Source organism: Cyrtonyx montezumae, unplaced genomic scaffold (assembly GCF_038088225.1).
Source record: "Cyrtonyx montezumae isolate F1298 unplaced genomic scaffold, pur_monq_1.0 scaffold_7, whole genome shotgun sequence".
Classification (NCBI taxonomy): Eukaryota; Metazoa; Chordata; class Aves; order Galliformes; family Odontophoridae; genus Cyrtonyx; species Cyrtonyx montezumae.
In genome coordinates, this window is record NW_027072078.1 from 20424296 (window position 1) to 20485243 (window position 60948).

Sequence of the window (60948 nt, forward strand, 5' to 3'; positions counted from 1 at the left end):
AACATGTCCTCAGCAGAGTGTGACATTTACACTGAGTATCTGGAATAATCTATAACCTGAAAACTTTTAGGCTGAGCAACCATGTATTTTGATGACCTGGGGAAAATGTCCTAGAATGCTGTGAGCGTCAAAAAAATCCAAGCATGCAAAACATATTAAAGTAGCTTGCCTATAATTGCAGGTAACAATGCAATCATTCGTTAGAAATGATCCAGAGCACTTTTAACATGTCATTGCAGAAGTACACAATGATTGAAGTTGGAAGATACTTCTTGTCCCACCAAGATTGGTGTCCTGTCCTGAGCAACCAAGCTGAAACTAACAAAAAAATACATTTGAGAGTTGGTCTTACATATGAATAATAATTGTCTACACTGCAGACAGACTGCAGTATGCAAAGCCAAATCTGAAACAAACAACTTACTTTAAAATTAAGAAATGGTAGCTTTTATGACAAGAATGAGAGTTCTTTAAGTTTTACATTCACCTTAGGCCATTTTAAAGGATCTGGTTTTCAGAAAATGCTCAGTAATTCTGCATTTTCTTTTCCCTTTTGAATAAGAATCTTACACTGGATACTTGAAAATATCACTTCCAACAATGAAACTTAGTCTTTGAGTCTATCATATAAATGACATACACTAAACACCAAAGATGAGGCATTGATATTTGCTCTGAATGAAGAAATAGACACAGAGTTGTTTACAAGTCTGTTTCCACTAAAAAATCCTGTTTAACTTTTACAAAATTTACAGTAGGAAAGCAAAAACTGCTTTGTTCTAGGAGTTAGACTGTACAAAAATAATAGCAAATCCACTGGTTCTACCCTGAACTGTTCTTACTCTGATCCCAATATTCACCGTCTACCCCCTTAATGCTGCTGCATGTATGAATCAATGAACAATACTATGCAGTATGTATCTTTGAACATATGTTTCTTCATACTTAAACCTGGAACTACATTCTTTCCTTCACAAGAGATTTCTACAACTGCAAAGTAGTCTGAAAATAAACCAGCATTAGTAGAAGACCAAGCATAACTTCAGCCTGACTCTAGAACATGGTTTGTGTTGTATCTCTTTTTACTTAGCTAACAAGTAAAAATCAGAATACATTCAATTTTTTCTAGTTTGCCAGATAGTTCTGATTACAAGGCACAGCTGTTTAATTTATTTTGTGGAGTCATATGAATGGTCTATATTTAATCTGAATAATTTGTAGTATTTGCAAAGAGAGAATTTGATATTACTTTCAATTATGAATATTGTCTTGTCAGATTGTAAAGTAACTAGTACATACTTGACTGGCTCTTCTGCTTGCGCAAACTGATGAAGCTCCATTGATTTCAAATGGAGCAATTCCAATTTATTGTCGGTAGATAGTATGAGATATTTGCATAGCTACAATAACTCTTTCTTTTGGACTTGGAGACCCTAAACTAATCTTTTTCAGAAAGCAACTTCTACTCTCCAAAGTGTAACCATAGAGCTGTGCATATATAAAGACGCTCATGTTTTGTGTATTTATGTAAATGTAAGCAACATTTATGCTTCAATTGTTTTACATATGTCAATTTTTACATGTGTATGTTGCATCTGCTTCCAGAAGTAGAATGCAGGTTTCTTTTGCCTCATTATCATGCAGCAAAGATGGGAAAATATAAAAGGCTACACGTTTCAGCCTCTGTAATCGCGACTGAGAAAATGAGGGAGAGAATGCTTTCTGTGCTATGTAAGAAAGAAATGGTGTCAGGCCTGTAGTCAGACCCCAAGATTCAGCCTTCCCTCCCCCATATTTTATGTATATGAAGGTATTAATAACACAGAAAATGCAGTATTGTTTTTGCTTTAAAAAGTCAGCTACTTTCTCATTCAGTAAAATGTTCTTATCTTGCTTTTTATTTATTTATTTATTTATTTGCAAAAGATCCTGGAAAAAGCATGATATTCAGAGTATGTGGTCCTATCTATGAAAAGACATGCCACCTGGATTTTTCAGTGCCAGATCTATAAGTCAATGTGCATCTGATAAGAAATCTTTTTCTTAATTTAATTCTGTAATTTCAACCTAGGTTTCTGGTCCAGTGAGTACAATATGCAGTCACTACAGCAGCCATTCCCTCATGCTGAGATGATGTTGTAGGACACTTCAATCATCTCCATATTTAGTGCATCCAAAAGTAAACATTTTTAATATTTCTAAATGACACTTTAAAAATGTTAAGATGTAACTTTCTTGAAAGCAGGTTCCCTTCAGGCTCTGTCTTTCAGTCTGACTCATCTGAAGTACTGTTGTAGATGTGAACTACGATACATAGGAGAGTGAGCGCCTTAGCCAAGAAGTGCCATTTAACTATGGTATTTTATGATAAAAAGGAAAAAACTTTGTTCAGGATGTGTACAAATGCACCTTTCACACATGCATAACAGTTTTCTATTTCTGTTTAGTGTAGTGAACTTATTTGCTGCACTCTTCTAATATATATTACTCTAGATTCAGTTATGGCAACTGATGGGTGTGTGGTTGTTGATGCAGTTCATTTCTTTTCTTTCCTGTACTTTTTACTGTATGTATATCACTTGAAAAATATAATCAGGCAGACAATTTTTAGATGCTAGGTGACCTGCTAGATGATATAGTCCGTGTAACAACGTGTTCAATGAGGTGCGCTCGGCTGCTGTCTCATGTTCTTTCCTGAAAGTATCCTACTGTAAAGAAGAAACTGTATCTGATACAAGAAAATAAGCTGACCTAAACGAAAAGAAAAGAGCCTGATTGCTGGAGGAGAAGGTATTGTCTTGTATTCTGTATTCTTTGTTTAGAAACCTATGCAGCTTTAACTCAACATACAATTTTATCTTCTGTAGCAATCCATTTCAGCAAGTGTATGATCCTGGTGCAAACAAAAAATGGTCAAAACGACCCTTTTATCACCATCTGCTGTTGTATCGGTGTACTGCAGAGCCAGGGAGTATGCCTGCCTGCAGTTGATGTAAAGTTGACCAACTTCATGGGCAGAGTGCCTTCTAATATTTAGTGCTGGAATTACAGCATGATTTCGACGTGTTAAATTGAAGTACAAAAAATGCTGAGATATGAAGTATTGCAGTGAAACTGGCATCTCAGGCAGACAGTTATATTTTGGAGCTAGTATAGTATTTTGAGATAGTTTCCAGGCTTGTTTTGGCTCCGTGGGCATTATATCTTCAATATTACTCTGTTGTTTGCCTAGGGAAGGTTGGAGGTGGTAGGTCTGGGGCTGTCCTTTTGTTTCAAACCAAACTAGGTCATTTCAAACTAAAAATCTGAAAATCCAAATATAATAATTATATATGCAAATTTGCATATGCTATGCTAGTCATTGACTACAGTTCCATGACTTTGAATGGGTGGGAGACAGGAAGAATATAGTAACAAGCAGGAAGAAAGAGGACATGGGGAAGGTAACGTGGCAAATAGAGAAAATGAAGTAGTATTTAAAAAAGAAGACTGACAAAAAGGGAAAGTAAGGCTGTCAGAACTGACTGAGAACTGATTGAAAGTAATGGTGAGAGTGCCAGAAACCATGGTCTTAACTTCTCAGCAGTGTCATTAGGAGTCACTTGCATCCTAGATAGAAATTTTAAAAAGGGACCATGAATGTTAGTATGTGGATCCAAGAGCAGAGAAAAAAAATATATAAACACCCCCCAAAAATCAACGTTCATTTTGTGGACTATGCAGTGGGACTTAGTGTTTTCTTATGTAATTACTATGCACCACAGCAGGACATTTAGGGTTGAACTCTAAGAAGGATGTTTTTAATTTTATTTGCTGCTCTGAGTTTATTAAGTTTATACACTGTCTCAATTGTGTAATATTGGATATACCAATATGACTGTGGTCAACTAGCAAAAAATTACCTTTGCTGGCTTCAAGTAGCAGTGGTAGGGGAAATAAAATAATGTCCTGTAGTATGTGTGCTTTGTGCCAGAATTACATGGTGGTCATTCTGCACTAGAATATAGGCTGTAATTTCTGTTCAGGGAGATGTCAGCTGTAAATCCAGTCCCTTTTACTCCTGAGAGGAACTGAAACCTAAAGTGGAGTCCTTCATATTTAATATCTCTGCTAGATGTATGGTATTCTCTGTATATATATAATAATTATTTTATTTTGGGTATTTTGTCAAAAGGTCTGTAAGTTAAAATCTGCAGGAGTTTCTTGAGAGAGGATATCTCACTTGTTGCTTCACAGACAGGATGAAATACCTGTATTCCTTACTGGCAGGCTTTTTTTCAGCTGCTGGGGACATTGACAAGATTTGTCAATTTCTCCTACTGTTGTCACCAGATGCTTAAACACAGTCCTTGTCAATGCTGCCCCATCACAGGTATGAATTTTCCCACCATCTATTAGTGAATGTTTCAAGACCCTGACAGTAGTTGTACAGAACATACACAGGTATGAAACTCACACCTATGTTTTTAATTATAATTATTTCCTTGTAAGGAACAGAGATGTGAGCAAAAAAACTTATATAAATCTGTAGAGCACAGTGTGAAGCCCAACTTACAATGGAAGTCTGGCATACAGATCTCCAGTGAGTATGAATTTTCATTCAATAGAGTTGGTATAATACATCTGAGGATAATCAAAACTTTTTTTTTTTTTTTCATAAAATTTGGCCTGGGCTTTGCATAGTAGGTAGCCATTGCTGTAGTGCTTTAAAGTAAGAGTGCTTCTTTATGTTCACTATATTGACATAAGACTACATGAAAAATTGACAAAGCACTTTGAGGGTATTGTGTTGGATATTGCTAACAGTGTATTAAATTTATAAATTTAGATTTAAAATTGATAGGTTATGTTGGTGCTCTAATGCCAACAGGACCAAGATTTTGCTTAATACTAATGTGACAAATCTGGAATTTGGAGAAACTGCTGCCTTAGTCCTAAGTACCTCTAGCCAACTGTTTATCATCCTAATGCCCTTCTGTTTGATATTTACTTCTTTGAACATTGCTACCTTACTCCTTTTGCAAATCCATGTTAGCACTGATGTCATAAAGTAAGCAGAATGAATGTGTGAAATTGCTTGTAAAATTATCTAATGAAATGAATAGCAAACATGATGACTTTTTTTTTTTAAGTTGGATAAGGAATCTGTCAGCAATGATGCACTCTGGTAATGCTTACTAGAGCAGAACAGTATATATATAAGACTGTGCAAAAGAGGCAGCTAGGCAGAGCTCAGGATCGTCAAGACTTTCCATAGTTCCAGAAGAGAGAGTAGCAGATCTTTCTCCAGCTGCTGCATATCACTTCAAAACATAAAAGGTAAGATTTATGTGAAGTACTAGTACAATTCATCTGAGAAAGCTGAATGTATTTTCTGAATTGCATTGTCCAAAGATTGCAACAGAGATGCAAGATCTTTCAACGAATTGATGTTTTCTTCTCTGCTTATACTCCTTAATATTTGGAATTAATGGCATCACCATTTAAATCTTTTAATCTATTGAATTATTTTAACAGAATGATCCCAAAATGGAACATCAACTACTAGGGCTGCAGAAGCAATTGAAAGAAGGAAGGTTAACATGTAAAGACAAAAAACTGGCATTGTAGAAGGAATTTAAATGTGAAATACAAATTTATTGATATTTATATTTTATCTACTTTGGGGATGTTTAAAGAAAATTATTTTTAAAGTATTCATTTCTTAGAGTTCCTTCCTAAATATGAGACAACATAGACACCTGACAAAATGCAAACAAAATAAATGGGTCTATATGGACATTGACTGAAAACTGTCCAAGACAGTTTGTCTCTCCATCACCCAACAGATTACCACTTTGTTGCCCTACATCTCAAAAAAACTGTTATTTTCATATCACTGTAAGATCTCAAAGGGGAATTTTACAGCATTACATTGAAACCTTTCAGTCATTACTGTGCTTACTGTATAAAATTTAACTTAGACTTCTGGTCTGGACTTCCTTAGGCTAGACTGATTGATTGTCTTTTACAGAACTCTCCATATTGCTGCAGGTAGATAGATGTAAAACACATATATCCCAAACAGTGATTTATTAATAATTAGAAATAATTGTTATCTGCAATTTTTATTATAGAAAACTACTCTATTCACTCACACATTTTCATATGTAATGTTCCTTTGTTTCACTGATGTCATTCCGTACTTTTTTTTTTTATCTGGAAATTGATACAAATCTGACTTTTGAAAGATTTTTTTTTTTTTTGAAAACTCAGTAACATTGTTAGTTTAAAATTCACACACTGTGCAAAAGATAGCTACAGTAAAATATATTGGAAAACTAGAAAAATCAGATGGATCAAGGAAATAATATTCATTTTCTTCCAAATTCAAAATAGATGTCACAAGTCAATGTTTTCAGTACTGAAAATTTCTGTTAAAAATTTGAGAGGTGGATTTGCTACATACTCTCCGACAGCTCAAAGCAAAATTTTTTGAGTATACATATTTTTCATAAGCACTATCTGTGTAAAATTAACTTCAGTTTTCTTGCACTCAAAGAGTAGAATCACTGTTTTTTCTTTTTATAATAGAAATTTATTCTTTAAATGCTACATTTTAACTTGTAGCAAACTACTGTTGCTGGTTTGGGTTAGAAATAACAAGTGCTAAACTCTGAACAAACTAAACAGATCCAAAATATATTTGACAGCGATTTAACAGCTAGTCAGTTACATTTTAAAATGTTTATTTTGTTGATGGCTGGGTTTCTCTTACTTTAAAATTTTGTTAATTTCCAAAACTACACTTATACATCTTTCTTTGTATTAATCTCCCCAGAATTTGATTTTGAAAAATTTAGAGAGAAGATAACCATACATTTTAATTTAAACATATTTTTAAGGCATGAAGTAGCTAGTGGGACTGTTCATATCTGAAAGCTCTATAGGACTGAGACCTAGGAGTTAGCTCTGGGTATGATTAAATCACTGAAAATCTGTTTGTCAGTTGCAATGGGCTTTGAGTTTTTATTTATTTTCAAGTTTTATGCATCAGAATAGCTTTATTTCTCTGATATTTTTATAAACAGACTAGATTAAAAATGAGGCTATTTCTTTCATACCATTTCAGTGACTTAGGTTTTTGTCTAAACTGTATCATGATTTAACAGTGGTACAAGAAGTAGTAATGTATATATCTTGTTATAGTTTTTCAAGTTAAGTGGAAGTATACTGGTTAGTTTGTATACCATCACACATGGGAAATTTACTAATGTATGGTGCAATGCCCAGACTTTATTTGCTGTCTGGGATAATTCATTTATAGCTGTGTCAGCTAGCATGAGGGTCACTACACAGAAATCAAGCTATTTTTGTGATCATAGCAGAGTAACCTCCTGAAGAATAAGGTAGAGCTTTTGTTGTGTCATTGGAAGCCTATGAAATGTAAAATCATGCATTCTTTGGGACTGACATTGGATGTCAGTGTTGCACCACCAAATTACAGCTCCAAGTGAAATAGCAAAAAGAGTTTGATACTATAGTTAAGATTATAACAAGACTGACTGGTTACACGGCCACTGTGTTATTCATTGTTACTATAAGTATGATATGTGTAGATATAGAAATCAATTCTCGTATATGAGGGCATTACAAAAGGCAGAAAACACTTATACAAACTGTCAAAAAAACAAAAACTGTCAGTTGCTCCCAGTACAGACAAGGAAATTGACTCCATTGTTTAGTATAACAAAATTCACCAGGAAACCTTATATTTATCAATTTATTTTCCCATTTTTTATTGAGATTGAAGATTTTGAATGACTAAAAGTTTTGATACTGTCATTGAGGAATTAAAGAAAAATAGCTCTTGTATAGTTTCTCCAGGACGCTGTATATTTAAATCCGGCCTATTATGACAAGGTGTAGAGAATATGTGTGTTTTCTTTCAAATTGCCTTATTTTATAAATAATTTGATTGACATATCAAATTATTGGTTTTGGAGTAGTTTAGAGCACATTACATTTAGTGGGGATTGTCTTTTTAGTTGGGTCCTACTTTACCACCTATGATTTTACTTCAGTGTATTCATCTTTTTTATTTCACTTTGTTTTTCAGACTGTAACATAAAATTTTATAAGAAAATTTCATGGATGGCAGAAGGGCTTCTTCAAATAGTCAAGCATCAGTCCAAGTTCATGATAATGATTAAATTATTTCCAGTGACATTTCGAACATGTAAACTCATGAACATTTAGTATTCATTATTCAATTATTTAGCATTTACTCATTGAATGAATTGTGTTTGATTTCTTTGTCAAGCTCAATCGCACCTAGCAACATTTTTAATTAATTTCCTTGTGTATACAGCCATTCCACAAATTTAAGTGATCAAAACATAAATGAACAATAAACAATGAATACTGATTGACTTTGTAAGATTTCCTCTCATTTTCTGCTTATACAAATGACCTCAATGCTTTTCAGACTATTAGCTATCATAGTCCATTCTGCACAGGGTTTTGTGAAACCCAAGTGAAAAACATTTATCTTATGAATAGAGCTTGCTCTACACAGGATTATGTGCCAACAGAACAATTAATGCATTAAATAATGAAAATAGTGGCACTTAATTAGGGAATTGGAGTATGCCTTTTTCACACTGTTGACAATTCTATAAAAGTTGCAGCTGAACAACTTACATGAGTAAACCAGTGAGTAACTCAGATAAAGACACTCACAGCTTGGCTGTAAATCACCAGAACATTTGTACATAAATACTATAAATTACATTGAATGAACTCGCAGTAAAGTCAGTGAGTCTTGAAATTATGAGAGCGTTTGTGGTAATAATGTACCCGTTTCTGTTGTGTGATTTGAGTCAATAGAATGACCTATAACAGTAAGAAATATAGCTAGAAGAATATTTTCTTCTTTGGTTTGTTAACATTACAACAAAATATGTATGCTATACCATGTATATCCCATGCAACCTCATAACGGAGGTGCTTAAGCTAAACAGAGTATTATATTAAATTGCAAAAAGATTTTTGAATATTCTGCCATAAATTGTTAAGCCATTGTGAGACTTAATGGTTTTTTCTGAGCAGTCACCTATTAGTATGCCATTTACTCAAGTGGCCTACTGCTACAATATGTGTTGTTTCCAAAAAGTTAAAAAAAAGTTAAAGGAGGTTACAGGTCAGAAAGAAAGAACAAGGAGCTGCTGATGTGACAGCATTCCTGACAGAAATTTGTTTACTTTTTTTTTTCCTCCAGTAAATGAAAAAGTAAATCTCATACCACTACCCTAGTTTTGCAGTAAAACAATGTTATGGAAACAGATACAATGCTTGCCATCAGCAGAACTTAGATCAGTGGGCATAAGAACCTTGTACAAAGGAAACTGAGGACACAGCTACTCTCAGCTCACCTTACAGTTTTGAATATAGAATAAAACCTAAAGACTAGAGCAGAAATGACATTTTTTGAATGTCTGCCCAAGATGCTGTCAGCTCCATCCATTACATGGGATCTCAATTTATTCAAGTTTAGATCAGCACTGACAATGTCTCTTTCTGGTTTTAATTGATTCAGTGATACATAAGATGATTACAATTTTCTTTGTTGCCTTATCTCTGTTTTGACAGGGAATGAAGATGAAAAGTATTTATTTTGTTGCTGGACTCCTTTTAATGATAGTTCAAGGCAGCTGGCAAAATCCTCTTCAGGATACAGAGGAGAATTCAAGGTAAATTCTTTAGATTAACCTTCTAGAAACACTTAGCCTGAGCTTTGCTTTCTTACTGTTCTAAGCAAAACACACCATGATTTATAGAAAGTACTTAATCTACCATGGGAACCGATCAAAGCTTTTAATACTGCAAAGTGTGACACAGTAGTTTTTGGTATTTTAAATAATACATGACTGTTACCCAAGAAATCTTGTAAATGTGCAGTATCCAAGCTACAATATTGTCTCATCTTACTAGCCAGCTAGCAAACAAAATTATACTACTTTTTTTACTTATGAATATCTTTAAAAGAAATATCAGTACAACTGTAGAATGTACTGTAGCCATTGCCAGTCAACAACTTCTATAAACTTTTCTCAGATCATTCAAAGCTTCTCAGACTGAACCATTAGATGAATCTAGGCAGCTGAATGAAGTAAAGCGTCATTCACAAGGCACATTTACCAGTGACTACAGCAAATACTTGGACAGCAGACGAGCTCAGGATTTTGTGCAATGGTTAATGAGCACTAAAAGAAATGGGTAAGCCTTTTTGGTCACATTGCTTTTCTCCATGCTGATAAAACCACCAAAAATCTAGAATCTGAATGAATTCTATTTCTTTATTTCAGCTTCCCATCACAGACCGTGTATAATCCTCAAATTACTGATGTATTTAGGGAAAATTCATGTATAACTTTAATAAGTTATTAGAAATGGGGAACATGTGCAAAATCAGTCAAAACTGATTTGATAAATTAGGTGTAGTGACATTGTATTATCTAATATGCTATCTGAAATGAGACTATCTCAGGTTCTTTGGGACGAATAGCTCATTCACTGAAAAAAAATTCAATTTGAATAATGTACATAAGTATAGGGTAAAGATGTAGCTGCTGGGATATAATAAAACTTCTATCTGTAGTTATCTAATTCTTAAGTTTCTTTTGTGAAAAGAGAGCTGAGATTTAAGCTTAATTGACCAATGGTTTACAAGTATTCTGCTAAGGTATGAGTTGGCATGGTTTTTTGAAGGTACAGCTTGCTTAAACAAAGGCTAACAAGCTAAGAGCATGAATAATGAAATAGCAAGTAATTCTATGCCCTACATCCTTGATAAGATCCTCCCATAGGGTCAAAAAATCTGTTATATTAATATTTTAAATTGCAGTGGAAATCTTTAAAGTAATCATTTCTAGATATAGTATCAATTTCAATACATATGCCTTAAAATATTTATAATGTTCCTCCTTCACCTGTGGTTGTTTATGATAATGTATAGATAAACAACAAGAGTTTTATCAGCTCATTCATGCTCTACAATGTACTGGTAATAATGCTGTAATGTTTGTGGAATTCCACTACAGCCAACAAGGACAGGAGGACAAAGAGAATGAGAAATTCCCGGACCAGCCCTCAAGGTATTTTATTTGCCACAAACTTATTACTCAAAAACAATTTTCTGTTAAACGAGAAATAAATCAACCATTATTCTTTAAAGTGTTAACATAATCAGAGAAATACTTATCAAACGAAATTATTCTGCACCTGTTTGGTTTTTTGTTTGTTTGTTTGTTGTTTTTGTTTTTTAATGAGGAAAGAGAAAACATCTGTTTTTCATGTCTGTACATGTGTGATTTAGCTATGTGCAGTGTCTTCAAGAAATGCAATAGCATGAGAAGAATACATTTCTGAGAATGAGATTTAAAAAAAATGTGTACAGAAAAAGATAGAGAAAAATCATTGTGTTAAGGGAAAGAAAACCAATTAGAACACTAATTAAAGGAAAATGCTCGGGCACCAAGTTGTGGAGGGCTGATAATACACAATAAAATATTCAGCCTTCAGAATTCAGTCCTGTTTTGTACTAATCGATCATTACAGAAAAATAAATAAATAAATAAATAAATAAAAGCATTTAGGCTGAAGGCTTAATTTTTCTTTCCTATGATTCTGGGAGAGAGGACGAGAAGTTGGAACTTTGAAAAAAACAACAGCCACAGCAACCAGTCTCTGTTTGCCAAACAGATCGGAATACTTAGATTTTTGTTCTTATTTTTGTGAGAAAATCCAGAGAGGGCATCTTGGATTACAAAAAACCTTCCGTTCTAAATGCTGTCAATATAATACTAAATCTTTCAGCTTCAATGATACAGCATATCTCAACAAAACTAACATTTTATCAGAAATGTATCAAACTCTAGTTAAGATGCAGGTGGGAGGAATGATGAAATCCCAGGAAGACCAAAAAATAATAGAAAACACTAACAGTTCTGAAAATTTGGCAGAAAACGCCAAACTGTGAAATAGGAATTCAAGCGAAATTTTCATAGGAAAATATTCAAATATTCCAAAGCGTGTCTACTTCTCAGTGCAGCTTGTCTTCCTAAGGGTCACTGTGACCTAATTTTGCTATAAAGAAGAGAAAGAAGCAGGGTTAGGGTTGGGAAGCTATTGTCTATTTAGCTATTAAGCTAGAGATCATCAAGTTTGAAATTGTTCCAAGATAATTACTTGGTTGAGTACAATTAATATTCGCAAAACGATTCAAAATGAGGCAGAGAAATATCAGAAAGAGTTAAGTCTGAGGAGTTTGCCTGAGAAATAATGAAGATGAGTACAGGAGTAGCTTAATGGAATTTTTAGTTAGTGCATTTAGAGGTAACAAAAAGTATGTTCGTAGAATAAGTAAAGTTTGTTGTGCAGAGCTAATTCACCTAGCAGAAGATCATTCCAATGCTTTCAGTACCTTATTTGTTTAGAACTAGTTCAGTTAATACAAAACTGTACTGCATAGCATATACATTGCTTTTAGAATTGAAAGATGAAATTATCAAGAGTAATTTGAGAAGCAAAGAAAAATTTCCTCAGATACAGAATATTTAGTGGGAAATGTAAATTATTAAATGCTAAAAACATGTGATAAATGATACATTCTGATCCTAGAGTATTGCTCCTCTTTCAGCAATGGAATTTCCAAGCGTCATTCTGAATTTGAGAGACATGCTGAAGGCACCTACACCAGTGATATCACCTCTTATTTGGAAGGTCAAGCTGCCAAAGAATTCATTGCTTGGTTAGTGAATGGACGAGGAAGAAGAGAGTAAGAATCCATCCATTCCTATTATTAAATTTTGCTTTGCTTTCAAGGTTAGAAATCAAGCCTGATGAAATCTTGATGTACTTTTGATCATTCCTGCTGTATTTCAAGTTTTCTTTTTGTAATAGAAGATATTGTATGGCTGTTATACAACCATTTTCAGTTACTAAGTTCAAACATAGATTTAAACAAATCTGTGCAGCATACTGTTACACTAAGGAAGGTCAAATTATATTTAAGGTCAATATATCTAAAACTAAACAAGAATTTCCTCTAATTATCACCTTTTCCTTATCACATAACATTGCTTACAGTCTTCTTAACTTTCACAGAGATGAGTCATGTTAGTGAAGTCTTACACTACTTTCTCTTTTTCTCCACATCTGTGGTCAATCATTCATTCCCTCTGCAGTATTTCCAAGACAAATTTTTTACCAACGTCACGGCCACCACAGCTGTATTCCGTGCTCTGGTGATCATTCCTAGCAGTTATTGATGTCTTCTTTTGTTCTTCCTATGATCCACCAGGTCTCCACAATTTGTAGCATCAAAAGTAACCATAATTTTCTACAACTATCACTTATTTTCCTTTTTAAGGCTTTCTTTAGATATAGTTCAGTTTCCAAGACTCAGCTCCATATTTTTGATTCATGTACATCTTGGACATTTCCATTATCTTGCTCTCCATATATTCACTGCAAATTTCTCAAACCTATTCACTTAATCTTCTTATTCATGAGTTTGTACCTTGTTCATGATAGATTTACTCTTGGAACAGCCTTAATTTCAGGCACTTTCTGTCTTATCACCATTCACGAGTCTGTGTGGTTAGGAGCTACACTGCGCACATGCCACTCACTACCTTTTAATTGCTCTGTACTTATTTGTGCCTTTAGACTGTAAGCTCTTCGGGGCAGAGATTTCAGTTCATCTTATTATTATATGTTTTGCTAGCTATAAAATGCTGTGTAAGTCTCTCATACTATATAAAAATAATAAATAACAATAATAATAAAATATAATCTGTAAGACAAGATTGTGTGTTGTAGTCAAGGAAGACTAACTAGGTAAAATTTGAAAATAATGATGAAAAAAACAGTACTAAGTAAATGCGATTGAGCCATACAGATAAGGGAAAGGCTGGTGCCAGTTCCAGGTGAAGTTCAGATCTGCAGCTTTTTTTCTGTCACCTTTTACTTTTGTGAGCAGAGATAGGTTATTTTAGTATTTATCAGAAAGAGAGATTACAACTGACCTCTGATAAACAGAGCTTAGAAGCCTAGAGAAATTATTACATACAGAGCAGTCTCCTACTTCCTAATATTTAGTACTATTTGCAGTCATACTTGTATGTAGCTTTCCCTAAAATTAGTGCATAAAAACAACAGTCTGCCTGTCACTGATCCCAGAATATAGTGTGCTTCAACCAGCAAACCTCATTGGAACCTAAAAAAATCTCCCCTTATTTGATGGTTTGAAACAAGCTTTCTAAATAAAGCCCTTGGTAAAATGTCATTTTTACCAGTGGTAGAAATGGATACATCAAGATTAAGGATAGGATTCCTAGTACAATATTCTATTGTGCAACAAAAAAGCACATAAATTTAATACAGATATTTCAATTCAGTTATTTTACCCCCCCAAAAAACCCTGCTGCTTTTACTGTTAAAATGCTTTTTACAATACAATGGTAAATATAAAACTAGGACTTTACAAGTCAAATGGAAAAAAAAGCGTATGAAAATTTGACTGTAATGTTTTAGTAGTGATATTCATTTAAAAAATGTTTTTTAGTAAATCTACTGTGAGTTTTATTTATGCCTAGCTTAGCTGGCATAGATGTTGTAGACTTATTTATGTTTTTGCATCTATGGCTTAAAAAAAAACAAACATCCATGACAGAGCAAGAGGAACCTAGACTAACCTAATGGAAGAGTCTCTTCTGGTGAAGGGAAACTTCAGTGCTTTCTTCTCTTGTCAAAATAATGCTTCATAAGATATTCTGATATGCTTCATGCTATACAGACCCGTAACAGCTGGCTCAACCTTTAACCCTTTAAAATCACAGGAAATTTACAGTAATTAAGAATCTATAATGAGAACCTTTTATCAGTTTGTTTGTCTTACAAATTGTTTTATAATTTCTTCCCTTTGAAGTTTCCCAGAAAAAGCTCTAATGGCTGAAGAAATGGGCCGAAGGCATGCAGATGGCACTTTCACAAGTGATATCAACAAAATCCTGGATGATATGGCTGCCAAAGAGTTCCTTAAATGGCTGATTAACACAAAAGTTACCCAAAGGTGCCTGAATTTTGGTCATATCTTAATATATTGGTTTTAAAATGTACTTGTCACACATAGGGAAAGTACAGCTCATTATTCTCTTAAATATGAAAATACATGTAACAGTGTTACAAACTTTATGTTGCAGACAGTGCTGAACAAGAATATGACACAACTACTTAAGAACCATGCTTTAATTTCTTTGTATATAGGCAAACGCTGTTAGGAAAAGAACATTTTCTATCCAAACAATACAAACAGGTTAATATTTGAGGATTATCCGTTAACATTAACAAGGTGTTTCAAAAGCAGTACAGTGTCCACTAAAGGGCACGTGTGAAGGCCAGATGTTCAAAAATGTTGGGTGTCCGTTGCAAAAGTTTACTAACTTCAGCTTTTGATTCATAAAGGACCTAGTTAATCATGGGAATACGAAACGGCAAAATTTTTGAATTTCTATTTTAAATATAGTTTTGAATAACAATTTCAAATTTTTGTGTTTGTTTGTGGTTAAGGACTGAAATAATTTAAGAAAGTCATCTATTTGAAACTATTAAAAACCTTTTCCATTAGGAATAGTTTTCAGTCTTTTATTAGAGAGAAGCATTAAGAAGTTTGTGGAACTAATATCTGCTAGTTCTTAACAAGAAAAAAATATATTCCACACATATGTGACAAAACTTGTGAGATTTATATTATGACCTAATTGACGCTCTTCTTTTTTATATATTTTTTTTTAATTTTCTCAGAGACCTTTCAGGAGAATACCAGTAAGAATGCAGGATAAAAATGGAATAAATGAAGATCTTCACTGTCTCAACTGACAGCTATGAAGAAATTCTGAAATCTATATTGTCATTTACATTGGGTGTAACAAAGCTATGTCACCTTGCATGCCAGGAAATAATTGTAGTGTCATTTAATGTTGCCAAAGGAGTATGTATGGAATATCTATCGTCTAATGGATGGTTATCAAAACAGCTTTAAGATTATGAAATTATGGAAAATTTATATTTTCCACTTATTTGGACTGAAGTAACTCCATTTGTATTATGAAATTATTTTTCTAAAAATTGACTTATGCACACAAATGATTCAATCACCAGTTACTGTCTAGGGGCTGGCAGCTGAAAATGTCTGAAAAGTGAATATTCCTGTTGAAACCTTTGTTATAAAAAGGCTAAGCTTTAAGGATATTAAATAATAGCCTTAAATAAAAAATTTCAAGCTTCTTTTCTGTTGACTTTTCATCTGTGTATCCCTTTTGTCTGTTTCCACTTCATTTTATTTTATTCTAATATTATTGTCACTAAGATCTTGGAAGTGGCTTTTTCAGAATGATAAAACAAAATTGGCATTTTGTCAGTTATTCTCTATTATGATTTTGAAAAGAGCAGTATGAACTTTGAATTATAATTAGTTGAAAAATGATAATCTAAGGTGAAGCTGGAGATGGAAGCAGTACTTAACAGTATTCACTAGCATAAACTGCTGTTTCTCAGAAAAGTGGGAGGACAGATTTGAAAAGTATTAGCTGAAATTTGCTTCATTAATAGTGGAAGCTACCACCTAATGTCTTCAAGGTTTACGAGGCTGCTGAGTAAAGCCAACTCAAATGGCCCTGAGATCATTCTAATAATCTATGTTATATTGTTCTCTTTCTTCTTCCTTGGAAAAGCAATGTGTCCATCATCTCTTGCAGTTAACTCCATTATACTGTAACTTGTAAGAACAACTGTGATTTTAGTAACTTACGCCTTCTTCGTTATGTTCACAGAACACTTTGCCTGCAGATCTCAGTGTTTCTAGCATTTCTTCTCAGTTGGCTAGGATATGTTTTTGTATGTATAGCTGTAACTACAACTCTCAAATAAGTCAAATCGCCTTAGCTTTATGCATCTCTTCTTATGAGTCTTCAACCCCCTTTTCTTCCTTTGCCATAATAGCAGTAAGCCAGGTATACATACTAAAATGTCCTAATGGGGGAAGTGGTTTAAGAGAAAACCAAGGGGCATAGCAAGTGTCTAGCAGAACTTGATGTGACACAGGACAGGTGTTGAATCAGAACTGGAACCTATGATTTTGCAAGGAATTTGTGTCTCCCTTCTTTTTTAAAGACATCTACAGCTTCCATGAGTGGTCTGAAATTCTTGGATAGATTGTCCTCCAAATATGTTATATGAGAAAATATTCTGTAATTTCAGATCAGAAATGATCATAGCCAAATCAGCTCTTAAACAGATTTTTGACAGCAACATTAATCCAACCTAAAATAGCTAAAACTAAGTAGAATCTTGCTGTATTAGAGATTCAGTTATACACAGTTGGATCCATATGGTCTAGACTGAAATGGTGCAAAAATTTAAATCTTCTATTTCTATAAACTGAGCATATGTCTTTAATATGTTTTACTCTGTTCTGCCCAAGACATTTAGTGCTCTGAAGGACAAGGTTCCAGAGTTACAAGCACACTTGTTTGTGGTGTCTGTCACCGGTGTGTATGAACACCTCCTTATGATAGCTTTGTCAGCTATGTAAATACTGCAGAAATATTTACACTCTAATTTTCTAAGTCCCAATCTAGAGCATGAATCAGAAGTCAGATGAAGTTGAGCACATTCCAGCAGTTCCAAACACAAGCTTAGCAACAGGACTAGGACTCACACTTCTCCTGAAGTCATAGAACAAGTCCATTTGGGAATGAGGTATGTGCTGAATATTTCTTGTACATGCTAGACGTAATCAAGTGAAATGTATAAGCCTATACAAGTAGCAGTCACTTCCTCAAAGAGTCTGTACTAAACAACAGCTATCTGAGTCTTCAGACTCAGAGGGGGCAGAATAGCTGCAGCAGTCAAGCCTGCAGAGAGCTGCTATTTATATTTTTGTATTAATTTTGTCCTCTTTAGTAAGGGAGAGTTTATTCTGGGCATTACATGCTATCCATGTTTCATTTGTATAGAAATACAGCAATTTCAGAGTGACCCTGACATTCCTTTTAAATACTAGATGTTCTCTGAAGAAATAATAGATGTTCTTTGAAGTCTTCAGGCAATGAAATCACAACTGTCACTATTTTGGTTGCATTCTCTGTGTTGCTACTGCTTGTATGAGTGGGCTTCAGTTTGCTGTCTGCAAATAAAGGAAGGGAAGTATAGCTGCCAAAGGGGATCTTGCCCAGGAGATGTTTCAGAATTACCTACAGGGCTACACCCTCATGTGCTCTCAATAACATTAGTCTTCCTTTTCATCATCTTCATTCAAGGACCAAAACTGCATACATGAACTGATGCATGCGAGAGGTCTTCATTGGTAAGCTATAAAAGATGAAGCCATTGTGGTGCCTCCCTCTTCCTTATATAAGTTTTAAATCTACTAAAAGTGTTAGGCTACAAGTTCTACTTTATGTGAAATATATTATAAATGTATCATGAATGTAGCTTACAATACAAAAAAAAAAAAATTTGCTTTTCTGTTTTTACTCACTTCATACTAACTTCTACACTCTACTAGAAAATGGAACCTTCTACCTTCTTGAAGTTGTATGAAAACAGTACCAATGATGTTTTGGTACTCTATTCTTTTCACTCAGCTGTGTACGTGTGAATTCTAAAGTTGCAGATTTTAATCATTTGTGTGTGTATTTGGGGTCCTTGGTCTGCACATGTGCTGCCTAGAACTTCCGAGGGGCCTTATATTAAAAAGTGTTTCCAAATCTCCTTCTTCATTAACTGCATTTTAGATATGAAATGTACAGCATCCTTCCTATTTCATTCTATTTGCTGAGTATCTGGAAATAAAAGCACGTTTGAGAAAAATAAGAGAACAAATTGGAATTCAATATCATATATTGATTTTATTTTTTAAATCTTTTTTCCTCTGAATATAATAGAAATAAAAATAAAATTGAGATACACTAGCCATTTAGCTATGCTCTGTGGACATGTGGCAAGAATCTTCATTTGCCAGGAAATTCATTTTTTATTTTATATCTATATATATATGTTTGAAATAACTGAATGACAGGTGCTAATAGCCACATTGAAATGGCTGCCCGAGTGATGTTATCACAGAAAAGTAGTTTCTTGGATTTTCTTCTCATTTGCTTTTCTGATTTGCAGTTACCTCTCTGTTCAAAATCCTCTCAAACAGAGCCATTATAACAAGGAATTACCAAACTCTCTTCATGACATTTCAGATTCAAAATGTAAAGAAATAGAAATAGATGTCTGGAAAAGAAAATATATACATTTGCTATCAAAAGGCACACTTTACTCAAGTAAAGTTCTTTTGCATTAGCAGCACTTATACTTTCTCTTCATCACAGTACATCTGAAGTGAGCCATGAAATCAGTACAAAACTTTTTCCAGCACTTCGTGTCCTGTAGCTGCACAGTGAGACACCTGGAATACATTATTGTATTTGTGAATGAGACTTTATGCGTTTTAGTCTGAAACAGTATTTTTTTGTTCTGCAAAACAGGATAGATTTTTTCCAATTTTCCCACTGATGTTCTGCAGATTTCTAGAGAGAAGACTTGAATTATAATAAGAGTTAGAACAAAGTCTTAGGGTTTACAGAGGCTGGAAATCTGAAGGAGACATCCCATCTGGCGTATCAGCCAAGTGTTTAGAAAAGCTATCCTTTACAATGAAAGCTGTATTTTGCTTCCTTCTAGTAAGCAGCTCTTCTTAATCATACATCTTGCTTAACTGCATTCTTTACGAAGACATTTGAGTTCAGCACACAGCAAGCTGAACAGCTATGGTTTCTCAGATTTTTTTGTGTAGCAGCCACTCCTGGATATTCATTTCATTGATCTCTTGGCATCATATTAACACGTCCCTGATTTCAGAAGAACCTCAATACTTGGCTGGAGCCACTTTTTGGGTCTCAGGCTTCCACAAAAGACCATCTGGAACCAACATTACATACCAGGGACGGCTGGTACTTTGATCAGACAAGAGGAATTTGAGATTCTTATAAGGTGTCAAGAATCACTGTTTATTATTGCAATTAAATGTAAAGCATATTCTTCTATTTTCAATCATAATGGATAATTCATGTGGTTCATAGTACAGAATTTGGTCCTATAAACTTCTCTGGCATGACTGACACTGTCGATTATTAGACATTGGTCTAGATGCATTAATCCAGATTTCCAATTCTTTAAACTTGTGTGCCAACTGAAAAGAGCAGAAGCTAGGCGTATGTTTTTTTCAGTGTAGGCCTTTCTTAAAATAACTACTGAAAAACACTAAAAGCTTGCAGATAACCTCTCAATACATTGTTAAACTGCAGCTTTGCCAACAAAAAGCTTGGTAGCATTCAGATGCATTCTGTCACAAGTTTGAGATTATTCTTTGACTGCACTACACTACAGTATGTATATGTTTTTAATATAAAGAAACAAAGAACACTTTGGCTGTATTATATATATTTTGACTCCCCTTCACTATGAAAATGAAAATTCACCTCTGGGGTTTTGTTTGTTTTTGTGGGTTTTTTTCTTCATTTTGAATAAGATGAGTCAGACACTTAGTAGCACAGTACACCAGGCAGTTATTGAGTATTCAGATGGGCCTGTAAGACTTCTGAAACTCTGGACATACAGCTCACAACATACATGTGGTACTAGTTTGAAATTTAAAATGAAAAGCTGTAACCGTGCTTCGTAACAGTCCACTGTGGACTTCTTCATACACAGAAAATAGTGTTAAGCAAACTGAATTTGCAGCATGTTAGATACAACATTTTAAACTTGAGCTGAAGTGCATGGAACCATTGACATATCACGCTAATAATGTTCCTAAAGCATTATATTCCTAAAGCAATATTCCTAAACCTGATATAGCTAGCACCAGCTAATTTCATAGCTAGTGGTAACCACTGCCATCAAGGAAAGCAGTATATAGAAGTTAGCATAGTGCAAACTTGCAGCCAGATAATGCCTATTAGTTTCCATGCATAGTAGCTGTTAATGTCTGTAAATCTCTAACACAATAAGTTGTTAGTTCAGTTCCAGATACAGATTATTTAAGAAAAAGCAAAATTCTAAATGCTGTGCTCAATGTACAGCCTTACTCCACCAACTATTTTGCAGGAAAAAACTAAGAATATTTGTTATTTTCTTTGGATTCATGTCTCTTCCTCTTGCTTCAATGGATCACATTCTTTTCTGTTATACTTTTGAAGCAGTAAAATACTTGCATCTCTCTCTGATACAAGCTAGTGCTTGCAAATAGAAGGGGTAAAGCTAAGGTGAACTGAAATAAAACCACAAACCTCACTACTCATTAAGTATTTTTGTGGGCTAAAATTCTCACAACGTTTTCAGAAAATCCCCCATCTGACTACTTGGTGATGCTCATTTTTGAACAAACAAATGCTTTATACTTTTAATCCACAGACTTTTCCAGTCCTTTCCTGCAGTGAGTTGTACTATTCCAACACAGACTCAAAATTCCCCTTAGAAAAACATGGTCTGCTCCGAAAGTAATGCTTCCTGTTTTTATTAGTTTGGACCACGAAAACAGAGGTGAATGCTGATGGCATGGCAGTAGAGAGTGAACCTTCCTAATGATATTCATGTTGTTGCCATGTGTCAGATGGCAGTAGAAGGACAGTTTGACAAAATGGCATCTGACATGGAAACGCATATGGAGCAACAGTGTTGAACTGTATTCCTCCATGTGGAAAAATGGCACCCATTGAGCTTTGTAGCTTTGTAGAGAATTTGCTCTATCGAATGCTGTTTTTATTCTTGTTATGTTATATCTGCAGTGGTTTCCACTGAATTAAATAGGAGCATTACTTTCAGAGCAACCTCTGCAGAATTGTTTGATGTGATAAACCAGGGTTTTATTCAGAGTCAAACTTCAAGCTTTCATCCTACCCCATACTTCTGTTTTCTGTCCTTGATTTCAGCTTGCAGTTTGCATCCTTACACTACAACCCTTCTTTTACGCCGACAGTCCCAAAGAAGTTAATAAACTCTTCCTTGCTGCAATTTTATCGGTATTTTCAGAACTTGATTGTCAGAGAAAGAAGTTTAAAGAGCAGAAACTCGAAACGTTGCTGTTACTAAACCATGCCATTAGCGTCTGAAGGCATTTCACTTTAGGAGCCTCTGTGTGGGCGTTATCTGATTTCCTACAAAAATACTTTCTGTGTCAAGGGTCCTTTCTCTCTAACGTACAGCTTTGTCCCCACGCTCGCAATTGAAAGAGAAATTGCAGCTCGGAAATTGCAGCGCCGGCTGGAACAACGAGACCTTGCACAGCTGCCGCGCGGAGCAGCGCCGGCGCTCTCTTGCTGCGGGCGGTAGCCTTCCCCGGGCCCCGCTGCAAAGCGCGCCGCGCCGCCCCATCCGCGTGCCCGTGGGCAGCAGCGCCTCGAGACCGGCCGTTAGCGAGCCTCGCTCCCAGAGCTCGAGCAACCCCCGGCCCCGCCCGCTGCGGCATGAAGGTGGGTGAGGGAGAGGCAAGGGTCTGGGCTGCTCGGCTGGGGTGATGGGCGTCGCTATCATCCTGACGGGACTTCTCTTTACAGACCCTCCTCAAGTGGCTGCTGGGACTCGTGGCGGTCGCCGTTGTGGTCACGGTGATCGCCGTGCCGCTGGCTCTGCTCACCGGCGGTAAGTCCCCCGCGGGGCCGGGAAGGGCGGCGGGGACGGTACTGCCGCAGCCGCCGGGGCTCGGCCGGGGTTGAGGGGTCCGCAGCAGCGAAGCGCACCCCTCTGTGGGGAAAAGTTTTCTGCAAAGTTTGTGCTTGAGCGTACTTTAGCTGCTCCTCCGGGGTCCCCTGAATCTGGGAAGTGCCTCGTCGAGGGAGGACTCTGCGGGGGGAAGTTTGAGTCACGTAATTTCTGTGTAAATTTAGCAAGTATAGGTAGTAAATTTAGCAAGTGTCGTCGACTTCAGCTCTTTTATTTATTTATTTTCCTGAAAATCTGAAAAATTAGCAGTAAAACACCAATTCCGGGACTTCTAGGTTGTATATTGAAGAGATAAGATTATGTTGTATTTTGATTTTTTTTTTTTGCACAACTTCTGGTTTATTAACGTTTGTTGAGTGTGAGTGTACACACCGTGCTGTTACAGAGGTCAGAAAGGTAGGATAAGATTTGAAATGTGGTTTTGGACTCTGATCAGTTTTGGACTCTGATCAACTTCCAGGTTGATATTGTAGCTCTAAATCGTTAATCTAAAACAGTATTAAATCCTCATTCTGCACTGCGTTGCTTCCAGCTGGGACGGCAGAGTTGCAGGTTAATCCCCCTCATTATGTTTTTATGATTAACAGCTGTGCAGCCAGGAACTGTGCAGTTCAGAGCTGTAAACTCTAAGAAAAAAACGTATTTTCAGACCTTTGGTGGCCTTAAGTTTATGAAATAGTTGCCCAAAAGAGAAGATTCGGTTGCTGAGTTTATTTATTTTTTCATCTGCATTCAGAAACTAACTTAGTAGTTGTTTACCTGCATAGGAAGTACTAGCGTTTAAGTCAATCAAAGAGGCAATATTTGCGTCACTGTACTGTTCACATGATATAATTTATATAAAAGTGTTTTACAGTTCATCTCTGTAGTTAACAATATCACAACATAAAAATAGATTTCCATAATCCAAGTATCTGAAGTCTAGCTATCTGAATTTCCTGTATGCTAAAGCTTGCATCAGTAGATAGCGACTCTTCATTCTGTTCTTGTTGCCAATTGTCTAAAAGAAGTGTATTTCTGAGATGACTTCAAATTTAAGAAGTTGGGAATCGCAGGAGAAAGTCTTAATATCTTATCAGTTACATACATGCATCCTAACACCACGCCTAGTCAAAGAATTCAGTACACAGGACTCAATCCTGCTATTCTACCTTCGTGCTTCTCTATCGGCGATGATATATCTTACTGAAAATCAGATGGGTCATCTTCTTAGTCTGTAGCATAAGAGTCTTTTTGCAAGAAAAGTGCCAGCAATTAAGAATTGGTCATTGATTTTTATAGTAAAAGAAATCAAAAACAAAATCGAAAAATCACCTCTGTTGTGTGAAATACAAAGTGTCACCAGTCCTGGCTTGTGTTGCTTTGCTATTACAAAAAAAAACCAACGATGTGAATGCATGTCTTCTTACACGTGGCTCAGATTAATGGATGATCAGTTATCTAGAACAGTTGGTTAATAAGGATAAAACGGGTACAGAGAGGGACAGATCCTGCTTTGCAAACTTGAAGTTCTGACTTCCCTAATTGAGGGAATCTGAATACACCTCAATAATAACCATAAGTAAAGCAAGTTCGAGAACTTTGAATTTCTGAAGGGTGTTAAGCCAATGCTTTCTGTTACCTGAGAGTATACAGGTGGTGTACTTATAATTAGCTCTTTACAGGTGAGAGCACTTAGTTACTGGCAGTTTGATTGCATTGCCCTTATGCACAAACTAAGGTCATGCATCTCAGCTGAGGATGTCTGCTGGGTCAGTACAGGGAATGGACTGAGCTCAGAATGAAAGGAGGCAAAACTGGGAGGGCATCCAGCAACTCATGTAACTGACTAAGTGAAACCAAAGCCAGCTCTGATAAAAGCAGCTGTAATTGCTGCCAAGTGTTTATTTCACCCCAATGATTCAAGCGTTGTGCAGAGAGTGAAAATTATTATTGACATACATCAATATATTGAGTTTGAGTTTCTTACCGTTGACCTTCTCCCTGCCGTGCTCTTCAATGTACTTCAATTTCATAAGTCATGCAACTCAAAATTAGTTAGGTAAGTGTGAAAGGACGTGGAATTTTGTCACTACGGAGAAATTCAGGCTTGTTGGCTAGATGATAGGCCTTAGGAAGGAAACATTTCTGTATCTTCTCTTGCCTCCCTTCAGTAAATACTTTATACTTAAATTTGCAACAACGTTTCCTAGTTCTTGCTGCAATCCCTCCATGTGTCTTCATTCAGCGATAGTGCAGAGTTCCATGCTCTGTGTTTATGTACTACTGGCCATTTTACATAGATAATTCAAAAACGAATGCCTCCTATTTATTTCCATGGAAACTACAACAGATAAAAAGAGAACAGCAGTGCTCATTGATAGAGCAAATTCTCAGCAACAAAAAACTGTTTTTCATCACACTTATCACTCTTAGTTATGCATTTTTGCCAACAATGAACAAAAGCTCTTCATTTCATAGTGAGGCAGATGTGCATGGCCTTCCAGAACAGGGCTTGTATTTCACATCGATTGCTACTACTGAAACACACCACCGACCTCTCCTCACTGTGCTTGCATCCTCTGTTTGGTCTTCATAAACACCTTTGCTTCATATGCATTCCCATGTCAGATGCCGTTTTGTCAAACAGCCCTTCTGCTGCCATCTGTCACACAGCAACAAAATGTAATCGAATATTGGTGGGAAGGTTCAACCTCTACAGCCATACCATCAGAATCTCTCTCTGACATCGTGGACCGACACAATTAAATAGTGGTTTAAATAAATTGTTGAGTAGAAACTTAACAGCAAAGTTTTGTTACCATTAAGCAAGGTATTCTTTATTGGCAGCTAGCATCGAGGTAACTCTCCAAGAATGCTCCATCTTTCGTTCGTGAACGGGTTATATTTTCACATGTATTCCATATTCATTATATTCCCAAATTCCCCAATACACCCCCAATTTGGCCATCTTCAGTATCGCCTAGCCTTCTAGCACCTTGATGGTTCACTCTCCATTGTTAGTCCTTTAGGACCATTGTTAGTCATTGAGGGGTCGTTTACTTCTTCCAGCACGTCTTTTATCCCAAAGATTGTTGTGGAATGCAGAGACAATCAGGAAGTCTCTGCACACATAGATAAGGAAGACGAAGGGGAACATCTTGATGCTGTCTGTCACATTCTAGGCATTCTGTTGCTGTTTCTTTTTGTCTTGTTAAAACAGACCACTTACAACACGTCTCCTCATCCACAATACTACATCCCAGTTATCATCTGCAATATTTAAAGTCTACTGTGGTGTTGCAAGCAGGTATTAACGGAGTATTTTGTGTAATTACTTCTTAAAATCAATGGGAAGAATTTTTGAAGCAGACGTTGTGTTTTAACAACTTTGCCTCAAAGTTGAATCCTAAAAGAGACCCAGAAGTCAAATTTGAAATCACATGATGAAGGCATTGTTACGACTTCAGGTGATCTTTAAGAGGTAATTGTAATAGCGACTGGTTACTTTTTCAGGCATGAGTATGTATTTAGAAGCATGTTTTGTCTGCTCACAAATCATTTCTCCATTTACTTTTGCTTCTTCCGTATTTTTCCTTATATATCTTTCAGTACAAAAGGTAGCTCAAAACATCCAGCGGCTGTACAGCATTTCCTCTTCTCTAGCAGTAGCCAGTGCTGAGAATGGAAAGGAGACAGCATCATATTTAGCATACTGCTGCCCTAAGGAGCAAGTCTCAATCAATCTCCTGGTGCGCAGAGCTGTACAACAGTCTGGTCTCAAAACAGTTTCCTGCACCAGAGATTTAACTCCCCAAGGGTGAAACACTGACAAAATGAGATGTAATGTAATTGTTAGGCAATAATGTGCTTTTCACCTTTGCTCTGTTAAAAGGAATATGCCCATTCCTTTGGTTGAAAAAGTATAGCAGGTTCTGGGAAGGTCGGTAACCTTGATGTGGCTGAGAGGACTTGGTGAGTCTGACACCTGACTGATGAGTTAGGTATTCCTAGTGGCTGGGAAAAAGCTAACTCTAAAATAGAGATAATGGTTATTGGGTCCAAAAGTCCAATGAGTTCTTGTCATCCTGGATTTCAAGATGAACACTGGGAGTGCTGAGACAGCTTCTTGTTTCAAGGACTCAAAAGAGATGAGGTTGCAAATCTTCCTGACAGTTTTGTTAATGTATAACTGAAAAGAAGATGAAATGAAAACCTCCAAATAGCTCTCATTGTTCTTTTAGGAATGGTTATATATCATCGCTTACCCTGTTTATCCTATCTGTGATCTGTCCTGTGCTAAGCAGATTTGTGACTGCATGGTGTGGAGGAGTATCTACTGCCTATGTCAACACCTTGCTTGCAACTGAAAGGGATGCTTAAAAATATGAAGGTGTCTGGCTGATATGCAGCTCTCATATCTGAAGGCCTATGCCATAAGATGAATGAATCTGGCAGCTGTAATTTGTCCCAGTTTTCTTGGGAACAGGAAATATTTTTTATTATAATAAAATCTTTTATTATCACAATTTTTGGAAGGCCTTAGGGTTTAAGGGTGTTTAGAAACTATGTGAGTGAATTTTTATCTATGGATTAGAATTGGATATTTGAAGTAGAATCTCTGAGTCTAGGTTAAAAAGTTAAGGTTTAGATGAGAATCTTACATGTTTTAAAGGGCCAATATATGATCCATGAATGGTAACTAATTCTCATATCTTTGCTTCAAGTTTCTGTAGTGAAAATCAGGAGTGAAATTCTCTCCAAAGTTGTCAGAAAGACACAGTAGGTTAATTGGGTCATTGCAAGTATACTGTTTACTTGTCTGACCGAAAAGTCTTTTAGTTTGAATCTGACTGCTATAACTGTTTGCCTTTCTCCATTTGTTTGTACGTCTTGCACTGCATTACAGAATTTACTTAGTCTCAGTGATGTGTGTGGCTATTCTACTTAATGAAGACAAAGGGAATGGAAATGTTTTTCCTGCTATGTGTCCTTGGCTTCTCTAGCTGTCATTTAACTGAATTATCTATCTTAATTCAAATGTTGAGTAGTGCATAGAAACAAATTTTTCAGCGGTTGCTATGTCTAGAACACTTTTATTTTCTTAGTTTGCATGAGATGAGGCAACTTGGAGAAGCCTACCAGAGTTATTAACTACAAAGTTAATGATTGCCTGTCTCTGTGGAAGTCTCCACACCCTCAGTGACAACTGGGTGGGTGAACTGCCCTGGGGTGGTTTCACTGCTTTTACCCGCTGGTTTTGTATCAGGCTTCTCTTCTCAACAAGTAGTAAAGTTTTACAGGATTCCTTCGCTTTTGAGCTGATTACATCCTTTCTTGCTCTTTTGCATTGAATATAGAAATTTAAGCAATACATTTATCAGAAGTAATTTTTAACAGCTTTAGTTTTCAGTATGATAATTTATCATAGCACAAACTTCACACAATAGTTAATTTTTTTATTTCCTTTACATCTTACACCTACTGAAACATACTCAAATCTTTCTTTTGAGAAGAAATGATAGGTTAAAAAAAAAAGAATAAAAAACACTGAATTTGAAATAATACTGCTTATCAACTTTGTATGAATATTCCTTACATAAAAGATTAAGAGCCTTCTCACTAGAATGTTTTACTTAATTTTTTTGTTGTTGTAACAGAAGTTTTATGATGAACGTATTTCCAGTAAAACACTATGACAGTAGTAAATATACGTGTGCTGCTCAAGGGGAGAAAAGGGTGGATAGAAAGAGCTAGTCATTTGGAACTTAGAAAAACAGACCCTATTTGGAAAGAAAAATAGAAAAAAAAAAGATAGAGATGAGTGAAAATTCAGCTTTCACAGTCTCACTGAGGAACTTGAAAGAAGCCATTTTGCTAAAAAGTGAATATATAGTAGCCTCTAATCTTCAAATAAGTGAAATGCAGAATGTGTTACGTGCCCAATGGCATAATGTAAATAAGAAGGAGCACTACCAGTATATGCTATCTTGCAAACTAAGAAAATATTCCAACTAAAACTTTGATGACTATACCCGTACAGCTTGGCGTATGTTTTCATATTCAGTTACTATGTGGAAGGTGTTGACAGAAAATGAAATTTTAATTTTACACACAGCCAAAAAATCTTAATGGTGGCCTGATTTTTAGTAATGAGACCTCAGCAAAATATGTATGTCACCAGGGGGGAAAAACATTCAGCAGTTTGGAAAAATCCCTAAACCTGTTCATCAGCCACCTGTCTTAAATTGTTCCTCCTTTTCCAAGAGAGAATTTTATTGCTTTCTGAAGCTCCTCTAATTGAAAGTGACACTTACTCAATTAGGAAGGAGAGAAGTGATATTCCCAACTAGACAACTGTGCATGAATATCAAATACACACTTGTTCGTAATCCGTCAAATTAAATATTCAGTTAATATGGAATAATTAACCTGAGAAGTTAATATTCTCATGGAAACTTCATGAGCAAAATATCTAGACTTGTGACACTTTTTAGAATAGTTAAATCTTAGATGGAACTGAGCAAGTAATTGTTTAAACCTTTGTTAGACTAAAAGCTTTGTCTAAAAGGCTCTTGACTATTACTGCAGCAATGGTTCTCCAGTCTGCTGTATATACATAACATACTTACTGTTTGGAAATACGAGTAAAATCTTAGTAGCTAATATAAATGTCTTCCTGTCATGTTCCATATGTCACACTTTTTCAACTTGCAGAAAGATACCCCGCAGCAATCTTTTGAGGTGGGCTTTTTTTATTTTATTTTTTGTTGTTCTCACTCCCTTGTATATTTTCTTCTGCATATTAAAAGAGGCTGTCTGTTTAAAAGTATCTGAAGAGACTGGAGAGCTCAAAATTGATGGTGGCAGGTTATTATCCCAACTGATCAGTCAGAACACCTGCGTTGCTTTGTTTTTATCAATTGTTTCTATCCTGGATCTTTTGATTTGCACTGTTAGTAACTGAAAAAAAGGAAATAAAAACTGGTTCCTTTCTTGTCTGTGTAGATTTTATGAGGGTAGTTTTTAGTGTTGACTTGTTTGTTTGCTTGTTTAAAAAAAAAAAAGGCAGAGGGAAAGTAGGGCTGCATACCTGGATTTCAATATATATATGTGTGTGTATGTACGTATATGTGTATACATACGCCGTTTAAACCTTTGATACCTTGGGAACTGCAACCAGTAAAGAAGAAATATTTTCATAGATGTTGACTGTGTCACACTGGAGCTGATGACCAATCTCATAAGTTTAGCTGGGTGCAGTTTCACTTATTCTTTTCATAGTAGCTCAGGAACTTGATTTTAATTTTGGAGTCAAAAGACTAATGTCATAGCAGTCTTTACAATCCTTTGAATACTTGGTGAAAAACCAGGTAGCACCACTATCCTTTTCCTTTATCACTGTTGGATTTTTTTGTGCCTTTTCCCTGCTAGCAGTTCATAGCTGGTTATCTAAAGCACATCAATTGCCAGTAGCAAAAGACACTTATTTTAGAAGTCAGGTTAAGAAGCTGTGGTGAAACAAGTTATAACAGCATCAGAATCTCTATTCTGTCTTCTTTCTTCCAGAAAGTACCACTGAGTTTGATTCACGAAGAACATATACCCTAGAGAATTACTTGAACAATGACTATATGTACAAAACACATAATTTGCAATGGATTTCAGGTAATTTATTTTTACATATATCATGCGTATAAAGAAAACTATAAATACACAGTACTCAGAGATGACTAATGTAACTTGAAAATATGTTAAATAATTAAATGCTGTTATTACAGAAGATGCATAGCTCAAAAAGTTGTGATTTCTGTAGATACGTGTTAGTGCTTGTGGCAAACTATATTCTACTGTTAGAAGAACATTCTTCTGTGCTTTATCATATAAGCAAGCACATTATACTCTGAACTGTGTCATCATCTCGTTCATCAAGTTATCAGGGAATGGGGCATGCAGTTCTTTTCAGTATGAACGGAAAGAGGTACCAGAAAGTTGAAGCTATGAGTCCAATTTTGTTAACTGTGCTATAAGCATCCTTTAATTAAAAAAGCTGAAAAGAGAATATTGACCAGAATTTTTAATTTTATTTCCTGATTTAAGAAATTGGGGAAAAAGAAGTGAGTGATGAGTATTTTACTTAGTATTTATTGGCATCTTTCCTGCTTTTTTAGGAAATCAGTATCTTCACAAAACACCTAATGGGAACATTCTTCGTTTCGATGCTGAAACTGGAACATCCTCAGCAGTCCTGTTAAATACAACACTAGTACGTTGACTTATATGTAATATGTGTACTCTTTGGGAAAGATTTATATTTAATTTAATATTTATTTTATTTATATTTAATACTTCTGAACATTTCTCTAGAATCAGTGCTTAATGTGCTCTCTTCACCTTTTATTGACAGAGCATATATGATGCAACGACAGCTATATTGTCCCCCGACCAGAGGTTTGCTCTTCTGCAGTACAAGTATGAAAAGGTACAAATGCACTTTGGTTTTTGGGAGTAAAACTGGGAAGTATGGGTTTGGATATAATTGAGAAAGAAGATACTCTTGCAAGTAGAGGTTGTAGAGGCTGAAGGAGTGTGAGAGAACTGTTCAGAAATATAAGATGGATATCGGTATAGTAACACTGAAGTCTGAACAGATAGGAGAAGATGGAAGAGAGATTGCCATGGGTTGGCTAGAGGCATCAGGCTTGGAAACTATAAGAGTATCAAGGATCTGGGATCTTGGCAGAAGAGAAATGACTGCCCATGGCAGGGAGGTTGGAACTAGGTGATTTCAATGGTCCCCTCCAACCTAACTAAAGAAAGCTAAATAAAATCTTAGTGGACTGAAAGATACTGCAGGGGGAGTGAAGCTGGAGGGTTAATCTTGAAGAGATAAGCTAGATGAGTAGATGAGCATGACATCCAAGGAGAACTGATGTATGCACATACTTGTATGTAATGTTATGCATGTATGTATGTGCATGTTACATTGACAGCAATGTAGCAGCAGGCCTGAGGTGTTAAGACACAAGAACTGAAAACTGAGGTGAATGGAAAGCCCTGTGTGGTTACAGGCTGTCCTCTCGCACTTGATGTGGGCTCAGGTGTCCTTGTTTGCTGCTCTCAGCAAGCATGTGGAAAACCCCCCATCGTTCATGTAACATCTTGGCTTGGTGCTGAATCTAGTAACAAAGGTCAACCCATGTTTATGTCAGTTAGCAAGGACTGGTTCTGTGTGCCTCCAGAGGAGAAGACAAAAGCTTAATGGAGGTGATAACTTGTCCTGCAGTGCATACGCCGAGGAGCCAGTAATTTTATTGTTGTTTATTCCTTTTTGTTTTTATTCCTGGAGAGTTCTGCATGTTTTGTTTGCAAAAGACTCAGTGTACAAATACTCAAACACTGTGTCACTGAGCTCCCTCTGCAAATTCTGGCAGTGCGATCCAAGAACGCCCATCACAGTGCTCCAGCTGCAGTCCTGTCACCACAAGTCAGTCAGTCACCACTTTTCCACAGTTTCAGCTTCTTTGCTGCGTGCCACCAGGCCATTTACTTTCTGTCTTTATGAATTGTTCGGAATTGATTCTTTTCTCTGCATTATTAGGGGTCACAAAAAGTCTTATACTTTTCCAAGTACCCTAGACATCCCCTCCACTTGTGATTTAATGTTCTATACTATTTTATTTGCTTTAGTCATAAGATTTAATTTTACTTTAATGCTGAAACAGACTTTTAACCTTTATATAGTATGATTGAAAGTTATGTTGTTATTAATCTTAATCACAAGAAAACAGAGTAACAAAATGAATCATGAAGATGTGGATGCTTCTTATATAATAGCCATCTGGTTGTGTAGTACTATGATATTGTTTTATATTCTTATATCCTCTTACAAATCTTCAAGAACTGTCATAGAAGATAACATTATTGTAGCATATCAACACCATGTGTTAAAAGAAACTTCTTGTGCTCCTTGTGGTGAGGGCATCTAAACGTCTGTATTGTCATCATGCTATTAGTAAGTACCCACAGTAATATAGGCTTCAAGAGGAAGGTTTCTGAGGGGGAAAAAAAAAAGCTTTATTTCTGTACAATATGAATGAGAAAATGAATCCTGGATCTAGAGAAACTGCTACAGAAATGGTGTTAGGACTTGGACTTGAGAGGACTACTAAACAATGGGATGCCAAGTTAAATAATACACCATGGAAAAGGAGGCAGAGAACAGTTGTAACAGTAAGGCAGAAGCAAAAAGATTAACTGGTACATAGCTGTGATAGTCTGCCATATAGTTTTGATTTCTGAAAATTTCCAGAATCTCTGGCCTCTTTATCTCTGTCCTTAATCAGTCCTTGGCTTCTGTCATAGCAAGAAAGTGATAACTCCAAAAGGAGTGAGTGTTCCTTCTGTTTTCCTTCAAACTGTACAGAGAATTACTATCCTTATAGGTTCATTGTGCTACATCTATCTCAAGTGAAAGCATGAGGAGGATGTCAGAAGTTTCAGTGGTAATTCAAGCTGTAAGAGATTTAGGGTCCTAGTGGCATTTTTGTTTTCCTAGTATTCAATTAATTCTCTTGCAGTTGTGGAGGCATTCATATACGGCTTCATATCACATCTATGATTTCAATACAAGGTTAGTATATTTTTTGCAGCAGATGTAATTTTAATAGTATTTTGCAATGAAGTGGCATTTTACTGATTTGTTTTAGTTGTATCTTGTTTCTTTTTTTTCAGCTCCATCTTAGATGATGAACTACTTCCTAATGACACACAATATATATCCTGGTCACCTGTTGGTCACAAACTGGTTAGTAAAGATAATCTAAACTTATACAGCCATTTCTGTACCCATGACAGAGAAGCTTACATCAACTGTGTCCCAGGGGTCTCGGGGGCTTTCCTTCTTGCAGGTAAAATATCCAAACTAGTTTCCAAAGTGGCTGACCACAGTTGTTGGAAATACTCAAACATTCCTCAGTGTTTTGTTCTCTGCTGAAAGCAGTATGGTGCCAGTATTTTGCACAGGAACTTAGTATTTTTACAGCAGCAAATTGTAGCTCAACTGTCTACGCATTCGCTGCTATGGTTTTTATTTTTTAATAAGAACAGTGAAATTTTATTTAAGGATGAATGTAACAGGGATTAGAGGATCAAAATCATCTTGTCTACTCTTTCACACTGTCCTTATTTTCCTTTTCTCCTCCCTAATCCATGACAGTTTTGATAGCCACTGTGTTTGCAAGGCTGTGTTGAATCTGACCTAAAGAGCAATCACAGGAAGATGATGTGTTCAAGTATTCTTATGCCTTGTAGTATAGGGATTATGGAGCCCAGACACAGAGGAAAGGGATGTTAAAAAGAGGTTGCTGCATCTCAGGAGCTCTGGAATAAAACTGTGCTATTCAGTCTCTAAGGAGAAAAAAAAAACAAAGATATTTTACTCAGAAATGATCTTTGGAGATCTGTTAGCAACACTGAAAATCTTAACAGAATATTTTGGTAAAACATTGCTTACTTTGATGGACAAATGAGTGGAAAAAACAACTCCTAAAATTAACTTGTATCTCAAAGGAAAATTAATGGAAAGGTTTCCTTGACACAATAATAACATCATTTAAAACAGCTGTTTTGAGGGTCAGAAGTTCTTTTTTCTTTTTTTTTAATTTGCATCTCACCTGAAATTGGTATGTTACTCTTGATTTGTATTAATAATTCATGTTTAAGTATCAGTGGTGTTTGGACAAATGCAAAGGACAATGTTTGTCAGCTGGAGTAAACGTAAATAGCTCAATAAATGTGGCACAGAGAGGAAATAGTGTTTACTATAAAGGTAATCATAATCATAATGATGTTTTGCAGGCATATGTTTGGAATAATAATATTTATATAAAAGATTCACCAACAGCAGCACCTGTGCAAATCACTAATAATGGAGAAGAAAATAAAATATTCAATGGAATACCAGATTGGGTTTATGAAGGTAAATACACAATGCACATTTTTCTTTGCATGTTAATGTAAAAACTTGAGGTTTTTTAGATTTATTTTATTGGAACTGTTTTATCTAATTTCTTATACTGAAAAATCCAAAATTAAATCAAGCCTGCATTTTTAGCAGAAGCATGTATCCTTATCTGGTTTTTATACATGGTTAGTGTAGGTATCTAAGAACAAAAAATAGTTTTAGCTTCATACAATAGATTGGTGCACATAATCTTTCTCATTTCAGAACTCCAGTAAGCTGTTGGTGCTTTGGTATATTAATTTCAATTAAAAAAAAATCATTAAAAATTTAAGAAGAAGAGTACTTCAGATATAAGAGCCAATTTATTAATTATAACTTAAATGCTTTGCCTCTCTTTCAGAGGAAATGTTTGGCAGCCATTCTGCTCTGTGGTGGTCTCCAAACGGCAATTTTGTGGCATATGCAGCATTTAATGATACAGAAGTTCCTGTTATAGAGTATTCCTTTTATTCTGAAGACACCTTGCAGTATCCGAAGACCATTCGAATCCCATATCCCAAGGTCTGTGTTCTTTAACATAGTTGTTCTGCAGTTTCATTAAGGGAGTAGTCTCATTTAATCAGTTTCTGATAATGAAAATATTGTCTGTCTTTCCTTAACAGCTTGCTGTGATTGCTCTTTCTGAAATCAACAGCATCTGGCAATGTTAAAGTATTTATTATCTCTAGGGGAAAGAAAAAAAAATTGTTTTTTTATCACAGAAGTTTTTGAGAGGTGACAAGTGGATGTTGAGATAGAGCTCTTTAGTAAAAATATTTGGCATATGTACATTGTGTTAGTCTTGTGCATTGTATTGTGCTTGTGTAAATGGAATCTTCTTCAAACAATGTAGTAATTTTTAGTTGTTGAATGCTTCCTACATTGAGAAGGAGAAGAAACAGCTGACATAGTTTCTGTGTCTGCACCTAAAGCTCTTTCTATTTTTGTTGTCAGTGAAAACTTTAGTGCATGCAGCTCCTTCTTCCCTCCATGTCACTGTGTGCCCACTACTCATGGCACTGTTGGCACTAGGAAAAATGGTATGAATGTCAGAGTGCAGCATGCTGCAAACGGATTCTTAAGACATTCCATATAGGGAGGATTAAACGTTTATTCCAAGGTTCACCTAGATTTAGCTAATGAAGTTATCTGACGCTACCTGAGATTTTCATTTAGTGATGCAGCAGTAGATTTAAGACACAGTCCAAGTACAAACTACACCTTGAGTACAATTGCACTGTATGTCTGAATCACAATACAAATGGGGTTCTTGTTACCGGTCTCTATACAAAGCTCGCTGCTGTAATGCTGGTCATCCCCATTTGCCTTGAAGGAATACATAGTCTGAAACCAGCTTAAGCCCATCTTTTTGTTCACTGTTTTGGTTCTTATATTTTGTGCTGGACAGATAAATATATATGTATGTCTCTCCTCCTATGCTGGTCTGGTCAGCTCAGGAAGATGCTTGTATTCTTGATGAGCTGGGGCAAACAGCTGATAGAGCCAGCTGACTGCAACTGATAAAGCTGCTTACTTGAAGTAAAAGCCAACCTCCAGTCCTCTTTGTGCAGAAATGAGCTTTCTTTGCAGCAGCTGTGCTAGGTCACTCCCTACCCTTCTCCTGATCTCCTTGGAGCCTCTGGAACAGGGTGTCACTGGTAGTCACAGTGAGCAGCTGGGCTCGCTGCAGTAAGCTCAGGGAGTGTGCCCTGAGCGTGCCACCTGTGAAGAGACGTAAGTGTAGCAGGTGTGGAATGAACTGCCAATTTAAATAGCACCTTTTATTACAAACCCTTCCAGTTTGGAGTATTGCTGATTTCTGGAGATGGCTGAGATACAGCTTACTTAACTGTTACTATGAGGATTTAGCTAGCTAATTTCAATTTATAGAGAAAAAGCCCTGTGTGGAACATTTAACGTTGCTGTTAGTGCCTATCAGTGCTACATTAAAAGCAATGGGGTCCATGCAGCAGCCACAGCTTTGATTACATTTTAGGCAGCTGTTATATAGTCAGTTAAGGCAAAGTGTTGGTTTCCATGAAGAATCCTGTTAGAGTAGCATTTGATTCATTCTTAGATATTATGTGGCCTCTGAGCCAAGATAAGAGTCAAATACTGCTGTGGGTCAAGCAAGCCCTGTGGATATTTCTAAAAGTAGCCTTTCATATCTAGAAATACATAGCTAACACTTTTTTAATGGTAATTTATTTATCAATCTTAAGAATTGCATTTGAGAACTTGTCTTATGTGTCTGAAGATAACTGGTTCTACCTGACGGGATGTAGTGATTTCTTCATCTATAATTTCAAATTTTTTTCCCCAGGAATATTCTCTCTTTGATCTTACAATGAAACATTTTATTTTCAGGCAGGAGCTAAAAATCCAACAGTGCAATTGTTCATTGTGGATACCCAAATGCTTCCTAATTTTAACTCTACTGAAATTTCTCCACCTGCAGAAATAAAATCAGGGTAAGAAATTTTGATGAAATGTTTGTTTCTTTTGCTGAGAGCAGAGGAGCTTTTGTATGTGACCACTCTATTTTCTGTGTATATTGTCCTTTTACCAAGTCAAGCAGCTCTGGTACCAACAAGATTTACCAGAGAAAATCTGCTCAGAGATTATCCTCCTAGTGATTATATATAGATAGCATACTCCATGTATGTTATATTCAGAATGTGACAAGTTCTTGGCTCATCAAACTCAGTGGAGTCTAACTATGGTGAAGTCATTTCACAGTACAACTTTAATATGAGCAAGTTTTGGTATAATCAAATTAAAATGCATGTGTTCCAATTCACTGGGAAGAAGAAAAAAAAAAAAACCTTAATGGAAAGTGAAGATTTAATTTCATTGGAAGCAGACTTCTTGCTAAGGCAAGGTATCGTGGTTGTCTTTGATTTATACTTAAAATGTTTGTTTTTGGAAATACGGTGAAAAACAGCACCTCTCAAAGTAAATGAAAAATTGTATTCCTCAAAATGCCACTGGTAATGCACACACAATATCAGTGTATTTCGTAAAGAGCAACTAAATGGATTTAAAATGTGTGTTGACAGAATTTGGTATTCCAGATCCTCGTTTTTATTTGTTCTATTTTAACAGTATTGTAGCAATTTATTATTATTATTATTATTATTATTTTAGAGTTTTGCACTTACGAAGATGTTGGGTATGAATGCACAGGTTATGTTGGCAAACTTCAGAAAAAAGCAAAACAGGCCTGTTAGTTTGTGCATGGAACTGCATTTTGTACTGGAAGACCTGAAAGATATAATTGGAATTTTGATGGTGTTGTATATCTGTTCTCATAACAGTATAACATATCTGAATTAACTGAGATATACAAGTTTTTTATGGATTTTGATCTTTACCACTTCTAATTCTATTTATCAAGGGGATCTCCTCAAATCTAGAATGGCCCTGGTCTGCTGCTTTAATATGGTAGATGAAATCAGTCACTTTTTTTTTTTTGTATGAGAACGGCCAACATGAAGCCTATGTAATGTTCATATTTCATATTTATTTTCTTGGGCACTGGGGGCTCTTACTGGTTCACAGGAGGATGAATGAAATGGATGCTTTTTGTCTGAAATTATTTTCCATAAAAATTAAGGAGTCCTGAGAGTAGAGAATTCTGGATAGTAATTGCAGGAATATAATTTCTAAGCAATAAATGAGGAACACCAGTGCTTTAATGTATGTTTTAGTTGCAAATTAATTTGCATGTCATGAGTTGATGAAAACTGAAGATGCATTCTCAATCTCTGTTGAATATCTTCATAAATGTATTTGTTAGAATATAAAAGTTCTTTTTCTTTTCTTTTATTTTTTTCCATGTACTGCTCATCCTCTCTGGTGGGATGATCTATACCATCTATAATTGTAACCTTACTTTAAAGGAACAAGAAATGTGGGGCTAATTCCTAAAGTGTTCAGAAACAAGGGAAATCACTGTTTCATTTTTTCCAAACATGCTCTTGCAGAGAGGTTTCACAGCATCATTGGTCTATTCTCACTGAAGCCAGTGACAGCAGTAATGATCAACATTCTACCAACTTCCCTGTAAAATAGAAATGGAGGAATCTACCTTTTTAAAATGTGATTTCTGAACTGCAATCTAGAAATAAACCCAAAAGGGGCCAGTAATCAATTGGCATATATATTTAATCCATCTGCAGCAATTGTAGTCTTCTTTCTTCTTTTTTCTTCTCTTGTCTCTTTTCCCCATTTTAAGATTATGAGTATATTCGCTCTGACAAAACTCCCACACGTTTTTGTTAACTAACTTAGGGAAAAAGGGAACATGAACTTGGAACTAAGTCAAATGTGCAAATTTTAGTTAAAAATGAGTACTTGCCGTGGAGGGGAGGTTTATTTTATTTTAGTTCATAAGGCTTCTAGGAGATATGAGAGATCTAAAATAAGAAGAAAAGGAGTGCAACAGATTATAATGGTAAACAAATCACTAAATTTTATGTGGTGCTTTGTTTAAAAAAATAATATTATGGAAAACTATATTTTTATTTTATTTTATTTAAACTTCACCTCTTCGTGTCAAATAGTTGATATTTTAAACATGTAAGTAAAATACTCAGTAATATTTGTTGGTGGTGTGATCTCTCCCTCTGTTCTATCTAATAGAAGTAAGTACTGAATTGAACAGAGAATCACTCAAAATGCTTAGCAGCAATCGACTTCATGTAACAAAGGAAGCAATTCCAAAAGAGAAGACTCAAAACTTAACAGTTTCCTCTAGTTGGATCCAGTACATTTAAGACCACATAGGGACAGTCTGGAATAGCTAGTATTTCATACACTAGAGGATGGTGGTCTGACCACAAAGATTTAATTGCAGCCTTCCCAAAAGTGAGTATTTAAAACTATACAACTTTTTATTATATGAATGAAATAACCAATGGATCTACTAATAGCACAAAATAATAATCAACAACAAAAAGCCACAATTAGATTTGCTTCAGTGGTTATTCTTAGAAGAGTGCACTGAAATGAAAATAGTCAGTTGAGTTTCATTCACTGAATTTGCTGAATGCTGTTGTATAGTGCATTGTCAGAATGGGATTTTAAATATTTAATACTACTGCTGGTTTCAGTGATCATTATTTGAGCGTTGTAACGTGGGTAACAGATGAAAGGATCTGTCTGCAGTGGCTCAGAAGAATTCAGAATTTTTCAATCCTCACCATCTGTGACTTTGAAAATGCAACTGGAAATTGGACGTGTCCACAGGTAAGAAAACTGAAGTGGAAGAGTCACAGTGGTTGATAAATGAGACTGGTAGTAGTAGAGTATTTCTGTACTATTTATCTTTGTAGAAACAGGCTGATATAAATTAAACATAATTGTTGTGGGATTGTTTGTTTTATCTTTCTTAGGAAAAGCAACTTACGGAAGAAAGTACAACTGGCTGGATTGGCAGAGTGAGTGATTTCTAAAACTGCAATATATTAAATGACACTGATAATTAAGAAATTTCCTTAGCTTCTTACCAGTTACAATGCTCTTGTGTGCAAAGCTGATCCATTCACTTAGTGTATCTTGTATACCTAGAGAAAATATCTCAAGTGATGTTGTGCAACATCCTCACTCCCAGTTTTGAACTCTGTGGATATTGCTTTTTGAACTCCCCAGGCTAGGCTGACAGTATGGGCTGGAGCCCACATCCTCCATGACATGTGTATCATTTTCAGCTTGCCAATAAGCGGAGTGCTTATTCCAGATTTCTTTTTAATTTTCACCTATTGCTTTGGTAGCAGTAAATAGGAGAGCACGTGCATCAGGATTCAGAATTCCCTTTGCACTGGGAGAGCTGTCAGCTAAGCTGGTTTGGCTGCTCTCCAGTCTTCTTGCCACCTCCAGAATGATCTAGGGAATGAAACATTTAAGAAATGTGTCCTAACCCTTGAAATGAATTGAAGGAGAGATTTAGAGGACAGGAGTCAATTATAGTCTTTCAAATTCTCCCTGATTTTTAATTTTTTTTGTCTGTAGTAAACCATTTCAGGTACTCCTTAGTTTTGTTTATATTTCTCCCCCACCTAAAATATCCATTGGAGAGAGTTGGGCTCAAGGTGTATATAACTGACCAGAATAGAATTTTCATACACTTCTGCCAAACCAATTGCTACTGTTTGGATGATGTTTTCCAAGCTGCCTCTCAATACTTTTGTTCATGGTAGAGAGTAGGCACCTAATGAACCACACAGAAGATCTGGGGGAAGTGAAGCAGAGATGCAAAAGTTCAGACTTGGAGGGAGAAATGAGTTTCAGAGTTTTTATGAGAACACAGAGTACACTTTCCACTCCCGCATTTTCCACACACTGATTATGCTTTAGTCACTAATTCACTTTTGAAGTCAAAAATGAAAGTTTAAAGAAATGCAAAGAGGGAGGCAACAGCAGGGATGAAATCATCCGCAGTATGAAGATGAGAGATCAACCCACCTGCTGTCAAATTTGATATGGAAAGGAAGGCCTTAGCGCTGACACATTTTGCTTCTCTGCAGCAAAGGCTTCACAATTAGACAATGTGATGATCAAGCTGCAGACTTTGTAAACAGTTGTGCAAAATGAGAGGGCAAAATGCGAGTCTGTGCCATTAAACTAGGTTGTTGGTTTTTTTGTTTCTTTTAAAGAGACAACCCACATCTTAGAAGCTGTTGGAAGGAAAATATGATTTCACTATATGGTTCTTGGATTCGAGAAGGGAGAGGAAAGTAGGGATGATTGAAGAGGGGATAAGAAAGCTATCTTTATACCCTCTTTATCTTCTTCTTAAGGATGATAAAATGACGCTTGACTGATAAGGCATATTTCTAAATATATAAAAGAAAGATATGTACATGATTCTATGTTTCTATATATGTATGTATATTCACATATATATATTTCATATCTTTTATGTACGAACTTACATAAAATTATATATATGTGCATAAAATATATACTCTCTTTGCACATATTCTTAGGGTGTTTTTTTTTCCTTTTTAATTTATTTTTTATTTTTTACTGTAGAGATGAAATTGTTTGTAATCTAAGAATGCTCAGAACTTCCTAGCTGGTGGCACTGCAATAAGGTCATGAGCTCAGTTATTGCCTGCCAGTTGAGTTGACGAAAAGTTACACTTCGAAAAAGCAAGACTGATAAGAGAGAAGCTAGAAAAATATGTCTGGATGTTTTGTGCGGAAATATTATTAGCAATGAAGATGCAATTACCTGGAGCATATGAGTGAGGGAGGTTAAGTTCTGTCATTGCTTATTGAAGGACTGGAGACAAGTTAATCTTTCAGTTTCACTTTTCATTTACAAAACAGATATATTAGATCATGTTGTGTCTGTTGGGTAATTAATTTTTAGATTCTTTTGATATGTAGAACAGGAATAACTTCTGCTTCACTTGCTCATTCCTCCATTTTTTTCTCCCTACTGTGTGGACCATATCCAAAATATGTGCAGTATAAGGGACCCATTTGTTTCTATAATTCCCACTTGATAACTGGATATTCCTTCATGAACATAGCATTCCAGTTAGGTTTCGTCAGACATCTCATAATGACCTACTTACTAGTAAAACTTCCTCTAGATAGGCAGCTTGTTTTCTTTCTGAGTTCAAAGATTTGTATGTCTTTTAAAACAGGGAATTCAAAGAAAAGGCTTTCAGTGTTCTCATTGTCCAAACCAAAGCTATAACCTCTGGCAGAATAAAGCAGTGACTTTAAAGGTAGATGCATGTATTGTTTCATGAAATGATAGGAAACTAGGAACATTTATAGGACTTTGAATTCAAATGAGATAAGGAAGGACATCTGTCATTACCAGAGGGCTAACACTCAAATTCTGCCGCTTTCGGAACAAGGAGATATTTTGAGTGGGTTTGCTTCTAGGGAAGTGGCTGCAGGTTCTGCCTACTAAGTCAGTAGGCAAAATATATCAGTGAAATATTGTGTAAAGTGTTGAAGCTTCTGTTTAGAGATATCAAAAATGAAAATTTTGTTTAGAAGTCATTATTGTTTAGAAGTTTTTTTTGTTTGCTTTAATAGGTATTTTTCTTGTGTTCAAGTTTCAGCCATCTGTCCCATATTTTGCCCCTGACAATGCTACCTACTACAAAGTCTTCAGCAACACAGAAGGTTACAAGCACATCCATTACATAAATGGCTCAGAGGTAAGTTATAGGACAGTAATTGCTTACTTATTTCTGCTGGTGGTCAAGAAACCTCATATTCTGTTTTTTACCTTGCCCTTTTTTCCTCTCCAGGCTCCAGTGTCTATTACTGTAGGAAAATGGGAAGTAATCAGCATAGTAGCTGTAACCAAAAATTTTCTGTAAGTATCATAATTAATCTATTCCCTACTAGCAGTGTCTGAACAAACTGGGGGAAAGAACAATAAGGTAAAAATCTGATCTAAGCATGTAAGATAATCCTTTAAATATTTTATTATTCTGGAAATCCTTTATCAAAACCAGTATGCTTTGCTTTTCTAGGTACTACATTAGTAATCAAAATGGTGGGGTGCCAGGAGGAAGAAATCTTTACAAGTAAGAAATTTGTTCATGGTATGAGTGCAATATCTGCTAATGAAAATGTAATGCTTTTTTCTTAAAATTTTAGAGTCAAAGATGAGGATGTTCATAGACTAAAATAGGTCCAATAATAAGATACTTAATTAAAATCAAGATAGGAATATAAACTTTGAAAAAAAAAAAAAACCATGGTATTTTGCTGTAGTTTCAGTTGATAAAAGAAAAATGCAGAAAGAAACAAACCAGCAAGTTGCCCCTGAAGAAAACCTCTCATGCTTTTACTATGCTATGATGATTATTCCAGTATTAACTGTAATTAAACACTTTAAATCTGCTTGCTTTGCTATTTAAGTCCTTGAGAGTTTTACTCTTGAATTTAATCTAATTTCATTTAGTCATCTTATTTTAAAAATATACTTTTGCTTCACATCATTTTTAAAAGAATAATTATCTTTCATCTCTAAAATGAAGCTCATCCACTTTTGCAGAATGCTCTTGGAAAGCAGTCCAAATTCTACTCAATGTGTTAGCTGTGATTTGAATCAAGAAAGATGCCAGTATTATTCTGCATCCTTCAGCAAAGATGCACAGTATTATCAGCTAAATTGTCTTGGTGAGTACATCCAGAATTAGTTGACATAAGTATGACTCACTGTTTAGTTTGGTGGGGAAGTTCACTCCATCAAGATCTTGATAGGCACTGCATAACAGTCTTATGTGTTGGTATCATTTATGCACTGGCAGCTGAAAAACGTACTCCATTCTCAGCTTAAAAGCACCTCGATAAAATTACAAGGATAAAAAATGATAGTCCTATACACTAACGGACCTGAAAGGGGTAGCAAAACATTCCTATCCTGTATGCAAACCTGATTATCCTCAGCAGCTACTCACATAATTAGATGCCATTTGTAATATGCTAAAAGTTGTAGTGAACTGCAGTTCCTTTAGAGCAAGTTAAATGAACACAATACTTTCAGATGAAAATTCCTTCATCACAATTTTGGCAGAGGAAGTAGTGCTTTACTTTGGGTCCAAATAGCAGAGAGAAATTTCTCTGCTCATGAGGTATTTGAAGATAGGTAATCAATGGTAAGGTTCTGTAGGAGGACTTTCTTTTTTCAGGCTGTTCCTTTAAAGCACTGCACACAGTTGTGCTGCCTAAGGGAATGTTCAGTGCTGTAGAAGGGCTCCAGGAACCAAAGGCATCTAGGTAAAGAGAAGTGCCCTATGTGTGTATAAAATTAAGATAAATAGTACTGTTAAAAGAGTCCAGCATACATGGTCATATGTTAAGCACTGGGACTGCAGTTTGTCTCTGACTACTAGATATAAGGGATAATTGAATCGTATTCCACTTAACTTGGAAAGCACGTACCTCGGTAGGACACAGTCACATAGTTTGCCTGCATGACAATTTGAATATGTGACGCTGAAGCTTCAGTCTGGGCTCCATTAACTGAAAACAGTATATGCAGACTGGATGAAGGTGAATTCTGAGCCTTTGTAATTCATCCAGTTTCAACTACTTCTTCAGAGTTGTATTTTGAGAAAGCATGCAAACATAAAGGTTTTGTGCTCTGTCAACAGGTCCTGGCCTGCCCTTCTCTACTCTGCACAGAAGCAGTGATGATAGAGGTATGAAACTGACTTAAAATATAATTTCTGTTAAGCCAGGAACATGCATTGTAAATTTATTTTTATTTTATTCTCATTGCTTAGTTATTTATTATTTAATTATTAGTAATAATAACAATTAAAAAGTCAGTTTTATCTGAAATAAGATTAGCCCTTTATTTCTCTACAGTTGTTAACCGTGAGGATAAAGTAAGTAGTTCAGCTTGAAGCTATTAATATTTTATTTTATACTGTCTTACACTGTGCTAGAAAGTAGTAAGTAATCTATGTCCTATTTACTGGACAATTGCTTGAGTTTTGTAAAAATGTAGTTAGATGGAAAACAGAAACTAGCATTCTGGTTTCTAAATGACTGAGGGAAAAATCTATGCCAGAAGCATTGAGTATGAGAGGAAAAACAAAAACTGCAGTAAGCAGGGACTGCCAAGTAGGTGGCCATCTTCTCAATCTTTTCAAAGTGGTTCATATTCAGAGAGTAATGGATTTGAAAATAGTGTTTGAGCCTTGACATTTATTAACTGTTATTTAGTCCTCAGGTACTTGGAAAATAATACCGAACTGGAAAATTCATTGAAAGATATTCAAATGCCTTCAAAAAAACTTGGATCCATTACTGTAGGAGGATACAGTAAGTTCAAAAATGTTTTACTTTTCTTTCGCATTTCATCAAGTCTCTCAAGGTATTCTGTTAAAAAAGCATGGCAGAAAAGATGAGCGTAGAGGGTATGATTGCAATTATTTGGTGCTTAGAAACAAGATATATAAATATATATAATATATTTTTCCCTTTTTTTGCCCTGAAATACATGAACGTTCTGAGCTAAAATACCCTTTTTTCCATAGCATGATGTCTTGAAGTTCTCATAATGATGTAACTTAGCTCCATTTTTTCTTGTAATTTACCTGAAAAATAGTAGACAGCTCTTCTACCAACTTAGAAGAAAAAAAAAAAAAAAAAAAGAGGTGGAGCAGGCACAACATTCATAAACATGTTACATTAAAATCTAATTTCAAGCAAGTCTTGATTTCCAAGCATAAACTTATTTGGTTGGAGAGAGGAGGTGGGAGGTGACGTATGATTAGGATTGAAAAACCTGCTAACCTCAGTGGGAAAGCTTGCAAATCAAAATGAACTTTTAAGATTGCCTTTGACCTGCAGGGGATACTTCAGCTGAATAGTCACATTTGCTAAAAGTATGTTCATGCTCAAGATTACATAAATGAATAACACAATGTTAGAAAATGAACTGATGATGCTTTGCTAATAGTGCTTATTTGAATTTGCTCATCTGGTTACAGATAATTCCTTGGAATGTTCCTAGACTGAGGAACATCAGATAGCCTAATGCTTCCATTCTACCTAAATAGTTCTTACTCTAGCTTTTACTTCTCTATTTGTGACGGACTTCCTCTTGATAAATATTCTTAAATTATATTTTACAAGCTGTATTGATTTCTCTGTCATTATAAACCATTCTCTTAGATGCCTCCCTCCTTCCACTGTTACCTTATTTATATAATAACTGCCTTTATCTTTGTGTTTTCTGTCTTTTATTTTAATCACGTTTTTACTAGGGCTAAAGATGAAATCTTCCAGGAATGATGGAGGTTTAAAGATGTTCTTCATGCTATCAGTTGTGTATTCATTTTTTTTATTCTTCTTTGTTCTTACTACTTCATCTCATCAGGGTAAAAGCTTCAGGGTAAGGGGATTCTATTTTTAATGTCATAAATAGGATAAATAAATTCATTTCTGTAGTCCTAATTCAAGTTCCAAGTCTGCTTGCAAATCAGTATCAAAGAGATTGACTTCTATGACTGTAATAGTATATGTAGATAAAAATAAATAGAGAGAGAAAAATAAAGAGAGAGAAAAATAAGTACTTTTAAATATTCAATTAGATTTAGAATTTTTTATTGTTTTAGTGTATAGCATTTTCCTATCTGGTATCCATTCTTTTAAAATTAATGAATGAACGGTTTGCAGAACTTACATTGTGTGCATTTAAAATATTCTCCAAACTCTCTGACAACTTCTATAGAAAGAGTAACATGGATGGAACCAGAACAATGTTGCCAGAGGAAATAGTAGATACTTGGGTATGTTTCGGTGATGCTTTACAAACTGCTCTGTAAAGCCTACTTGGTAGGTTAATAGTATTTAAAATTTATTTTTTAGTATTGGGAGAGAAACATGAGTGTAGAAATATTTTTGAGTTTGTTTTAGAATTCCTCTTTCAGATACTTATCTAGTTTTACAGGTAAGCATATAATGCAGGATAATGTTAAAAGAAAGCATGTTGATTGTATTATTTTAGATATTCTAGTTTCAAAGTTTCTTCTCATATTACTCTATATATTTGTTTGACTAGCTGGAAAACTTTACCTGTGTATGTTAGTACAGTTCAGACAAATCTACTTTTTAAGAGAGTGGTTTGAATGTGCCCCTATATATGAATTGCAATGTATATCAAACTATTTTACTGGAGCACTGACCAAAGTCAATCTTTTCCCTTTTAGATCTGTGGTATCAAATGATATTGCCTCCCCATTTGGATTCTTCAAAGAAGTACCCTCTGCTCCTTGATGTGTAAGTCTCCAAGTTATGTGGGAATGTCATGTTAATAATCACCTTTGTGTACTTCAAATCCTCTTAATAAGACTGGGAAGCACAGAACTGATGTGTTTTCTAATTACATCTTGTAGAAGTTTTAATAGAGAATGAAAATAAGGACTGTATCCCAATTCATGATAAATTTCTGCTCTGTAGGATGATGTAGTGCTTAACAATAGGATATTTTGTGAGTGACAGTGAAGCAGATACATTCTGTAACTTGTTTAAAGGCCAGGAGGATGTCAGTGTTAACTTGCTACATTCCCTGCTCTTAGTTCTTTAGAAATTTTTCCAGTGGAACTACATTTCAAAATGAAACCTTGAATAAGCCATGTATCTATTTGATTGTCTGGAACACTGTCCCATTTTGCAAATTATCCGCTGTATCTGCCTTCTGCATTTTGCTCGAATGCCAGTCTCGACACATGTCTATTTTAAGGGACAAGAGAATAAAGTGAGATAAGCAAGCCATGCCAGTAAAGAAGGGCTGGTAAACAAGTCAATACAAAGTTCACTTTAGCTCTGTTTGCTTATCTTCTTCTTAAGAAAAACAGTGGAGAGAAATATCTTTTATGAAAGCTGTTTGTTTTTTAGATTTTATTTTTGTTTTATATTTTTTTCTGGAGACCTTAATCTCTTCAGAAAATGCTGACCTCTTGGATTTAAGAGTAATAAGATCTTGATTATAATTAGAATTGATTTGATTAGAATCTTTGGTTAAGATTATTAGATACATCTTCATATAATATAATTGGGACCACTGTAACAGTTTCTGCCTACTGAACATTTTAACGAGCCATCAGCACTCTTTGCTTGTACAAGTTTCACTTTGGTTCTTCTTGTACTGACACCTAAGCCACTGTCAGGATTACCTCTGCTTCATAGTAATCTTTGTATTAAAAATTCCTTCAGCAGTGGCAGGATTAACAGTGAATAAAAGCAAAATTAGTTATCAATTATTCCTAATAGCATTTCTTTATTTTCAAACTAAGAAAGTAAGTCACAGAGCCATAAGAGCCACCAGTCTACTTCTTACTTTGTTGGCCTCCTGCTGGACAGTGCTTAGGTGAACACAAATATAATTGCACCTTGCACGTACTTAATCTGATTTTATAGTATTCAAGTGCTTCCAAATTCTTTCAAATAAAAATCTACAAAAAAGTTACTTGCTTGGACTGTAACACTTAATTCACTGATGAAACACTAAAATGCAGGAGAGATCTTTTTCATGTCCTCATTGAACAGACTAACCAGAAAAATCATAAGTAAATAGAACAGAAATAGTTGAATCATCACAGAAACTCAAGATGACTAGAAATGTTAACACAAGCAAGGAAGATTTTGATACAGATTTCTGATAAGCCATTTAAATGACGAAAGCTTAACTATTTCAGTAAAAAGCAATAGAACAAATTTCAAAAAGCGTATTGCTCTTAACATCCAGCTGTGTGGCAGTTTGGAGTCAGTTAGCGATGCGTTCCTTGTGCATTCTCTCTAGTTTAGAAGTTTGCCCTTCTTGTGCAAGTTGTTTCCAAGACTGTATGAGAGACTGTGGAGAGTAAGTACTTGAATGCTATGGGACTTTTCACCTAGGTATGGAGGACCCTGTAGTCAGAAAGTAGATCACGCCTTCCGGATTAACTGGGCTACGTACCTTGCCAGCACAGAGCAGATTATTGTGGCCAGCTTTGATGGCAGAGGAAGTGGATACCAGGGGGACGAGATCATGCATGCAATAAACCGAAGATTGGGAACCTATGAAGTGGAAGATCAGATTTCAGCAGCCAGGTAAGCTACAGTGAAATGGTGAATGTGCCTTCTTTTCTGTGCTTATCTCAAAACTGTTGGATAAAGCATGACTAAATTCTACGTTCATTTTTTAGTGGCATTTATAGGCCAGCCATTATTTTATGCTAAAAGTAAAGAAGAGTTAATGATATAGTAAATTTCTCATTTTTGGTTTTATATATATGTGTCACTTTAACCAATGAAAGCACACTACCAACGAACTTGTTGTTAAAAGTGTTTCTTGAAGCTTTTTTGCAACTTTCTGTTGCGACTGAGACTTACTTGTATGCACTGAAGTACTCTTTATATTGCAGTTCAACTTTGTCACTTAGTTTACACTGAAGAATCTCACTGAATTTAATAAACTCTCTCAGAATTAAATATAGAACTGAAAAAGTGCCAGAGAGGTGGGATGGGAACAACTTGGGGATCTGACTTAGCTCCAGCAAATGATACAGATGTCAGTAGATATGATTTAAGAGTTTTTGCAGACCTTTCAGGGTCTCCTGTCATAAACAGTCACTGCTATGAGGTGGGACATGCTTATTCGTAGAATAAAAAAGAGGCCAATGGGATGAAAACAAGACACATCTGTACCACAGCAGGTACCTGCAATCCATTAAGTGTTCAATTATTCTGTTTGCTTTTAGAATGTTTTCTGAGATGAACTTTGTTGATAAGGACAGAATAGCTATTTGGGGTTGGGTAAGTACTCGAATTTGTTTGGCTGGCTTACTTGATTGTAACAGCTAGTTGTTGTACTGCTTCCTGTGGGTGTAACGTACTTGAGTACCAACTGTGAAGCACCTCTGAAGTAGCAGTGTAGTCCAGTATCTTGAACTGATGAAGTGTGTCATGCAGTTGCCTGTATACATTCAAATGCTTTTGAAACAGAAGTTCAGAGTACTGATTAAAAACTATTTAGAGAGATACAGCCAAGTACCAGATTAAATCAACTAAAGAAGTCCAAATATATTCAGTAATGTCTCTTTATATTAGTTGGATGACTCCAGATTATCAAGAAAAAATAACGCAAGGCTTTATTAGCTGCATAGTAGGGTTTTAGCATTTTCGCTAGCAGTCTGAAAATACCTAAATATACTGTTTGTTTGGGATTATTTTATTTCAAGCTAGATTTCTCTGATTTTGATATGTATTAAAAATCTGTTACAGGGGAGGGAAGTGTTTAATAGCACATATACATGTGTGTGTATGTGTGTATATATATATATATATATAATAGCACATATACGTGTGTGTGTGTATATATATATACACACACACACATGTATATGTGCTATTAAACACATATATATATAACTTCTCATCCTCAAGGCAAATCATATACATATGTAGTGTTTGATTTGTATACACATGCTAGCTGTTTGATTCAGTTCTGCTTAAACATTTCTCCACCCCAGGCTGCTGTTTCATTGTTTTTCTGATGTTTGGATGGGTGTTTCTTGTGTCTAATTGAATAAAATGTGCAGGAATTCATGCAGGATCTTGAACTAAATTTTGAGTTATTGCTGATCACAAGCACCATTGTATAATTGTTTGATGACAAGAATGTAATGACACTGGTACCTTTAGCACCTTTCCAACTCCTCTGTGTTGTATGAAGTTGAGTATTCTATAATGAACTCAAGTGGGAAGAAAATTCTTTCTGCAGAAATAGAGGACTTAATGCATTCCCATCTTACTTCTTATGAGCCTTGGGATGAATGAAGAGCAGTGTCCTGGGGCTAGCCTGGGGGTTATGTATGCTGGATACCAAACCACAAGCTATTAGAATTTCTTTCTCATAAGCTTTTCGACTGTCAGCCACTTACTAAGTGCATTTCTTTTGCCGAGTTAAGCAAAGTAATCTTACGTGGGTTTAGTTAGTAAGTACAGACACTGCTTTGCTGACCTCACTGAGAAGACTTAAGTACTGAACTGGAGCAAACATTTAAGAGCTTTGAACTAAGCCACTGTTCCATCTGCCTATAGTCTGTTGTCAAGACAAAAATGAGATCCAAAAATCACTCTTCTTTTTGAATGTGGGTGGACACACTTTCCTAAATAACCTCTTCATATTATATTGAGGGCAGTCATTTGGGAGGTCAGTGACACTGTTTAAGTATCTTGCTGCCTGAATGCTCAAGCGTGTCGAATATTTACTCATCTGTGTATCAGGCTAGACTATGAGTGAATGTTCTGTGCCTAGCAAGTAGTGTATTGCTGTGCAGTTCCTCCCACAGACTCAGCAGAAGATCCTTCACTCCCCAGTCACAGTCTTGCTCTTGACGTTTTGTGGGAGAGGAAGTAAGTGAGCTGCTGCAGGCCTGCTCTGAGGAAACTGTAAAATTTTGTGTGCCCTGGTGCAACTACTCATCAGGAGTGTTATGGGCCTCAGCACTGCTTCCACCTACTTCCCTAGCACGGAGAGGGACACAGCGGTTCAGCAGTGTCTTGTTTCCTGTCTTTCACTGCTGCCTACAGTGCTACCAAATACTGTCATTCTAAGCTGAGTCACAGATCAACGGCGTTTGCACCCCTTTCCCACAGCAAGCTCTCATTCATCAGAGCCACAGCTGCCATGCACTGTTTGATGTCTGTTTCCTGCACTGAGCAGGCTGAGTGAGATCTGACCCAAATTCAGAATGGAATTCATTAATATGAAAAATGCTGATCCTATAAATGTCTGAACCACTTAGCAGATGGGCCCCATCCTTTTCTTTCTGACTAAAATAACAGCAATGTTTTCTTCTCAGTCTTATGGGGGATATGTGACCTCCATGGTGCTTGGCTCTGGAAGTGGCGTGTTCAAGTGTGGAATAGCGGTTGCCCCTGTGTCACGTTGGCAATATTATGGTATGTGATGGCTTCCTTGTTACAAGGATTCCCATATGTCTTGCAGTGCACATGCTGCAAAGTGTTGACTCATAGCGCAGAACTTTGATTATCTACTAGGTGCCATATAAATGCCATTTGGTCTGTTTTTATGAACTTGTGGGTATTGCATTTCAGAATAAATCCAGCTCCCTAAACCTTTTTTTCTCTTTTAAAAAGTCACATCCACAATTTCAGATAATCTTTATAACCTTTAATGATGCAAAATTTTTATATCTGTAGTAATACTGTAACTTATCTGCGCATGTATTCCAGATCTGACATGTTCTGAGGTGTTCAATATATATTGGATATATTTTGTGTATTTAAAATGGTACTTTTCTTATCAAAGAGAACTGTGAGACCTATGATCAAACTTATTTTGCAAAGAGCTCTCTCAAAATAACAACCAAATTTGCACCTCCTCTGTTTGTTTTTTCTTCCTTTTCTGAATGCAAAATTTGGATATAACAAATTTAATTTTATACATAGCTTGATGTGAAGACTGAATAAACGGACAAGTCTGTACAAGCTTCAGGTTTATAGTTTATATGGTTGTGTGACACATGAGGCTATAAATATGGTTTTACAGGGAACTTTCTACCAGAAAATAATGTATAGTTAACAGTACACCGTGTGCAGGTACAATGTGACAATATTTTAACATTTATTTTGTTTGGAGGCATGCCTGTTCAACTACAAAAAACTGACAAAAAAATTTGTATTTTGTATTGATTTGTATGGTTTAAAATAAAGCAACTATTCTGCAAAAGTAATAGGGTATCAAGTTAAAAAATCTGTGGCAAATTAGACATTAAATCTTGACTACAGATAAGACAGAGCGCTTCTGAGCCCTAATCTACTGGAACATTTCATAGTTAGATTTTAAGCAGTAAATGTTTAGATAAAAAATGTAATATATATATATTTAAAATGTCTGTCATTTACTGAATTATTTTTGCAGCTATTTCAGCAATTTTCTTAGCCTTACTGAAAGAATAACAATAAGGCAACATTGACATAAAGTACTTTATTAATATTCAACGTTCAGGTGTCCATGGCAACCACAATTTCAATAATTGTATTGAATCAGAATAATAATTGTTACCTACATGACTCACTGTAGAAAACTTGTTTTTTTTATCTTCCATTTCTTTTTAATTTCCAGTATTCGTTCTTATTGTGTCTATCAGTGTGTGAAAAATCTTGTAGACAGAAATATTGAACTATTGAAAATTAAGTAGTATATTCTATTTGTTGATTTGTTTTTTTTTGTTTTTGTTTTTGACTTGCAGACTCAATATACACAGAGCGATACATGGGCCTTCCTACAGAAAGTGACAATCTGAGAAACTATAATGTAAGAAAACATTTATCTTCATTTTTAAGTGTGTTATTACTTTCCTAAAACATTCTGCATATAGTTCTATTGATTCCCCAAGTTTTATACTCCATTCCAGTGTTAACTCTGCATACTGCTTTTAGAGGTTGTAGTCTTTTGGATTGTAATGAGGCAGTTACTCCTTGCTTTATAGCGTGGGCTCTCTGTTGTTTGTTTGGGTTTACTTTCTTTTACATTCAGTTCCATTTGGCTACTATGCAGACTGTAAAATAAGCTGTAAAACTGCTTTATTTTAGTCACTAAGAAACAAATTTGTTTTAATATGCTCATGGGCACACTATGTCTCAAAACAAAAACAAAGAGAAAGAAAAAAAAAACCCTCAACAATGTTTTCACTAACACAAATCTATTCCAGTTCTCTCTGAAAATTAATTAAAAATGTGGATATCATGTGAAATTTCCAACTTTGGAAGTTGTAAACTTTATTCAGGGAAAGCAAAATCACCAAGGTGTTTGGAAACCTTTACAGGTAGGCAAGTCTGTCAGTACTCTGAGCATACAAATACACTGTAGATCAACTGAGAGCCAACTCAGGGCTGGAATTTTGGTCTCATCTCTATGAACAATTGTTTTCTGAATGCTGATTGAAAGTAACTGATGTTTGTCCAGAAACAGGGAATTTCCAGGCTATATAATGGGAACAAAATATCTGTGGATTTTGTCTTTATTGTACAGAGAAGTTTCTGATCGAGGAGTAATATTGCTTTTCAGTGTGCCAGCTGCTTTTTGTTGTTTAAAGGTCTTTTTGAAGCTGCAATGGCAAAGTTATCCAAACCTTCTGTAAGGTTTTGTTAAATTTCAGATTGTGGTGGAAATGCACTGGCTATTGGAGAACAGTGAATGGTCTGAGGGGTTCTTTGGTTACTGGGGTATTTCATTGAGTGGTTTAGCCATAGTGATGCTGGAACCAAACATATGTTAGAGGAGGAGAAATGGGGCGTTCTCTCTGTTTAGCTTGGTAAATTGGTCTGATTCTTCCCTCCTCTAACCTTAACCAACACCTCCCCCCCGCCCCGCAAGACACAATCAGTCCTATGCTGTTTCAGTATCATGTGGTGGAGAAAAAGAGCTGTTGCGCTGACTTGAAAGTGTGTACAACATATGATTATATACACTGAAGTACAGACTGAAGTGTCTGTTTTGACATACTACTGCAGTGATCTAGTTTGTCAGCTGCTGTATTAGCTGAGGAAATCAGTAGTGATTGCAGGGTGATTGTCTGCGGTGTCCACCTCTTCTAACAGGTGAGCTGCTTGGACCCATCAAGGCTGACCATCAGCCTGCAGCAGCCTGCCTGCTTCTTTCCAAATGAAGTTTTTAAAGGCAGTGGGAACAGTAGGAGGACTGTGAGGTAGCAGTGTAAATAGAAGTTACTGTCGTTGTTCGGAACGAACGTTAACGCTCTGGGTGCACAAAGTCATTCACCAGCTTCACGGCACAGATGGCAACAGAGGACTGTTTAATCCTTTCAAGCCAGGAGTCGGATTTTCTTGGCATAGTATTCGTTGCTGGCAATGGCCACGTTGAAACTGCCAGTACCAAAGAGCTAAAGGTTTCAAATGTGTTACTCTGAGGACTAATTGGAGAGAATAGTGGCTAGATGGAGGAGGGGCAATTGCACAGATCAGATTGTCGCACTTCATTGCTCCTTATAGAGACAGGGAAATGTGACTTAAGCCTTCATTTATTGCTGAAGTCCCAAATAACGCATTACTTGGAATTTGCTTTCCATGTATACCTAGAGGGTGGGTAGCCTCAGAGATGGATTAGTTGCTTTTCATATGGCTACAATGAAGGAATCATGGGATGTTGTTGCTGTAGACCCTTTCTGAACTCCACCCAGCAGGTTTCTCTGGCTTATAGCCCCTTCCTTTGGTGCCCCAGGCCTAGCAAATCTGCTCTTGGCCTGTTACTGCAGCTGAAGACCAAGTCCTGCACCGATATACTGAAAAGCTCTCCTTGCTAAAGCTGTTAAAACATGTTAACTTCATACTGTCAGGTTTGCATGCTGTATCATATATTCTCTATTCTACTGCATCCCACAGAAAGCTGTTTTGAAAATGAAAGGGTTCATAAACCCTGTACTGCATGACCAAAATTAAAAGAAATGGGATTGTGTGCACACCTGTTGAGAACAGGTGCCTGCTGCTGAGTGTCTCCCTAACACTGTGAATGTATCATCTCGGTAAACTGCATCTAGTGGTGTTGAGAGGTGCACCCTATGCATTATTACTGTGACATTAGATTTCACATTTATTGTTGAAGGAGATCTGACATGTTCTGTTACCAGGCTGAGGGATGTTTCACAATCCTCTCCATAGTGTATTTAGGTGTGATGAGTGCCACGTAAGGATTGTGAGGTATTAAAAGTTGATGCTTTCTAAAAGACAGTCACAAGCATGGGTAAGGCTCCTGCTATAAGTCTGAAAATGTGAGTACTGGTCCTAGGCTGAATGGCAGAAATCTCATTTGATGTCAGAAATGTCCCTGATATAAAGGACTGGAGGCTAAATCAGGCTGGAGCTTTGCAGGTCAGATGTAGTCACCATGTAAAGCATACCAAAGAGACTGTTCAACTTGTGAGATTATTTTGCAGTTCACTCTGAATTTGATATGCTTTTGGCAAGTGTTTGAAACAGTCATAGATTTGGCAATCTTTTTCTAGCAGATTTGAAATGTTCAGTCCTTAAGAACTGCTGCATCATTAGGTTATGCAAAACAGGGTACAATTTTGTAAATACGCCATCTTGTACTGATTTGACATTTGTTCTATTATCTGAGAATATGCTTAAAGGGAGAAAGACCTTCAGTTTCAGCCAAACCTTAACTTGTTTGTTGAGTGCTGATAAAATGTTGACTGCTGTGTGATCTTTAGAAAAGCCAGTTACACTCAGCAGGGCCTAATTTTTAGTATTTGCACACAGCCCATTTTCAGACCCTTTGTCACGACTTTGTAACTATGAAAAATAAAGGGTAAGCTACATAACATTTACATACAGTCCATGTGGGGTTTGTTCAGCTGCTTCAGCTGTGGTTCAGGTTGTGACTGTGTCTAACTTCAGACTGTTCACTATTGTGACATATTTCTTTCTTTTTTTTTTTAGGAGGGGATGGGTGTGGTGGAAATGTATTGCATTTATTGCACAACATAGGGAAGGCACTCCATGTTACGTATGGGTCTAGCAAGTGATAAAATGACTTAGAAAAGAAATATTTTCCTTTTGTGTGCGCCTTTTTTCTGAACTATTTTACAGCTTTCTTTTGTTTAATGACTGGCACACAAAAGAAATGACATGCTTTTATTAAAACTGCTTATGATGGAAGGTCAAATTCTGAAAATTGTGAATCAGGTAAGGCTTCTACTCATAGGTTTGCTATCTCTTAAACTAAACTAGCATTTATTTGCTGGAAGAAAACTTATAAAGATGACCTGTGAAGTTATCTTCCATGCCTTTGTAAATTGTTTCATTCAAAGAATATTGCCTGTGTCATTTTCTTTTTTCTACATTGGTTGGCTGCTTCTTGGTGCTTTTTGGTGAATGTTCCCTCAGATTCTAGCACTCTTTCCTAGCTATCCATACTCTGATACAAGCGTGTTTCAAATGGATGGTGCTACTCTTCCAGTGTGCATAGCCTTTTACGCATTAGATGGGGCTTCTGCTGAGCTTCAGCCTTTCATTATCAAAAGATGGCAAATGCAGTGTCATGTGTTGGGGGTATTTTGTTGTCTGTTTGGTTTGTTTCCTCTTGCTGTACTTGGTCTTTAAATTTGATTGAGTTACCACAAATGAGAAATCATGGTATGGTATTTTGGCAAGACAAGAGGGATTTAATATTTATGAATTCTTTAAAGATACCATGTATTTAGTAAACAAAGTCAAATGTATTATATTACCAAGAAATTGAAAAGTTTCTATTTCCTGTCTGTACACCCTTGTAAATTCCTGTGCAAGGAGATGGAGCCATCATACAAGTTGGGGGGGAAAAATACGCATTTTATGGTTTGTACCTAACTAACTTTTACTTATTTTCTCAGTAAAGTTGCTCTAATATGGAGAACGCTTCTACAGGGACTTGGGCATTTTTAGAAGAGAACCTCAGCAATGTTGCTAGTTGAATGAAACATCCTTCTACATATTTTGCCCCGTAATGTTGGGTGTCTTATCAAGCCTCTGCTATTCTCGTACTCTCCATTTGCTTCTACCTAGTCTCATGGCAAAGCGCTATCCTATTCCCTTTCCCTGCCCAAAAGCAATCTGTTGTCTTTACTTTTCTCATTCCTTAGTACCTGCCCACGTTAGTAACTCAGTTATATTCTAATGAACGCTGTGTCAGCGCTTTCCATTTGTTGATTAATTTCAATTGCTGATTATTTTTTTCCATTGCTGTATTATCTTACAATTCCCAAATGCAGATTGGTTGTTATTTATAGGGTTTGTTTGTTTGTCTGTCTGTCTTGTGGTTTTATTTACTGTCAGGTATGTCTGTTTTATACTTGGAGGAGGTCATTGTTTCAAATTTCTGAGAAGTATTTACTTGAGAATGGTGACACATATATACACATATATACACATGCTCTGTTGGCTTAGTTATAGGTAGACTGTAGCGTACATGTTGGTGAGGAAAACAATGTGTGTAGTCTGTAATATCTTCTCCTTTTTATCATAGGGTGCACTGTTGCCATGGCAACATTTTTAACTTGCTTGCAGTAGCACAGAAAACCAATGGTAAGTGGTGTGCTGCAGGCTAACAACATGCTAGCAAAGCATTAAATGTGTATCTCAGTCACAAAAACTCTTCCCCTCTGGACTTGCTTGTCACTTTTCAGACATAACCTTTGGTAATAATTGCAGGTCAGTGCAGAATGGTTTGAGTGCGAGCACAGTTGGATATGTGAACATGCTACTTTGGGGGAGGAAGGCAAGGGTTTTTACATCTATGCAAAGAACCCCAGATTATGTCAACAGGAATCAAAGTCAGTTGGTAGCAAATAATCTTCTAACAAAGAGCACCTTTTTTCTTTCCTTTTCTTTAATTTCAGAATTCAACAGTAATGGCCAGAGCTGAAAAATTCAAGGAAGTTGAGTATCTCCTTATCCATGGAACAGCAGATGGTGAGTTGCGGTTAATTAGACGTTTTAGTATTACAGACAGGTTTGCAATTCTACTACTGACAAAACAAAAGCATGAAGGGGCAAGACTGTTAAATTTACATCAATAAAATAATACAGCTTTATGCAACTAATTTGTGTTTCAGTCAGCAGCGCTGAGGAGTCTGTGTTCATTGTTTTGCTTTTTCCCCCATAGTAGTACAGAAACAATTTTTGTTTACCTTTTCAATTTTTTCTTTCATTTTTCAGATAATGTTCACTTTCAGCAAGCAGCTCAGATTTCCAAAGCTCTTGTTGATGCTGAAGTGGATTTTCAGGCAATGGTATGGTTTTGTTTTATTACATAGTATAATATAATATGAATAGGCTTGTATTATGAGAACAATAGCAATAGCTCCTTCTAATTAGGTAGAAATCAATTGCTATCTTAAACCAAAGTTTGCATATTTCCATTTCATGTTCAGTCACTGAAATCTTAACTCTCTTATCTAATCTTATCTAATATACAAGAACAAAAAGTAAAGCAGTTTCTTCTGGTATCTTTTCCTGTTTTACTTAATCTTTCATTTTATTTTTCTATACTCTCAAAGCAGTCCCCGTCTTAGAAATAGCTCACCCAGTAGTATCTTTTCTATATAAGGAAAAGTAAATTTCAGCCAGGTCCATTTCTTTACCCAAGATAAACTGTTGGTGTCCCTATTGGACTCGTAAGACAGAGCAGTTATTTGCCCAGTCTTACTTACACTGTGCATGGAAATTCCCAGATAAAGGTAGCTGTGCCTCCTTTTCTGCTTGCTCCCAGCCCTTGAGGAACTGTGGATAAATACAGAATGAAGCAAAGTACGCCACTGTATGATCTGTCCTTCAGCAGGGATAACAATGTGGTGAAAAGGGACACCATTGTGAACCAAGGAGTTGCATCTAGCTTACAAGTGGACAAGTAATGTACTTATTTATTTTGTAATTCTAGCATGAATAGCTGGTATATCCTACAAAAAAAGCAGGGACAGACATCAGTGCAGCTTCCTACTATGATTGTCTTTGACTCTGGTGAATTAGGATGGATGTTTTTGTCTATTGTGTTTAATATATGTGACTTGTATGGAGCTAGAAGTAACAGTCTCTGTATTTTCTTTCCTGCAGTGGTATACTGACAAAGACCATGGCATCAGCGGTCAAGCACATAAACATATTTATACCCACATGAGCCATTTCATAAAGCAGTGTTTCTCACTGCCTTGAAACAGCAAGAGCACCACTTCTTTGGGTGTTAGTGATGGTATTTCTCCAGAAAACTCCTTAGCTAATGTACACTGAGCCAGTATAAACTTTTATGAACTAAGATGGCATAGGGAAGTCAGCTCTTGGGAAACCTGGGAATACAGTGAAGCACTAATCTTAATAACGATTTCTGTTGCCGAGCAAATATTGCATTTGTAATTTTTTAATTAGATCATTAACATCATCAGAATGTATGTATGTAGGTTGCAGACTCATAGAAAGTACAGTACTTGCTCAAATCAGAAACTTGCGCTTTGGTATTAAAATGTAAAAAGTAAACCTCCAAATTTTCTATTGGTGTAATGAATACGGAAAATAACATCAAAGAGAAACTGACATGATAATTATTTTTGGGGGAAACATTATGATTATTTCTATTAAAATACTGATAAAACTTTGAACAGATTCAGCTGAAATCATTTAATGTTTGATCAGTGATTATTTTAGAAAAATCAGTAGTAGTGATATATTTTCTATTACTGACATATTAATAATTTATATGGAGATTGAAACACTGTTTACTGCAGTTTCGTTGAATTATCATTTAACTGTGAACTCTTGGATTACAGTTGCAGAATCTTGCATGGAACGTGTAAGCATGTAACCAGCTTATACTGGAGATTTTGAATGACACTAAAACCAGTGGTGCTGAATTTGTTTCCTAACACAGTACTGTGATATTTGTTTAACAGGCAAAAAGACTGTTACTGCACTGGTACTCTAGCAGATCAATCGTTTCTCTATTGGACAGACATTTAAATAAGAAAAAATACAATCCTATTTACCAATGAGTAAACCATATTACTTGCAATCTAACATAAAATGCTACAATGCAATTTAGCTGTCACTTGAAGCAATGACTGCACTGTGTCTCTCACGTGATCGTTGACTTCAGC

At 35.9% G+C, this 60948-nt stretch overlaps 3 protein-coding genes across 5 annotated transcripts in view; all 3 read left to right on the top strand.

Moving 5' to 3' along the window:
• The window catches only part of FAP (fibroblast activation protein alpha), a 38399-nt gene extending 38100 nt beyond the window's left edge, over positions 1 to 299 (top strand). For both annotated transcript variants that reach the window (XM_065751019.1, XM_065751020.1), the window contains one exon: positions 1 to 299. This exon is cut by the window's left edge and continues 2343 nt beyond it. The gene's annotated coding sequence lies outside the window, so the exon portion shown is untranslated.
• A 4956-nt stretch (positions 300 to 5255) lies between these two features.
• Positions 5256 to 16283, top strand: GCG (glucagon). Of its 2 annotated transcripts, XM_065751408.1 has the most exons (7): positions 5256 to 5319; positions 9631 to 9731; positions 10096 to 10257; positions 11082 to 11135; positions 12680 to 12817; positions 14972 to 15115; positions 15847 to 16283. In XM_065751408.1, exons 2-7 carry the CDS (start codon positions 9634 to 9636, stop codon positions 15869 to 15871), a joined length of 621 nt encoding a protein of 206 aa, XP_065607480.1. In that variant the 5' UTR covers positions 5256 to 5319; positions 9631 to 9633; the 3' UTR covers positions 15872 to 16283. The 2 variants fall into 2 exon arrangements, with proteins under 2 accessions (XP_065607480.1, XP_065607478.1); XM_065751406.1 differs by lacking the exon at positions 5256 to 5319 and having other exon boundaries at positions 9209 to 9731.
• A 6149-nt stretch (positions 16284 to 22432) lies between these two features.
• On the top strand, positions 22433 to 60562 carry DPP4 (dipeptidyl peptidase 4). Its single transcript, XM_065751018.1, has 26 exons — positions 22433 to 22565; positions 22650 to 22734; positions 30364 to 30462; positions 30966 to 31060; positions 31202 to 31276; positions 33375 to 33427; positions 33529 to 33601; positions 34654 to 34774; positions 35160 to 35320; positions 37166 to 37269; positions 39913 to 40048; positions 40195 to 40239; positions 42880 to 42984; positions 43078 to 43145; positions 43306 to 43359; positions 43833 to 43957; positions 44935 to 44982; positions 45512 to 45610; positions 47503 to 47572; positions 49190 to 49384; positions 50035 to 50089; positions 52141 to 52240; positions 53554 to 53618; positions 58702 to 58774; positions 59021 to 59094; positions 59915 to 60562. Exons 1-26 carry the CDS (start codon positions 22560 to 22562, stop codon positions 60011 to 60013), a joined length of 2283 nt encoding a protein of 760 aa, XP_065607090.1. The 5' UTR covers positions 22433 to 22559; the 3' UTR covers positions 60014 to 60562.
• Positions 60563 to 60948: the final 386 nt, after the last annotated feature.

Coding starts and splice junctions, on each gene's coding strand:
- GCG (XM_065751408.1), top strand. CDS start 9,634: ATGAAGATGAAAAGTATTTATTTTGTTGCTGGACTCCTTTTAATGATA. Junction 9,732..10,095: donor GATACAGAGGAGAATTCAAG/GTAAATTCTTTA, acceptor AACTTTTCTCAG/ATCATTCAAAGCTTCTCAGA. Junction 11,136..12,679: donor TTCCCGGACCAGCCCTCAAG/GTATTTTATTTG, acceptor CTCCTCTTTCAG/CAATGGAATTTCCAAGCGTC.
- DPP4 (XM_065751018.1), top strand. Junction 35,321..37,165: donor TTCGAATCCCATATCCCAAG/GTCTGTGTTCTT, acceptor TTTTATTTTCAG/GCAGGAGCTAAAAATCCAAC. Junction 52,241..53,553: donor GTCACGTTGGCAATATTATG/GTATGTGATGGC, acceptor TTTGACTTGCAG/ACTCAATATACACAGAGCGA.